Raw genomic sequence first — 72,089 nt, forward strand, 5'->3', positions numbered from 1 at the left:
ATAACCATTCTATATAAATATATATAAATCAAAGTTATATAATGTTTTTATAATAGATTATTACTAGTATTTCAAATTTAGTATAAAAAAAAATTTAACAATAACTATTATTTATATGATTTTTTGAAGGAAATCCAAATTGGTAACATTGGAATTTTATAATGTAATTTTTTTTCACAAATTTTTTAAAATTAGATATTGAAAATATGATATAGTAAGAATTGAATATAGGTTATTTTCCATTTATAAAGCCACTATAATATTTGCAAAAGGTTAAGAAAGTGGGAATTGTTTTTTATAACACTTTTTTTTTAATTTTCATAAATAATTTTTAGATGACCTCAGTATATATTATACCAGAGGGAGATAAATTTGAACAATATATTGGCTCAAAACCGAATAAATGGGGAATTAAAATTTTCACTTCATGTGGATCATCTGGAATGCTATATGATTTCGAAATATATTTAGGAAAATCCACAAATATAAAAAAAAAAAAACTTTGTTAGGAATTAGCGGAGATATTGTTATACGACTATAAGAAACTGTTCCCCCACATAAAAATCATAAAATTTACATGAGTTTATCATGTCAGGGACCCTTAGATCTAATATATTATCGAAATGCCATCTGGTTGATAATAAAATCTTAAAGGAAAGGAAGAGGGGCCCATGATTATAAAGTGGATTCTAATCATATTATAATTTGCAAATAGTTTGATAACAAATCGGTTATCACCATATCATCATTTATGGGTATACATCCCATATAACGAACGAGAAGATGGTCAGTGTCTGATAAATCTTTTATCAATGTCAAAATTCCGTCCATACTTCAAGACTATAACGGTGGTATAGGCAGGGTGGATCTCCGTGATATGTTAATTGAACTCTACAGAACTACATAAAATGGAAACGTTTTTACATGCGAGTTTTCTTTCATTTATTAGATTCCTGTGTAGCATGGTCGCTCTATAGACGCCACATGAAACAGAAAAATAGTAAACATGTATCCCTTTTAGTATTTAAAGCTCAGATAGCTAAAGGATTGATGATGATTATGATGGAAAAGAAGGTAGACCTACGTTGAAGATTGAAAAAAAAGAAGGAAGTTGAATAGTTTTCATCCAATCCCAAATATCTGATTAGATAAAACAGGGCATTGGCCATCAGCGGCTAGTAGACACAGATGCAATTACTGCAAAAATGGTTATTCAAAAGATTTGAATGTATAAAATGTAAAATATGTTTATATAAAAATAACAATTGTGTTATTTCTTATCATTCAAAATAAATTGTATATTTTTTTACATATGAATATCCCAATGATGACAATTGGTAACATTTCATAATTCATATATATATACACTTTTTTAAATAAAAAACGTTGAAAATGTGTTATTTATGTCTAGTTCAACTCAGTTTTAGAAGAAAAATATTTTTTTGTTCACGGGAAATATTTCGGGTGCGAAAGGAAGGATTATATACGGCCCAGCCAATCATGGTATTTTTTTTAAAAAAATATGACCCAGCCCATGTACCTGGGCTGGGCTTATGGTTGGGCCCGCAGGTCCCTGATATAAATATGTTGTAATATAAACAAACTTCGCTTTATCACATCTTTGAAGCCTAAAGAAACAGTGTACAGCTCTGCCCATGTACCTGGGCTGGGCTTAGGGTTGGGCCTGCAGGTCCTGATATAAATATTTTGTAATATAACAAACTTCGCTTTCTCGTATCTTTGAAGCCTAAAGAAGCAGTGAGCGAGTCCTAATCGAACATCAGCAGGGCATTTTGGGTTGGTTCTCATAGCTTTTTTGTAAAATGCCAATGCTGCTTTGTATTCCCTTTTAAAAAAACAGTAACAAGCTTTTCCTAGCATCGAAGGGATGTTAGTGGGACTCTTGATTGAAAGATACAAATAAATATTTTATATAAGTGAAAAAATATTATATTCTAAATTTTGATCCTCTGGGAAATTAAAATTTCTTTTTTAAAAAAAAATATTTGTTTATCTAAACATTTTCTATTCAGCTAAAAAAAACATGCTAATTTGATCTTTCAAAATTAAAATCCATTTTGTTTATCCACAGCCATTTTTGGCATTTCTATTTTCTTTACATGAAATCCTACCAAAACTAGTTTTTTAATTTGTATATTTATTAATGTATTATATATTTTTAAAAATATTTTCATACAAATCAATTTTTAAGAATACTTGATTAAGAACAAATGTAAATTGAGCATCAGCTTGATCCATTTTATCCCCCTCTAATAAACAAAAGTATGCTCTTCCCAATAGATGATTCTGCAATATATAAGGTATTTTTTTTCATAGAAATAACATTCAAACCTGATCATACATAATAATTTTATCTGCTGTAGTATATAACAAGGTTGCTTGGGTCAGTAATTCTTTCCTTTTTTTGTCATCCATCCCATTTTTTCTGCAAGCATGTGCTTTTGTTAGATAATAAGCAGCTAAGGTATCTAATGATCTCATTTGATCTTTTTCAAATTCAGCATAATTAATATTGGCATTCACTTGTGCTGATTCCAATATTTTTACAAAATTTTCTTCTTTTCCTTTTCGGTAATAATCAATCTAATAAATATTGTCATATTTATTTTTTATTATCCAAATTACCGCAATAGTGACCCAGATGTTTAAAGGACAATTTTCTTGCATCAAAATCTGAAGAAGCTCATTTGGTTCCGTTATTTGATCCAAGTCGATTTCAATGACCTAATTTCTATATAGCATAAAATCTTATTAAGAAATATACTTCATCGCTATCTTTCAATGGAATTTCAATCATATTTTTTAAAACGAATGAAATAAAAAATTATTTTCACACAATTCAGCATGGATTAATGCTAAATCCTGACCGGTCTGAAAATAGTTTCGATTCTAATATTCTGATAAACATATATAAATAATCATTTTATTATAATTTAAATTTACTTTAAAAAACAAAAATTGATATAGTTTTTAAAAAAAAGTCAATATATATTATCATGATATATATAATTATAAAAAAATAAAATCATTTATTTTTGATGGATGATAATTATTATTTAAATTTAAAAAAAATATATTACAGACAAATTGCTTACATTAAATTTTATATTTAAATTTATGCCTTTGAATTCAATATAACCTTTATTGCAAATTTTAACAAGTTTCATATATTTAATAACTAAATTAGCATATTCGGAAAATATAACTACTTATAATAATATTTTTAAATTTGAAAATATAAAATGGTTTATAATAAATGGCTTGAGATATGTCACAATTAATGTGAACATTTTTAGTGGTTAGGAGTGTTGATTTAAGTGGCCGATTAAAATTTTAGCCAAAATATTATGTATGCCTATTTTCTTATAGATGGTAGAAAGGTTTGGACCACTTTTTACTAAATTTCGAGGATTACATAATATTATTTTAGCTAAAATCTTAATCGGGCCATGTTTAAAAATCGACCCAACTAAAGCCATTTAACAACAATATTTGTTATTTCTGAGTTCATAATTATTTATTTTCACCAACCTTTTAGACATATATGTTAGTGGCACCTTTAATTAACTTAAATTGAAATCAAATAATTTATAGTGTCAAACTGTATTCTAATGCAAAAAAAAAACCAAAAATAAAAATAAAAACGTAAGAAAAATATTTATAGATAGGAAAAATATTAAGAGAAATAAGTATTTAAAAAGAAAAAAATTTATCGTTAATCATTTTAAAGATGTAGGTTGAAATGAAAAATTATTTTACGATATCTCATTTAAATTTTGAACTAAGTTTGTAAATATAGATAAGATTATGATAGAAAATTGTGTAAGCATTCATAGTAGGTAAGATATATTGGAATTTGGGTTTTATTTATTTAAAAGTGATAATTAGGAATATTTAGAAATTACTGATAAACTAAAAACCAATTAATTTAGATGATATTTTAGATTGTAGAATTATTATAAGTTATTAAATAATTAATCACTAGAGATAACTATGACAAAGAAAAAGCAACATAAATTGCGAAGAATAAAATTAAACAAATAATTTGTTACGGTATGATAATTTAAAAAATTCGGTGAATAAGATTAGAGACTAAGACGAATATACATACATTTATTGTTAGAAAATAGTTGATGTTTTATATTGAAGATTTATGTTTAACTTTTATTTTAAGGGCTACTAGAGATAAAGCCTCAAGATTCTGATATGTGAATGTAGTATAATCTAAGGTAGTTGATTAACCAAAAATCTTCATAAAGAGAAACGGCTTTCGTCATTAAAAAATTTTTTCTGCAATCAAGCTCATAGGGAGATGGATTTTTTATTTTTGATTATTAATAAGATTTAGATCAATTATGCAACATTATTCTAATAATAGCAGAAAAAAAAACATGCTTTAGAATTATGTCCCTTGTTTTTCTACAACGTGTGTTGAAAACCTTAATGATTAGATTTCATTGGTTCAAAAACGTGAGGGTGAAAACCATAATGATTAGAGTTCAGTGGTTTTTCAACAACGTAGGTGTTAAAACTATAATAATTAGACTTCATTAGTTTTTCAACAACGTGTGTGCGAAAAGAGATTGTATATTTCAGCAGTTTTTTATCAAAGGATGTAAATGGTATAGAGGAAAAAAAAATAAATAGGTATTATATTTTGTTAAAGACGTGAGGGCCTAAAAGTGTATAAAGTAGGAGGAAAAGGTTGCAATTTTTTTAAAAAAAGAAGATATATTTATATTTTGGGAAAATATTTAGAATTTTTTTATATTCAAGATTAGAGAAAGTCAGATTTAAAGACGTCTACAAGCAAGTGGTTCAATGAAGATATAGGTGTATACTTTATTGAGGGTAAAGGGGTGGTAGAATTTGATATAAATATATAATTTATTTAGTACATTCTGACTATGTATAATAAATTTAAGATTTAGTATAATTTACGCCATTTATTAAACTAGTAGAAAGCCCGTCAAAAATGACTGGGAATAAGATTTTTATTCATTTTTTTAAGATAGATGTCATGCCAGATCCAAGCTCACAATATTAGGAAGCATATAATTATTAAAAAGTTTATCCAGCCCAGCTCAACCCTTAATAATTTGTTAAAGATATTCCCATGTCAGGTGCAAGCTAATATAAATTTTGAGGTTCCAAGCCCAGTCGTATCCAATATAATTTTGAAAATTTTTTCCCACCTCGGAGATAATTAAATTATTAATTGATTTATCATCACATGAAGAAGAATTATCTGATTTACCTATTAGTTTAAGATGTAAAAAAACACATGTGAATTCCGTATTAAGGAAAACTGGGAAGGCCTGGGCAAACCACTTATTAGAGAATCATGACAAATAAAATAAAAATAACCGACTCTTATACTTTTTGGTAATATGATCAATTATAATTATATATAAAAAATAAATTATTGTATATAGGGTTATTGTAGCTTTTTGGATAAATTTAATGCATGTCTTAGATTTCCCAAATTATTTGTCTATATTTATGTTAAGTAAAAAAAAATGCTATCTATTTAAATAACAAAAATGACATTAAACACTAATGAAACTAATATGCAAATTATAAAATATTTTTTATTGACATATAAATTTAGGCTAATTTTTTTTTAAAAATAATGAGCAATAATTATTATGTTGTGTATTTGATATAATTAAGAGCAAATCCTTTGAAATTTTTATTTTTGATGGAAAAAGCGACAAATAAATCTGGAAGGTTGTCTGGAAAGGAAATAATTAATGTACAATTTCATATCATTTAAGGTTGTAGATGAAAGTAATGACGGATTACCATAGCACAGTACAAAACACAATACGTCCTGATAAAGATGAGTCATATGCCTATGCCTTGGGATACTGGTAAAAGAAGAACGCAAAATGATATTTCTGTCAATGTCAGCATTGGTAGCCTCCTCTAAAATAGAATCATGAACGACAATGTTTACTCAACCATAAAAAGGTAGTAAGAAATGTTAAGGCCATGACAGAACTACTGCATATTTTTTCATTAATAAAGTTGATGAAAATGGCCGTACTGCACATTCAAGTTTGAACATTCTTTTTAATAATCATGAAAGTTTCTCAGAGAATCAGATAAAGTGATATTTATAATAACTCCTAGTGAAGTGAATGATAGTACGGAATTGAATACTTATGTTTGTTAAAAAATAGGCAGAGGTGGCATAGGGATTGTCGTAGCATCATTTGGAGGCAACTGGGTGAAAATAAAATAAACCTATAAATATAAAACATAAGATAAAAAACGAAATAAACCTCCAAAGGAGTTCATTTCAAGCTTAGTTTTTTATTATTTTGGCTACCAGTAACTATAGAACGGGCAAGGCGTTTGTTTATTCGTCATTATTTTCTTTGCTTATCTTTAATAGATTCATCATGTTTTGTAGCAATGTGAGGGATTAAGGTTGGGCTAACCTAGACAAATAAAGAAATCAGGCAAAAAAATATATAAACATTATTATTGAAATAGAACGAACATTAAAATTCTGTAAACCAATAGATGGGTCAATATTAGATGCATATATCTAGTAGTTGGAGGGATATCATCAAAAAAATTGGGGAGGGGGGGGGCAGAGATATTAATATTATAATTAATGAAGGGAAAATCTCTGATTTACCAAATAGTCTACGGGTAAAATATAATACTTTATAAAAATATTAACATAAGACTAACATTTAACATTAAAAAATCCCAATATATTAAGCCTTCAATATTTGGAAAAAATTCCAAGCATCCAAGATCTTAATAATTTAAAAAGATTTTCTCAAGCCCATTTTAATCCCTAATAATTTTTGAAAACAAAGCCAATATTAATTTTGAGAAATATTTTTTAACCCCAGTCCAACCCATAATAATTTTGAAATATTTTCCCAAGCCTAGAGATATTAAATTTATTGAATTAACTCAGTTAAAATTTAAGTTATAGGATCATCTGTTTGTATAAAATAAATAAATAAAATCAACAATCGTAAATAATGTATTACTTTTTGGTTTTAATATGGCCTCCTACAGTTGCATAGAAAATAGTTATAGGATCATCTGTTTGTATAAAATAAATAAATTAATTAAACAAATAAAAAATAAATAAATAAATAAAAGCCGATCACATGACGTAACGATGACATGACGTAGCGATGACATGACGTCACGATGACGTAGTGAGGACATCGGAAGATTATAATATAGATAAGCAGTATAAGATTAGAGGAAATAAGTGTAGACCTTTTTGGTGTATTTAGACTATGTAGTTTAAATATGAGAATAAATGTAAGAAAAAATGATAAAATATTTCAGAAGTTATAAAGGGTTAAATAGATTATTTTATGATCTGAAAATTTGAGATAAAGATCAAGTGAGAATAAAGACAAAGTAGATATCTAGGAACTGTCGTAGAAGACCAGAAAGTCTAAAAGATCTATACGGTTACAAGAATTAGATGCCAAGAACTAATCAATAATAAGAGAACGTTAAAAACAAGCGATTAGATAGAACAAATGGTCAAGACGTTAGTGCTGCAATAGTTAATCGCTGACCAATATAGCCAAAGTCTAAGATATGAAAGTTGACGATCATAGAGACAATAATTCATAGAAATTATCGTTAACCGCAAACTAATTATTGTCAATTACCATCATTAGTTAAAAGAGGCCGTTAGAAGCAAAAGACTAGGATAATTTATCAAAAGAATTTAAGACGGACTAAAAGATACAAAAGTTGAAAAGGGGACTAGAATTCATCGATAATCGTTTACAAACAATCGTAATCAATTACTGCGATAAAGAGCTTTTAGTTACAAGAGAACGTTAGGAACAAGCAAAGACTAGGAGATAGCTTATTAATAGAATTGATGGACTTTAGATGTAAAGAAAGAATAGCAGCAATCGATAATCGTTGTCTAGCGTGGATTGTTGAAATGTATGCTTTAATTGAATTTGTCAGTCGCCTATAGAGATAAAGAGCTAATCGTTTACCATGGGTTGACAAACAACAGAAGATAGAATTCAAGAATTTCAAGCTGTATTCGAATATGAACGGTCGTTAAAAACTAAGAATCTAGACAAGGAACAGCCGTCGTTAGACATTTGAAGACATTAAAGATTAAAAATAGATTTGGTGGAGATACAAGATCAGTATAGTCGAAAGAGAAATCGAAAGAATTTGGTCATTCGCTGAATGGTGGGTCTGACTTAAGTGGGAAGGTGTTGTAATATTCAATTACAAAAGGATATATTATGCAAATTGGGATAAAATTCAAACATAAAAAATGTTAAAATTATTACTTAATTATTGAAGTCTTAGACTATGCAAATGAGATTAAAACGCGTGATAATCGGAGATTTTTTCATACTTAAAAAGTTTAACAATTGGGATTGTTCACTTTTTATTTTTCTCATATAATTCCATTTTTTTATTAACTTTTTCTATTTCACTTTTTTTTTAAATTTTTCTCTTATATTTTTTTACTTTTATTATAATTAGTATTTATAGTTAATGGTTATGAATGAAACTTTAAAATCTTAAAATGTTTTATTAATTTTGTTTTTAATTATACTAATTTGTTTCTTCCTTTTATTTTAGATTTTCTTCCACTACTACATAAAACAGCCAAAATTATTTGAAACAAAATTAAAAAAAAAATAATGTCCTACCAAATAATCAGAGATAATAATTTCTATCAGGCCAAAAAACGAAATTTGGCCTGAAAATATTTCTTATGTCATCCATAAAATATGTATACGTTTGCGAGTTCTTATATTATTTCATTGTGGAGGAGTGGCATAATTTTTTATAGCAGTAGCATCACTGGGGTGGAAGGGGGGTTGGGCTCAAGTCTCCTGAAAATTTAAAAAACCCCCTATTTTGAATAATTTTTTTATATCATTAAAAAAGTTAATTTTATTATGTTAGGTAAAAAATGAGTATTTTAGTTTATGTTATCTAAAACGGGTAGTTGGAGTTGGACCATAGGCGTAGCCGGGGGAGGGTAAGGGGAAATTCCCTCCCCCCTTCAGAAATTTATCACTTTGCAAATATCATTTTTAGCTAATAAAAAATATCCCCCTTAGTCCTCTCCCCACTCCCTGACCCTCATATATCTTAAATAATAATTTAAAAGATGTAAAAGTTGATATTTTTTTATAAAACTAATCATCATAATTTATAGATTTTTGGGAAAATCAATTTAAAAATATATAAATTGAATCAAAAAAGATTTTTAATAAATGGAATATAAACCAAAGATAGTCTTAAGACAGAAGTGAAATGTATTATAATTATTAATAATAGATCCATAAATTTAATAAATAGTATAATATATCAAATATATTTTTTTATAAAGTGAGTAATTTTAATTTATTAATCTTAATAAAAGTTAAATATAATTTTAAAACTATTGATAAAATTAAATCATAAATTAAAAAAATATTAAAGCACAATACAAACAGTGGAATATTATATGTCGTAGATTTACAGTATATCTAATTATCAAATGACAATCAAGTAATTTTTACCTATATAGCGAATAATCTATTTTACAGATAACTATAAAATATTGATAAGGACATCAGAAAATATCTTATAAAGACATTGTGGGATGAATAATATGAAAATTAAATTTTAATATCAAGAGCATTGATTAGTAAAATTAGTTAAATTATTAACTGTAATATATTCTCTAACTGTCAAATATGTCTGTAAAAGTGGAATTTTACTTAGTATTTTATAACTAATTCTATATAATTGAGTAAAATCAACTATATGTCTACTTACTTTTTATAAATAAATTACTTATAATTGTTTGGAATAAATTATTACCATGCTTTTATATTAAGGTATATACAATACAAGTAATTTATTATATTTTTATTTTATATAAACTAATAAAAATATATTTCATATAAACTAATAAAAATATATTTCATATAAACTAATAAAAATATATTTCATATAAACTAATAAAAATATATTTCATATAAACTAATAAAAATATATTTCATATAAACTAATAAAAATATATTTCATATAAACTAATAAAAATATATTTCTATATAAACTAATAAAAAAATATATTTCATATAAACTAATAAAAATATTTCATATAAACTAATAAAATATATTTCATATTTGTTCCAGGCTTATATTAAAATTTGTAAAAATATTTATGACTATATATAGACTAAAGTAACCTGACCGAAGGCCGGGAAAAGCGGGCCGAAAGCCCGCCCAATAGGGGGTCTGGGGCGAAGCCCCCAGTAATTTTTTAATCCCCCCCTTATGAAAATCTTGGCTAAGCCTATGAGTTGGACAATGTTAGCTTAAAAAAAGGTAATTTTGAAAATAATTTAAAAAAATTTTTGAGCTCCCTGAGATTGTAGAGGGTAGTGACATCATTAAATTAAAAGAATCATTAATATCAAATATGAAATTTAATTAAAATTATAATTTGTTTGTGGGCGAAATCAATAGAGTTGTATATTGTTCTTCCTCAAACTAATTAGTCTTATAATAAGGTGTGATATAGTAATCTATGTCTACCAACTTAACACGTCACATTAAATAATGCATTGTTTTATATCGTGGTTGAAAGACTGATATACCTATATTGTACGGAAAATACATCTCGATATTAAAAAAATATAATATCCAAACTTGGCTATATTAATTTACCCCTTTAATTCTTAGTTGGGCAAAGCTATGATGGCCCCTCAATAATGGATAGATCAATGGAGTGCTGGCTTTGATTAGAGCGGAGGAGCCAAAGGCAGCTTTTATTAAGTGATATTTTGATTAAATTTAATCATTGTTCAATTATGTCAATCAATACTGCGTAATATTTTAGGAATATTAGACGAGATTTATATATAATAGGAATTAATAAATTAAAATATTATATATTTGGTTATTAAATAGTAATATGTTTAAATTTTATATAACAGGCATTCATTAAATTATCTTAACTTTAATATTCTGATATATTTAACTTATTCAAATTGTACAAATATTACTTCTATTTTTAGTTTTGCTTTTCGTTTTATGACTTAACCTTTTGATTATACATATTCTAATTTATATTTTAAGATGATATAAATATAGTGTGTAGAACATAATAAAAAGAACATTTTTTATTTTATAATCAAGTGTTCCCCACGCCTTTTCAATTTTAATAGTGTTAAAATATATGAGGTGCTCAAGTCATGTCAGATTAATGTTCTGACAAAATTGCAACGATTTCTCATCAAGAATACCACTCGGTAATATTATCTTATTTATTTCGATTTAAAATGTTTATTTTATATTTATAGAAGCTGGTTATAGTCATATAAAAGCATTGTAATTTTTTTTATACCTTATGATACCTTAAGGGCAGCTTTAACAAATTTTAAGGATTCTGAAGATATCGAATATAAAAAATTTATTTTATTTTATTACTCCGTGTTTTGGATAAAATATTGTTGATAACAAATTTGGCTTATACAAAATTGCAAACCATTTAGAAGGATATAGGGTTTGCAATAAATCAAATCAATTGGCAAAAGATTGCCTGATTAATTTGAGAAGTATAATTTAAATTATTGTCATTAATTATATTTTAACCCTAATAGATAAATCACACAGAATTTTTGGATGTTTTTCAAAGGCACAAGATTTTACGAAGGGGATAAATCTACCTTTTGATTTTGAAGTTCCAGACTTCAAACATTACAATCCAAAAAGTTAGGTAAATATATATATCATCAGTGGCGTCAGTGGCGTAGCTAGGAATTTTCCTTAGAGGGGGTCCATACATATAAAATCCTGGAGGCTTCGCCCCCAGACCCTCTTTTAACGGGCCTTCGGCCCTTTTGCTCGGCCTTCGGCCGGGTTTATCTTAAAAATCATAACCACATCTTCGACAATATATATAAATATTTTTAAATGCATGAATAATGTTATTATAATTTAGTAGATAATGTTATTATAATTTAGTAGATAATGTTATTATAATTTAGTAGATAATGTTATTATAATTTAGTAGATAATGTTATTATAATTTAGTAGATAATGTTATTATAATTTAGTAGATAATGTTATTATTTTAGTAGATAATGTTATTATAATTTAGTAGATAATGTTATTATAATTTAGTAGATAATGTTATTATAATTTAGTAGATAATGTTATTATAAATTAGTAGATAATGTTATTATAATTTAGTAGATTATTCTCAATGACTTTATAATAATACTACCCAGAATAAATTCAATAGTAATATAATATCCTTTCACAAACATCAAAACCAGAAAAATATAAATATTAATGGTATTTATTTGATACAAAGTCACTTTTAAGTCTTTTGAACGTATAATCTAAAAAAAAATTTGCTCTGGGAGGGGTCCAAACCCGAAAACCACCCCCGTAGCTACGCCACTGAGTGGCGTAGTCAGAATTTATCTATGGGGGGGGGGGGTTTAATATTTTTAAATTTCGCTTATATTATATGCTTTTAATGTCAAATCACTATTTGTGTTTTTAAACGGCTCTTTTTGAGCCTATTTTTAAAAACTACTAACTTAATATTTTATCCTAAATAATATTAAGCATGCCTGAAGATTTTGTTTGTAGAAGGAACAAAGGTTTGAACATCTATTAGCAAAATCCCAAGGCTTAGGTAATATTTTTCTGGCTAAAATATTGAGTTAGCCGTTTTTAAAAATCGGCTCAAAACGAGCGGTTTAACAACACTATACTATAGTAGCCAGCATAAATGAATGTATATTAGTAAGAGAATTTTGGCCAAATTTATGATTAATAAGCGGCAGGAAACATTATTCAAAAATTTTTATCATTGTTTAATAAATTGCAAATTAATCCATCCAGTGTAGAAAGAAGAAGAAAATTTGCTCCCAAACCTTCCATTTTTTATGATCACTTAATATATCTTATTGAGTATTATTATTTTAATTAATTTTATAATTTCATTATAGATTTTATTTATTGTTAAAATACTATATATAGTATAAATAACATCCCTTATTTATTTTAATGATAAAATACTATAAAAAAAATTCAAAATGAATAAATTTTATACAGATTATTATATTAAAAATTTATTGTATATAACTATATTTAAAAAAAATATAATTCAATAAAATATAAGTAATTCTTGTACCGTATTTAAAAAAATAATATTATTTAACAATTATAATTAATACTAATGAATCAAAATATAAATAATTCATATTGCAAATGCAATACTTTTATAAAAATAGGCAGAAAATCTAAACTGCAATTACACATGGAAAGGGCCTGCAAAGCATATTTTGGTCTCAAAAAGTATTCTATTTAATGAAGATTTTTATACCAAAATACGACATCATAAAGTAACTTATCATGAAAATCAGATTTTCTTAATATCCTCTCACGTTTCAAGTGTAATCAACAATTCAGACTCAACTGGCAGAAGAAAATAAAAGATTTTTAAAATAAAATTGTGACTAATAAATCTTTCATTTAATTGAAATAAAAATGTATCAATAAGGGGAATAAAATATTTATTTTATAAAAATCCCAATCGTAGATGCACCAATATTAAGCGATTGAACTGTCTAAAAACTATTCTAGGTTTAAAAATTTCAATCCTAAACATATTAGCGATCTCCTTTACCTTCTCGTATATTTCATGAAATTTTCATTCACGTTATCTCTGATATTATTTCAACATTATCCATTGCCCTATTCATAACCTCCCTTAAATCCAAATCAATATTTTGTAGCATTTGCTAAAATCATATGTATAATTTAATAAAAAATATACATAATTGATATTAAAAATGTAGCTTCGTAATAGCCTGCAAAAGATTTTCAGCATCTGCGGAATCTTATACTTTGCTTGATATGTAGGATTCGAGCGCTGCAAAAATAACTTCATATAATTTGATGAAAAATCTCACTGATTGTTGTCTTTCAATAAATAGTTGGGCAAAATATTTTTCGTTTTTTTTTGATTATTTGAATTAATATCATAAACGTTCGGTTAAAAGGCTGCCTCTTCTTGGGAGGAGTGAAAAAGTCACAAACCGACGATATTTTTTCTATATTTTGAAAAATATATTAGAATTATAAAAATATATATATAATACATATTAAAATCCAATTAATCAATTAAATTAAAATATTTTTTCGTAAACTGTTCCGGATGTCTCGAATTTCGCATGCCTCATATATCATCAAATTTAGGCAATGTGAACTAAAGTGAACATATAGAGCAATGACATAATATAGAGCTGTGCTATAAAGCTCTCTAATTCTTGACTGCACTTCTTTAACTTGACCAATCATCGAGGGAGCTCTATCATATCGTTGGCCTCTCATTAGATTTATATTTAAATCTAGGACTTGAATGAATGCTAAAAATTTTTGGCTAACGTATTTGACCTAGTGTCATGTAAGTCAATAAATTGAACAGTGTTCCTTCATTTTGAGAACACCTGATTCCATATTAATAAACCTTACTGCTATGGATAATTGCTCTAAGTTATTAACATCCGAAGTCTCATCCGCCAAAACACTAAAAAATGGTGATGCTTTCACTTTTAAAAAAATTTCTTTCAATATGAACCTATTGCATATGGCTATTATTTTATTTTGAATACTTGGACTAAGGTAGAGTAGGTGGCATTTTTAGCAGAGCTTTCAAAAAGCTTTATATAGTTATCATTATTATTACATAAAAGTTTAAACAATTCCTTGAAATTTCCTTCATTATGAGAAGAGTATGTAAGTGTAAAGGGGCCAGCAGATATTCTATGAGCTCTTAATGCTAAGCCCTGCCTCCCTAAATAAATGATTGCCTCAATTATCTATATTATAATTTTCCAATGTCCTCACTACGTAATCGTGATGTCATGTCATCGTTACGTCCAATGACATATAATATGTCATCGGTACGTATTTATTTATTTATTTATTTATTTTTTATTTGTTGATTTTATTTATTTTATACAAACAGATGATCCTATAACTTAAATTTTCTATGCAACTGTAGGAGGCCATATTAAAACTAAAAAGTAATACATTATTTACTATTGTTGATTTTATTTATTTATTTTATACAAACAGATGATCCTATAACTTAAATTTTCTATGTAAATCTTATTTTGTCATAATTCTCTAATAAGTGCTATGTTCAGGGTTTCTCAGTTTCCCTTATTACCAATTCACATGATTTTTTTCAAAATTAGTGCAACTGTAAGAGGCCATATTGAAACCAATTGTCAAAGTAATACATTATTTACTACATATTACAAATTAATATTATTTTATATAGAAATTCATAACTGAGTTAATTCAATAAATTTAATATCTCTAGGCTCGGGAAAATTTTTTCAAAATTTTTATGGGTTGGACTGGGCTTAAAAAATATTTCTCAAAATTAATATTGGTTTGGTTTTCAAAAATTATTAGGGATTGAAATGGGCTTGAAAAAATTTTTTTAAATTATTAAAATCTTGGATGCTATTGGGATTTTTTAATGTTATTAATTTTATAAAGTAATATATTTTACCCGTAGATTAATTGGTAAATCAGAGATTTCCCCTTCATTAATTATAAATTTAATATCTCTGGGCTTTTTCAAAATTATTAAGGATTGAGGTGGGCTTGAGAAAATCTTTTTAAATTATTAAGATCTTGGATGCTTGGATATTTTTTCCAGATATCGTAGTCTTGAACCTAGATTGAGATTTTTTAAAGTTAATGTTAGTCTTATGTAAATATTTTTATAAAATATATTATAACTCAAAGAATAGTTTTCAGTAACATACAAAATGTAGACTGATAACGCTATGCCGACAACATATTTATCCCTACTAAAGATATTACTAACATTCATTATCTTAACAACAGTCTCAAATAATATCGGAAAAATCAAAATTTAAAAAATACTAAAATTCTCTTTTCCTTTCTTTCCCTTTTATTTTCTTTTATTATCTTCCCCTTTCTCATTATTTCCATTTTGTATCTTCACTTTTTAATTTCCTTTTTCTTTATCTTTACCTTCTTTCCCTTTTAATTTCCGTATTTTCTTTCCATTTAATTTTCTTTTATTTCCCTACCTCAGACTACACACTCCAGGCGAAGGCTGGGCTTATCAAAAAATTAATATCATTCAATTATTAATTCAACCCATATTCAAGCAAAATAATTATACTGGGTCATATGACGTGATGCCCAATAAAATCTACCAAATGCAAAATAAAGTTATTCATCTATATATACTAAAAATGCTTATACTTTTCATTTTAGAATACATCTATTTTAGCTTCTGATGGATGATATTCCCACTATTTCTTGAGAGGTTATGACTCCTCTTCAGGTTTAATACATTAATATGTTTTTTTATTCTTTTGTTTTATTTTAGAAAACAAGTCATGTCCTAACCTCACTTATTTTCATCAACTTTATTAATGGAAAAATATGCAGTAGATCTGTAGTGGCATTTATAACAATACTTACTACCTTTTTATGGTTGAGTTAACGTTCATAATTTTATTTTAGAGAGGGCTACCAATGCTGACATTGACAGATATATTATTTTGCATTTTTCTTTAATCAGTATCCCAAGACATAGGCATATCACTCATCTTTATCAGGACGTATTGTGTTTTGTACACTGCTTTAGTAATCCGTCATTACTTTCATCTACAACCCTAAATGATATGAAATTGTACATTAATTATTTCCTTTCCAGACCACTTTTCAGATTTATTTTGTCGCTTTTTCCATCAAAAATAAAAATGTCAATAAGGATTTGCTCTTAATTTTATCAAATACACAACATAATAATTATTCCTCATTATTTTTAAAAAAAAATTAGCCTTAATTTTTATGTCAATAAAAAATATTTTCTTAAAAAAAAATATATAATTTGCATATAAGTTTAATTAGTGTTTAATGGCATTTTTGTTATTTAAATAGAGAGCATTTTTTTTACTTAACATAAAATATAGGCAAATAATTTGGGAAATGCAAGACATACATTAAATTTATCCAAAAGATACAATAACCCTATATAATAAACAACATTTTTTTTTATATATAATTATAATTGATCATATTGCAAAAAAGTATAAGAGGCGGTTATTTTTATTTTATTTGTCATGATTCTCTAATAAGTGGTTTGCCCAGGCCTTCCCAGTTTCCATTAATACGGAATTCACATGCTTTTTTTACATCTTAAACTAATTGGTAAATCAGATAATTCCCCTTCATGTGATGATAATATTGATATCTTTTGGTTTATAGAAATGACTTTTAAAGCATCCGATATTTCACAAGAATTGAGATGGTAAATTTTTAGTTCATATAATTTTTAATATATATTTTTAAACCATGTGATCATTTAAAAATGAAAATTCTTATTTGTTTTTTTTAAAATATATTTCATTTTGATATCGTATATAAATTTATTTATAAATTGAAACGGTTTTTTAAATAAAATTATTCGCACTAAGAAAAAAATTAAAAAAATCAATTTTTTAAATTAAAAAATTTTTTTTCGGACGTTATGGGGGGGTACGCCACTGTATATCATAATTAAATATAGTTATATAATAAGAATTAATAAATTAAAAGATTATATATTTAGTTAAATAGTAATATGTTTAAAATCTATATCACGCATTCATTAAATTAACTTTACTTTAATATTCTGACACAACTTATTTTACAGCAATTTAAATTTGACTCTTACTTTTCATTTTATATTTAATTGTTAACCTTTTCTTATAACTTAGATTTATATTCTAATTATTTAGTTTTGTAAAAAGATATAAATAACAAGATAAAAAGTTATTAAATGAGATGAATTATTTTTAGAATACTTTTCAGGGGGGGGGGTATTCTGCTTCCATAACTATAAAAATGGAGGGATTACCTTTTTATTTAGCTAACATTATACAGTGTTATCCTTTTTTACATTTTTCAAAATGTCTTTTTTTAAGCTAAAATTATTCAAAATTACTTTCATAAATCTAGTATAAAAAAATTTCTAAATTTTCAAAGGGCTTACATGTTTGATAAAATAAACACAATACAATTATTTCATCCTCGTTAATTTAGAATGTCAACATTTTCAGACAAAAAAATATATAAACAGAAATATGTCAATATAAATTAATTATTTTTTTTAAGTAAATAGAAAAACTAAAAACCAGATAATTATAAAATGACAATACCCGATATTTTATTTAATAAAGAAATTTATTTTATATTAGTTAAAATATAATATATTAAGTGTTCCGATTTGTTTTGCTTATAAAATGTTTGTTAAAATTGTTTTACTCCCTTAATAGTTTTTATTCTTACAATTACCTGTTAAAATGTTCTATTTCTTAAAATAAATTTTACAATGGCTTATTTCTAAAATGTTAATTCTTAAATAATCTAGTATGATCAATGTTTTATTTATATGACGTCTCAATTCCTTATATTTTTCTTCACCAATTTTTTATGACTTTTGAAATTTTTCAAAAATATCTTCTTTTTTTTCTAAAACTTTATTTTTTTTTTCAAACATTTTTCAAAATTTTTACATAAATGAGAAAAAACATACTATATGTTTTTTTCTACAAAAAATAATAACAATCGATAATTTAAAAAAATTTAATAATAATAAAATAATAACAAAATAAAGATAAACATGATAATAAATATCGATTAAAATAGATAAAATCGATTAAAAAATGAAGATATAAATTTATTCATAATAAAGATTAATGAGAATTTGGCCTAATTTCATCATAAAATCTTTTATAATTTCTTAAAAATATAATACCCATTGTAATCATACATTTTTTTCCAAATGTCATTAAATTGCTTTACTAAATTGCCCGAGTTGAGTCTATTTAAATGGCAATTTCATGGAAACAGGCTTAATTTATTTTGACTATAATCTTATTTAGTTTTAAAAATTCCAAATCTGAAGATCAATATTATTAGGTCAATGAACGTTTTTATTAAATTTATTTTGAATATTCTAATAATATTTAAAAATTTTAACATGTTATTTTATAATTTTAGCAACTTAAAATATTTTTTTGGTTTTTGGCAGCCTTTTAAGGACTTTATTGATGGGTATTTTTTTTATATAACCAGATTAATGGCATAAAAGATAGAGAAGTACACCAATTTTATTTTGATTATTTTAATTTATATTATATTATCAACTAAAATAAAAAATTTTATTTCTCTAATTTCAAATTTTTTTTATAGATAATAAAAAATAAAATAATGGTAAATAATGAAAACTATATTGATTGTGGAGGAAAATGCAATAACAATCGACAGTTTTGAAGGAAATTATATTAAAAAAATTTAGCATTATTTTAGCCACTTCAAGGGAGCGGAATATTTATATATTGAAACCTAACTAATAAAATAAAAACAACCAGCAAAAATTGTGACAAATGACTCTATTTTTAATAAATTTTGAGAAAATCATGCAAATATATTGTATAACTTAACGTTTAAAAAATAATCAAAACTAAAAATGTAATTCTTCTGTCAATAATATGAAAATTATGAGTTGCATACTGGATGTGAATTTTAAATGATAAATGATTTTCGTATATGATATTTCAAATAAAAAAATTAAATGCTTCCTTAATAGAACTCCACAATTTTTCACAAGATATTTATTTATATTATAAATAAATAATTTATTAATATTTACATTTTTAAAAATAATTTTATATCAAATTTTTGATCAAAAATAGTGCCCCCCCCCCAAGAAAATATTCAACAAATATACCAGAGAGCCTTATAAATTTTATGTTTAAAGTAAAAACTTTAAAAAGGCTAAATATCCTTCAATAACAAATGTATTAAGATGAACATTCAAGGCAATTTGAAAATATGATGAACCCAGGAACTTGTTATAACAAATCTGATATTAGTTGATATTAATATTGGGAAAAAAATAAAAAAAAATATATTATAAGAAATTTGAGAGAAAAAATATTTAAATAAAATATTATATTATTTAAATTGCGATAATATTTCTTTAAAGATCAAATTCAATAAGTCAATAAAATAATTTTTAATTTTAATATATAATTCATTTTTTGAAAAATTATGTTTTAAAATTATCTCAATCGATAGCAAGACGCCATTTCTAATATAATTATTTGAAAATGAATTTTTATAATCAAGTACCTCAAAATTTTGGCAACAGCAATGGAAATAGTGGTGGTCAATCATACAATTATGTAAATATTTGTTTTTTTATAATATGTATATATTACATACAGAATTATCAATCAACTAATTTTGGGCCATCAAAGGGTAATACGCCAAATAGATATCAACCTTACAAAAAAGTTGAAAACAGACCTAGTAATTATAACCAAGGTCCGGCACAACATAATTATTATGTTCCTTCACCAATTACTGAAAATAGAATGGAGGTACAAATATTCTATAATTAATTTTTTTTATCCCTATATATATAGCAAGAAATACAGGCATTTTATCAGTCTAAAGAAATATTTATGAGTGGCGAAGATATTCCAAAGCCTATATTATCATTTCAAGAAGCACCATTTCCATGTATTTATTTAAAATTTGTAATAATATATATATCCTTATCCCAGTGCCAATTATGCAAACTCTGAGAGAGCAGAACTGGGAAATGCCAACACCTATTCAGATGGTATCCTGGCCCCTAGGATTATCAGGAAGAGATATGGTAGGAATAGCTCAAACTGGTTCTGGAAAAACACTTGGAGTATAATTTAATTTTATACATAAATTATATTGTCAACAAATTCTAATTATCAAAAGTTGAAATTTCAGGACACACAATTTTTCAAATTATTCCTGAAGATTTCTACATATATTTTATTGCTTTTATATATAAAATGGATGCATCCACATTTATCTACAAATGCAAAATTTATCTCCCCTAGACTATAAATTTTTTAATTTGAATCTTATATACTTATAAAATAAAAAATTATCTAGTTTATCATACCAGCTTTGGTTCACATTAGCAAACAACCACAGCTTAACCGCAATGATGGACCTATTGTAAGAAATTAAAAATCTATATAATTTTTAGTATTAAAATATTATTATAACTTAAAAAATATTTCATTAAATCTCAACTATTTTTAAAAAAGCTAACACCAAATTATATATAATTTTTATACTATTTTTTATCTTTAAAAAAATTATTTCTTGCAGTGTTTAATACTTTGTCCAACACGGGAATTAGCTGTTCAAGTTAAGAATGTTGCAGATGAATATGGAACACCTTTCAAAATAAGAAATGCCTGCATATATGGAGGAGCTCCTAAACATATGCAACAAAGAGAACTAGAGAAAAGTTAACATAATTTTATTTATATGACTGCCACCCTGTTTAAATTTAAATTATAATAATTGACCCCAATCTGGACTATGAGAAATGAGGCTGAAGTTGTGAATAACAAATTTTAAATGTTAAATATGAATTTAAAAAATAAATATTAATAGGTCCTCACATAATAATAGCCTGCCCTGGTCGTCTCATGGATTTCATGGAAAACAACAAGACAAATTTAAAACGTTGTAGCTACTTGGTTCTCGATGAAGCGGATAGAATGTTGGATATGGGTTTTGAACCACCCATCAGAAAGATTATCAAATCCATTAGTGTACGATTTTTAAAATATATATTTTTCTTGATGACTAAAATCGCGGCCCCTATCAAGGAGGTATAATTTAAACTATATTAATATAGAATCGTATTTAGCTTCATAAGATGAGTTAGAAAATGTTTTTTTTTAATTTAAAAAAAATGGTAATATTGGGGAATGACTAAAATACGCGTCCCCAGTCAAAACGACTTATTTTTATTATTATTAATAGGAAATTTTATTAAGCTTTATAAGATGAGTTAGAAAATGTTTTTTTTAATTTAAAAAAAATACGGTAACTATATAAAATTTATAAAAATTTATTTTAAAAAAAAATAAACTACGCATCTCTGGTCAAAATACAGTTTTTTTTTAAAAATAAAAGCAGATTCACATTTAACTCATTAAAAGAATACAGAATATGTAAATATTATATTTTAAAGTATTTTATAACTTAGTGATTTTTTTCAAAAAACACTTTTTTTTTCAAAACACTACGCGTCCCCAGTCAAAAAACCGTTTTTTTTTTAAAAAATCAAAACAGATTCATATTTAGAACATTAAAAGAATACAGAATATGTAAATATTATATATTAAAGTATTTAATAACTTAGTGATTTTTTCAAAAAACACTTTTTTCAAAAACACTACGCAGTCCCCGGTCAAAAAACCTTTTTTTAAAAAAAAGCAGATTCATGTTTAGCTTTTCAAGGAGATTCAGAAAATGGTATTAACTACGCGTCCCTACACGTAGTTAATAAAATACATTTGTAAATATTGTATTTAAAAATATTTTATAACTTAGTGGGCTTTTTGAAAAATAACTTTTTTTTTCTTCATTTTTTGACTAAAATACGCCTCCCTACGCGTCCCTCAGTCACAATACATTTTTTAAAAATAAAAGCAGATTCATATTTAGCTCATTAAAATAATTCAGAATATGTAAATATTATATATTAAAGTATTTTATAACTTAGTGATTTTTTGAAAAACACTTTTTTTCAAAAACAGTATGCGTCCCCGGTCAAAAAACCGTTTTTTTTAAAAAATCAAAACAGATATTTAGCTCATTAAAAGAATACAGAATATGTAAATATTATATATTAAAGTATTTTATAACTTAGTGATTTTTTGAAAAAACAATTTTTTTTTTCAAAAACATTACGCGTCCCCGGTCAAAAAACCGTTTTTTTTAAAAAATCAAAACAGATTCATATTTAGCTCATTAAAAGAATACAGAATATGTAAATATTATATATTATAACTTAGTAATTTTTTGAAAAAACATTTTTTTTTTTCAAAAACATTACGCGTCCCCGGTCAAAAAACCGTTTTTTTAAAAAATCAAAACAGATTCATATTTAGCTCATTAAAAGAATACAGAATATGTAAATATTATATATTAAAGTATTTTATAACTTAGTAATTTTTTGAAAAACATTTTTTTTTTCAAAAACACTACGCGTCCCCGGTCAAAAAACCGTTTTTTTAAAAAATCAAAACAGATTCATATTTAGCTCATTAAAAGAATACAGAATATATAAATATTATATTTTGAAGTATTTTATAACTAAGTGATTTTTTGAAAAAACACTTTTTTTTCAAAAACACTACGCGTCCCCGGTCAAAAAACCGTTTTTTTAAAAATAAAAGCAGATTCATGTTTAGCTTTTCAAGTAGATTCAGAAAATGGTATTAATAAAAAAAATTTAAAAAAAAATTATTTTGGCTAAACTACGCGTCCCCGATCGAAAATACAGTTTTTTAAAAAAAATAAAAGTAGATTCATATTAGGCTCATTAAAAGTATTCAGAATATGTAAATATTGTATTTAAAAATATTTTATAACTTAGTGGGCTTTTGAAAAATAACTTTTTTTTTCAAAAACAGTACGCGTCCCCGGTCAAAAAACCGGTTTTTTAAAAAATCAAAACAGATTCATATTTAGCTCATTAAAAGAATACAGAATATGTAAATATTATATATTAAAGTATTTTATAACTTAGTGATTTTTTGAAAAAAACACTTTTTTTTTCAAAAACAGTACGCGTCCCCGGTCAAAAAACCGTTTTTTTTAAAAAATTAAAACAGATTCATATTTAGCTCATTAAAAGAATACAGAATATGTAAATATTATATATTAAAGTATTTTATAACTTAGTGATTTTTTGAAAAACATTTTTTTTTTCAAAAAACACGACGCGTCCCCGGTCAAAAAACCGTTTTTTTAAAAAATCAAAACAGATTCATATTTAGCTCATTAAAAGAATACAGAATATGTAAATATTATATTTTAAAGTATTTTATAACTAAGTAATTTTTTGAAAAAACACTTTTTTTTTCAAACACTATGCGTCCCCGGTCAAAAAACCGTTTTTTTTAAAAATAAAAGCAGATTCATGTTTAGCTTTTCAAGTAGATTCAGAAAATGGTATTAATAAAAAATCTAAAAAAAATTATTTTGACTATACTACGCGTCCTCGGTCAAAATACAGTTTTTTAAAAAAAAACAAAAGCAGATTCATATTAGGCTCATTAAAAGTATTCAGAATATGTAAATATTGTATTTAAAAATATTTTATAACTTAGTGGGTTTTGAAAAATAACTTTTTTTCTTTTTTTTAACTAAACTACGGCCCTGGTCAAAATACAGTTTTTTTAAAAATAAAAACAGATTCATATTAAGCTCATTAAAAGTATTCAGAATATGTAAATATTGTATTTCAAAATATTTTATAACTTATGAAATTTTGAAAAAACACTTTTTTGGAAACACTACGCATCCCAGGTCAAAATACAGTTTTTTTTAAAAAATAAAAGCAGATTCATGTTAAGCTTTTCAAGGAGATTCAGAAAATGGTATTAATATAAATAATTTTGAAAAAAATTTCCCCAGCCCTACCAAAGATCATGATAATTTTGGTAGTTGAGAATTCAAATAAAATATTTAAAAAAGCCAATGTCTAGCCCATATTTAAAATTAAAAAATTTTCAAGGATATCTATTTTAAATTTTACCCAAGTTGATTTCTATCACAAATGTAAATTATGATATTTCTAATACCCTTTACATTGCAACATTTTTACCTCTTTTTCTCCTAAATATTAATATTTTTATGAAATATATTAATAAAGCATATTTAGTATCGTATACACCTAACTAATTAGTAATTACCCATCAACCCCGTCATTCTGATTAAATTAAATTTATTTTATAAAAATTTTTTTAAATATATATATACAAATATATCAAAATATAATATTGAAGGGGGGGGCTCAATGGTTAGAACGTTTGCCTTCCGAACGATAAGTTGCGAGTTCGAATCCAGTGTTGCCATAAAAAATTAAAAAATATTTTTTTTAACATTAGCGAGATAATAATAGCTCTCGATTTATTTAACATTAAGATGATGGGAAAGTTGATAGAAAAAAAAATTTTAACATTAGGAGATAGGAAAGTGAAATTAACGTTAAGAAGATAGGTAAGTTGATAGAAAAAAAATTAATATTTACCAAGATACGAAAACGTTCATTTCTTGATTACTGCTATTATATATATAGATATATATATAGATAGATAGATATATATCATATTAAATCAATGTGTAAAAAGCTAAAAAATCAAACAAAGTTGAGTGTTCAAAATCAGATTCCATCAAAAGATTAATATACATTTAACATTGATGAATTAGAAAATATTATAATTATAATTTATTTTTCATTTATGTTAGTAATAAGTTTTTTAAAATAACTTTCTAATCTTACATTAATAGTTAAAATTTATTTAAAAATTTATCATTTTATATGTTTTGTATATGGGAGACTGGGGTTAGGACCCCGGGGCTTGGCAAACCACTTAATCTCATTTCAAAATTAAATATACCAGAAGGTTAATATTTTATCCTAATATAGTTTTTATTAGTTTACATCTATAGACAAAAAATCTTTTGAAATATTAAATTATTAAAAATTTTATTTAAGAAATAAAATTTTGATGAAGTTTTCAAAAGATTTTTACATGATAGAATTTTAATTTTTATTATAATATATAATCACTTATATGTAAATTAAATTTTATAGCTAATTTTAAACACTCTTCTATAATTTGGAAAAGTTTAATGTGTATTTATTATATCTAGATATTATTTCAATCTTAATTTGTCAATTTAGAGCTAGCGGCGCTTGCTAAACCATACAAGTCAATTAAAGCAGTTAATAATGAAAAAAATTTCAAAATCTTGTAAAGGCAATTCATGTCTGTTTTATAATTGGTATTTTGGATTTATGCTATCATAATCTCTCCTTAAGATCTTTATTTTTTATGTCCAAAATGTTTATTAAATTAACCAAAATTAAGTTTCAATTTTTATATATAATTAGCCTCAATTTATAAGTATACAATACAACAAAATTATTCTATTTGTATCATTATTAATAAATAAAAATACATTTCAATTTATTATGGCCTTAAAAAACCAATGGTTTAGGAAGCCCCTTGAAGTGGTTTGCCTCACCCCGCTATTGGGGATTGTTAGACATAATTTTGACTTTTACAAAAAATAAAATTTAAAAAAATAAATATATTCTTAAATTTTTTTATAAGGCCCCTTTATAAAGTATTGTTTTCGGTATCTAATCATATTTTATTTTTTATATTATGTAAAAAAAACCAGAAACTATAGCCAATTTTTTAAAAATAGGTTAGACAAACCGCAGTCTTTCCTACTATCTTCACCAAATTTATAAAACAAATAATTTTATTAATCAGATAAATATACCATTTATTATTTCAAGAAATATACAATTTATTAAATATAATAAGGTTACTAAAACATATTTTTTAATAAAATACCATTTATATTACATATTATTATATACAATCGTAATAGGTAAAAAAAATGTAAATATTCGTTTGTTGTAAAATAATGTGGGTGTTTCAATCCTGGTAGTCTTTATAGAATGTTGTTTCCGACTTATCATCGATTTAGTTTTCCAATTTCAATCATTGACCAAACTATAATATGATGTTGTTTTCATCTTCGATATCTATTTATAGTTTATATAATAATACAATATATTTATTTTTATATGCCTTTTTACCTTCAATAATTATAGTCTAAAATTTCAAATTATAGGACTTTAATTGGTAATATTTAAACTTAAAAATAACTATTTATATTGTTATTACAAAATAATAATTGGATGCATTGTTCTAACTGTACAAACTTTCTCTAATATTAGGTAAACAATATTACATTATTTATACTATATTAATATCATAATCTACTTTTAGGTCTTAGTTTAAAAAAATACCAAGACCATGAAATATAACCAAAATATAATATATTAAAAAATTTACATTAATTTAAAAAAAAAAAATTAAAGAAAAAAATATATTTGTCATAATCTACTTTAAGGTCTTAGTTTAAAAAATACCAAGACCATGGATATATAACAGGTTTAAAATTTTAAACCTGAAATATAACCAAAATATAATATATTAAAAAATTTACATTAATTTAAAACAAAAAATTTAAAGAAAAAAATATATTTATCATAATCTACTTTTAGGTCTTAGTTTAAAAAAATACCAAGATCATGGATATATAACAGGTTTAAAATTTTAAACCTGTTATATAATCAAAATATAATATATTAAAAAATTTACATTAATTTAAAAAAAATAAATTAAAGAAAAAAATATATTTATCATAATCTACTTTTAGGTCTTAGTTTAAAAAAATACCAAGACCATGGTATATAACAGGTTTAAAATTTTAAACCTGAAATATAACTAAATATATTAAAAAATTTACATTAATTTAAAAAAAAAATTAAAGAAAAAATTAGTCTACTCTAACATCGCATCTTCATCATTATGCTCATTAGATATGACAGTTAAATTATTAACCTGTGACGCCTAGTCAACCTGTTGACTTGGCATAGGGGATATTGCCGATAGGGGATTCGGTACGTCTGGAATGGTCTCAGATCGGGAGGGAGGCAGAACTTGCGGCATGACGTTTGTCTCCACAACATCACGATAGCTTCGGCGCACTGGGGGTTCTGGACAGAACCTTACGATATAATTGATGGCTCAGTGGAGTCAGACAACTGGCTGGAGGATGCCAGGCTTAAAGCATCAAGGTTATATGGGCAGATGCTCAATATAGCTAGACCTATTACCAGATCTACCCGAGACAGACAGTCTCGTAGGTCCCGAAGCCCAAGACGAAACTATGGTTCCTTCTCCAGAGGCTCCAGAGAACCCCCGATCTGTTACAGATGTGGGGGAGACCATATCGTAAGGTTCTGTCCAGAACGCCCAGTGCGCCGAAGCTATCGTGATGTTGTGGAGACAAACGTCATGCCGCAAGTTCTGCCTCCCTCCCGATCTGAGACCATTCCAGACGTACCGAATCCCCTATTGGCAATATCCCCGATGCCAAGTCAACAGGTTGACTTGGCGTCACAGGTTAATAATTTAACTGTCATATCTAATGAGCATAATGATGAAGATGCGATGTTAGAGTAGACTAATTTTTTTCTTTAATTTTTTTTTAAAATTAATGTAAATTTTTTAATATATTATATTTTGGTTATATTTTTACATATTCTGTATTCTTTTAATGAGCTAAATATGAATCTGTTTTGATTTTTTTAAAAAACTGTATTTTGACCGGGGACGTGTAGGGACGCGTAGTTTATTTTTTAAAAAAATAAATTTTTATAAATTTTATTTAGTTACCGTATTTTTTTTTAATTAAAAAAAAACATTTTCTAACTCATATTATAAATCTTAATAAGATTTCCTATTAATAATAATAAAAATAAGTCGTTTTGACCGGGGACGCGTAGTTTTCGGGGACGCGTATTTTAGTCATTCCCTATTAGGGAATGTGAAATTAAATTATTTTTTAAAAATGACTAAACTATGCATCCCTGGTGAATGTGCATTATTTTTTAAAAAATGAAAACATAATCATATTAAGCTCATAAAATTAGTTATGAAATTTTTATATTAAGTTTGTTACACTTTTTTTTCAATTTTTTTGACTAAACTATGCACCCCTTTCCCTATGCAACCTCAGTAAATATACATTTAAGAAAAAATGAATACAGAATAATGTTTATTTTTTGGTAAATGTACTCTATTTTTAGTATAGCTTATCAATGGTATTTAGTCATTGAAATTCATTTTTTTCTAATCATGCTTTAAATAGATCCAAGTCCTCATTATTCATGTTATAAGTTTTTTCAAAAGGGGATCACATGTAAAATATTAACAATTTTTTTCCAATTTTATCAAAGAAAATTTATTAAAAAATTTTCAGAATACTAAAATTAATAGACCTCCTTATTTAATAACTTTAAACCTGGTTTGTCAATCCTATAGTTTTAGTTCGAATCCACAAACTACTGTTTTTTATTCTCAATACAATTTTCTGGTTCCACATAAGGGTGGTTATATACGATAGCTTGATGAGAGCGTGTGATCCCACTAACAAAATAAATTTTATAAAATGGAAGAACTCATCTTATGAAGCTAAATACCATTCTATATCATTATAATTTAAATTAAGATTCTTTCATAGGGGGCTCGTAAAATGTATGTTGCAGTGACTATAACTTTTTCATGTTTTAATGTTGAATTTATAACTGCCAGCCTTTTATATGGTTAGGCCTATGTGATTCAGCAAATTACAATATTTTATTTTATATAATATATATTAGACTCCTAACAGACAAACTCTTATGTTCAGTGCCACCTGGCCCAAGGAGGTTCATTCTTTGGCAAACGATTTTTTACAGAATTACGTTCAAATAAATATTGGGTCCATGGAAATTTCGGCTAATAAGAATATTGTCCAGAAATTCATCATTTGTCAAGTTTTAATACTCATTTTTGAATTACATAATTTTTTTTCATTATAACTAATTTATTAAATTACATAAACTAACTGTCTTGCGAGTTCTTAATTTAAACAGGACATATTTGATGTTCTTTAGGACCACGAGAAAGACAAGAAACTGAGCGAGATACTGGGATCCGTGATTGCAGATGGCCAAGAACACAAAATGCTTATTTTTGTCGAAACTAAGGTCTCTTGTGATACCATGAATAGATCTGCCCAAAAAATGGGGCAAGTATTTTACATTTTATTTTAAGATTGGGTTTTAAAATACTTTATATAATAAGCATTGGAATATATCGGATCTGCAATATACTGATTTTTAGCCAGGTGAAGATGGTTAAAAAATATTTTTTAATAATGGGCAAACATATTAGAATCTGGGAAAAAATAAATGGGAACAAACACCACGTTAACCATTGTATTCTAAATAGATTTATTTATCACCATCTTTATTATTGAGTTCCCTATTGGTCAGATGTCAAAATTAAAAAAATGTGAAATTATTATTATAAATGGCAATCCTATTTTTTTATAATTCATGATAGCTGGCCGTCGGATTGTATTCATGGGGACAAGGTTCAAAGTGAACGAGAGAGAACATTGAGAAGTAAAATCGATATATATTTTTCCCGTTATATTATAATTTAAAAATCACCTAAAGGAGTTTGTTGTTCAGTTTCCTGAAAATTAAACAATTTTTTTTGTCTATTGTTAATTTTCCAGTTTTTAAGGACTTGAAAATATTCATTTTCTCTAACTATCATATTTTTATATTAATCAAAACATCCCAAGAAATTGGAATACTTTACTAGAACCCAGAGAATTAATGTTCCATTTCCTTGATTCTCAAAAATATTATTTTTTGGGGGGATTCAGATGATCACTGCTATTATATTTAATAATTTTTATTATTCAATTGTTTATAGATTTTAGAGACGGGAAATGTCCAATCCTTATTGCCACAGATGTCGCTGCCAGGGGTCTAGGTTTGAATTCTTATTTAAAATTATAATCCTAAATCATTTAAGCATAACATAGTTGTTGTATCAGGGTTCAGGATTGAAGTGCGTTATCTGACATTTTTTTTTGAAAAATTGAGCTAACATTCATTTTCGAACTATTAAAAATATTGATTTCCTTTTTTTTAGTTTCCCATCCTTCTAGGGTCTTTAAATGAAGAGTACTTATACATATTTACGAATTATGCTATTTATGCCAATCATTCTAATTCAGATAATTACCCGTGATTTGCACACATTTTTTTATGCACCTGACTTGTATTGACTGTTTTATTTGATCCCTGCTCAAACAAAATTATTTTTAATAGTAGATAAATGTTGTACTTATTTGAGAGCACAAATATAGTGTCTTCTTGGTAAACCTCTAGACTTTAGAAGGGAAAAATGATACAAAAAAGATTAGTTTTGCACATATGATTTTTCTTAAAGAGTTGCAGATAGCCTACTTCAATCCTATCCACGATACAAGTGCATTACTTTAATTGTCAATTTATATTATTACATTTTATATTTTTATTACATCTCTCTTTTTTTATATTTTTTTACAGGGGGGTTTATTTTATACAGTCGTACGCCTAGTCTCTTATCCTTCTAACTCTTGTTAATACTAATGAAATGAATGAACGTAAGAAGTTCATTTTTCAACACACAATACAACGCAAAATTTTCGCAAAAATAGCTAATATGTGTATTCCTTTTATCGGTACCCATTTTTCGATATTTTGTCTTATAACCCGTGATACTGGCAAAGGAGATGATGGACGGGACATAGCTTATGGTACATTATGGATTCCATGTAAGTGAAAAGGAGAGAATGATAATCTATGGTACCGCACAATACACATATTATCAATTGTTTCCATTTTTTGCGTTATTTGTGTACGTTTTATATCTACTTAACAGATGAGCTAAGCTTTTAAAAGCCGATTTTTAAGCATATTTTATTAAATAGAAGGTTTTCCATTGTTTAATGTAATTAATACGAGTTACTTTTTTTTCCAATAGAAATATTTAAGTATGCCTTTTATCTTGGTGACGGCTGTTTCAAAATTACCCTTTATTGGACTTTACATATATTAATAATATTTGGAATTTATCGATTTAGCCTTAAAACACTTTGCATTTTAATGATTATCTAAAATTTTTGTAATTTTAATCATTGACTTTGAAATAATTGAATAAATCTTACCATAATTTAGACTTTGATTTAAACTTTAGAATTTTATCAAGGCTGTATCCTAATTGGAGTATTCTAGCACAATAATTATCAAAATTACCCATTTTCCAAGAGCTACATCCAGTGTATATTGATATAAATTTTATAGTGATGAGCATTGCAAAACGATACCACTTTTTTGAGTCCGATTCGTCATTTAAATTAATATTAGCAATTACTGATCCGATATCAGATATGATTTTGTATTCTGTAAACATACTACCATTACATAAGTCATTTAAATATGTTATAGTGATTCAATTTATATTCTTGAATCAAGTATATAAAATATTTTTTAATAACACTTATTTATATTATAGCATTAATCTATTTACATGTATTTGAATTAATAATTAAAATATATTTAGATTTTATTTATATAATGGTTTTTTAAAATTTTTCATATAACATCATTTTTTATAATATACAATTTTTAAAAATATTAGGATAACTGATAAGTAAAATATCATACATTGTAATGCTCTGTGCTCGATAAAAATATTTATAAGTAATGCCACGTGAAATAATTTAGCTCGTAAAACAAGCACCAATTACTCGTAAATTTATATTACATACCCTCAGCTATAACGCTTGGAAATGGGCCATTTTGATGCTATCACCGAACGATAATGCTAGAATGCTCCAGGCAGGCCTCAATCTAACTTATTCAACAAGCAACCCACATTTAGTTTATTGATGCAATTATTTGGTGCCAAGTTATATAATACGTTTTAACAGATGTAGATGATGTCGAGTACATAATAAATTACGACTTTCCACATACCATGGAAGATTATGTTCACCGCATAGGTAGAACTGGTCGCCAAGACAAATCTGGTATAGCTTACACCCTCTTTACGCCTAAAAGTGGACGTTTTTTGGCACAGATCAAAAAGATTATTACACAGTCTGGGCAGACTGTTCCCCCCTCTCTCGAGTCTTTACCGCCGGACTTTTATTCCAACTCTGGTGGGCGTAGCCTTGGAGGTGGTGGCGGATACAGAGGAGGACGAGGCAGTGGAGGAGGTGGTGGCGGAGGATTTAGAGGAGGGCGAGGCAGTGGCGGAGGGGGATATGGTGGTGGACGAGGCGGTGGCGGAGGTGGTGGAGGATATAGAGGAGGGCGTGGTGGCGGAGGTGGAGGAAGAGGCGGTGGTGGCGGCGGCGGAAGAGGTGGTGGTAGCGGATATTATAATAGTGAGTCTCATTCTTTTTTTTGTCGTAAAATAATTTATAATTTGGCAAAAGCTCGAGTTCAATAATTTACTACGCCTTTTTGGTACAGTAACATTTTTTACATAAAATCCTTCATTGCTAAACAAATATTACTTAAAATTTTTTCTTCAAGAGGCTTAAAGTAATATATGTTTAAATAAATAAATATTTTTAATAACAGCAATGTTCACAATTCAAAGTTAAATGTGCAAAATCGTTATCGTTTGATATTCATATTTTTTTATGTTTTAAAATTTAATGTTGAAATGAGGTGGCAAGGGAGATTTATCAAATACCAATTAAGATTAAATTTTCTCACTATTTGGTTTATTATATTCATATTATTTATCTTATTTACAGGAGGTTCATAAAGATTTACAGTGCGTGCTTAAGAAAAATATGAAATTTTATTATAAAAGAAATCATGAAATTATATATCAATTATTATTAATATTTTTATAGTTAACAGTATTATGTAAAATATATTTTGTATGTTGTATTTTTAAATATACTATTATATATATTTATCAAGTGAATAAATAGCAAATAAAATATTTTAGATATGTTCATAATATTGGCTCTTATTCTTGAATTAGTTCAATATTATGTTAATTTAGCCTTTTTTTTCATAGATTTTCAATTATAATATTTTTTTGTTAGATTTTGGATTTAATATATCTTTACAATTAATATAATGTTTGTTGCAATAAATTACAGGTTGAAAGGATTTATATAAATTAAAATAAATACACATTTCCTATTAATCTAAGACTTTTTTAAAAGCTACAACAAAAATTATTTTTAAAAATCTTTATTTTTATTAATAAAATGGGATTGAAAAATATTTACTATCTATATCGACCTACAGGAGTATCATATTTACCAAGTCCAGATTTAAAAAAAAATTTAAAGCTCTTATTCGCCTTTTATATTTTCAGGCCTAGCTTAGCCAGGATTTTTTAAAATATGATACATTTATTATCTAATTTTTTTTAGCTAATAATACTGTTTACAATATACGGCCTGCTCTGTGTATTTAAAAATTTTTTTAGGGCATATTCTGCCCCTGTATATTTAAAAAAAATTGAAATATTGTTTGGCTTGTGTGCCGGGCTTAGGACCATATTTGATCATATTATAAAATAAATAGCAAACAAAATACATAACATTTCTTCCCTCTTAAGTTTTTTTAAAATTGAGGCCATAGCTACCTGACCTAGATATGAAAAAATTTTCCCACTTTTAGCTGACTAGGGTAAAGAAAATTTGATATTGATTTAAAATTTCTTTTTTTACATAGGGAAAGTGAGATAAGCTAAATAAAAAGCAGTAAGTTATAATTTCTATTAAATAAACCCATAATATAAAATAATGTGTTTGGTGTAATTTCTTAACATAAAGCAATAATTTTGTTATTCATTTATCAAAGACCTTCAGAGGTATCATTTACCCGTCCCTAATAGTTAGCTATTTAAAATATTTTGCCCGGGTAATTAAATAAATTTTTTTTTTAACTCCTATTAAAAAAATTATAATACTGCCCAGCCCGAGTACCTTGGCTGGGCTTGCTCTTCTAGACTATACTGAATTTAAATTGAAAGATAAGCTTAAACTTTCTATTGTTAAAAATTTCATACAATTTTTACACAAAAATTAAAAAAATAATATATTTAAATGTAAATATTAGGCGAACGTAGAATGTATTCACATTTAAGATCTGCAAAATCAAGTCTAAAGCCTATTCAAATTTAAATATAATATTCTATTTTATAAAATAAATTTATGATATTTTAAAATTATAAAATTAGGGGCAATAGTTTTTATTTGTAGAATATTATTTTTAATTTCAAAAATATAATAAATTTTTATATATTTAAATTAGGAACATGTTGGCAATAAAATAATTTTTATTTTAGGTTCTCTTATAATTAAAAAAAATTATCTGCCAGGGTTAGACAAATTTTAAATAAAAATTAGGGTTGGGTTTGAATAATTTAGGCTGGATTCAGATTACTAATTCACGTGAGGGTAAATTTGAACAAAGCTAGATTTTATTATGTTAATAACAATGAATTGCCTCTCCTGTGTAACCTTTCTTAAAATGAAATGCCATTCATATTTTGTCTAAATATTTTTCCATGTCAGACTTTAGTGCATGCATTTTAATGAATGAGGCCACGTTTAAACTTGTATTTATGTCTTTGACGGAACCAAATATAAATTCTTTTTTTAAAAAATTAAATAAAGACAATTTTTTTTATTTATTTTACTATTCTGCGGCTATATATGAGATATAATTATTTGTCTTGTTATATAATCAAATATACAATTATATAAAACGAACATGTTATTATTGTACTTAAATAAATATCTTTAATTGTTGTCTAACACGATCCTTAAAATCTTTACAAATAATATTACAGACGTGCCATTTATAATGATATCATTGGTATTTATATAAAATTTACTCTAGGCTACAAATTTTCAATTTGCTTTAATAAAATATTCTAAAGTTTAAATAATATAAAAAATGTGCTGATGCTTAATGTAAATCGATTATGTTGGGAAGAAATCAAGCTATATTTAATCTATTATACAATTAAAAACATTTTATCAAAAAATTTAATGAGTGATTAATTCCTAAAAAAATTTCCAAGGTAAGAACGAATAAAGAATTATTATTTATGCTAAGTATATCCTTATCATATTCTCCCCTAGGAGAATATGGATATAGTCGAATACCTCGGCCTTTATGGATCTGGTATTCCTAAAACTTTTCAAATCAAATTAAAACAGAATAAATCGACGAGAAAACAATAATAATATCAAAACATTAATAATATGTAGTATTTATACAAATAAGTAATAGGGATGATTCGTTCTGATAAGTTTGCTATTGTGCCTAAATTCCTTGTCAGCGGAATTGATACTGATGTTATCCCAATTGTAAGTAGTTGTTGAAACTTTACTTGGGGCCTCGGTCATAGTTGTAGGGATTGTTAGACCGGATATTAGCGATGGTGTAGGGCTTGATTGAAGGTCCTTAATTTATGGAATTGTCTCTTGGCCAAAGATGTTTTATTTTAAATACAAGAGCTACCATTATCTTCTAATTTTTTTAAAAATTAATTTACCGTCGAGGAAAATTTATTTGTGGTTTTCATATACACAATATATTTTCTTTTGATAGAACTATCCAGCAAAGAGATACATAGAATAATTTTATTAATTCAGGTTCATAGAGCATAAATGATTTTATTATAATATCTTATAGATATTTTAATAATTTACTTATTGTTGGTTATAAATTCAAACTAAATTAAGGATATTTCTTATTGCCTGAAATTTATTAACGATTGAATATTGAAAACAATTTAGGTATTAGAAAAGGTAGCAGATCCAGAACGTCGTATATGAAAGAATTCTATAAAAAATGGATAGTTTAAGTTTATATAACAGATAAATCAATGATATTGTTTTTCCAGATTGGTACAATAAAAACATTAATTGATTTCGAATTTCTTGATGTTGGTAATAAAATTAAACATTTAGAAAGTTTCCCAAGAAATTTATCGGACAATTTAAATTGAAATATTTTTTTTGAATTAATTTAAGATAGTGATTCGGGATTTTAAATTTAATAAAAATGTAATCTAAATTATGTTATAATATTCGAAAAATCGAAATGGGAGCAAGAGAATGGGATAAATAAAACTCATATTAAAATTACATAATATTTCCAATATTGATGAAGATTTCCATCATAATGCTAAAAAGACCTAAAATAGGAAATGTTCCAATAGTTTATTTTGATACATATAAATAAAATATAATATAAGTGATAATGTTGTGAAATAAAATTAATATAATATATTTATTTGGATTATACAACGATATTTTAATAAAAGAAAGTAATAGATTATATGATAATATAGGGTAGTAATATCTAGAAAAGATAGAAAAAGTATATCGGTTACGGATTCCTTTGAAAGGTATTTTATGTTAAAATATTATAACATATACATCTTATTTATAAATGATCCATAATTTTTTATACAAATAAATTTAGTCAATAATTCGAATTAATTTTTAATTTTAATTTTATTTATATTTAATGAAAAAAGTATTCAATATATGTACATCGAATTCTAATTCCGCATACCATTACTGACAAAATTGCTGGAAAAAAATGAATTTTTATAACCAACCACCTCAACAAAATTATGGAAATAGCAATGGCGGACAATCATACAATTATGTATATATTTGTTATTTTATAATATGTATATATTACCTACAGAATTTTCAATCAACAAATTTTGGACCTTCAAAGGGTAATACACCAAATCGATATCAACCTTACAAGAAAGTTGAAAACAAACCTAGTCAATATAACCAAGGTCCAGCTCTACATAATTATTATACTCCTTCACCTATCACTCAAAATAGAATGGAGGTTTAAATATTAAATAATAATTTTTTTTTTAAAAATATTTTTATATAGCAAGAAATACAGGCATTTTATCAGTCTAAAGAAATATTTATGACTGGTGAAGATATTCCAAGACCTATATTATCATTCCAAGAAGCACCACTTCCAAGTATTAATATTGAAAGTGTAATCCTATATATATACCTTTATCATAGTGCCAATTTTACAAACTTTGAGAGAACAAAATTGGGAAACGCCAACTCCTATTCAGACAGTATCTTGGCCTCTAGGGTTATCAGGGAGAGATATGGTAGCCATTGCTCAAACTGGTTCTGGAAAAACTCTTGGAGTAATTAAATCTATTTTTTTAAAAATTCTATATATTAATTAAATATTATATAGTTTATCATACCAGCTTTGATTCACATTAGTAAACAACCACCACTTAATCGCAATGATGGACCTATTGTAAAAAATTAATATATTTATAATAGTGAAAAATTTATTGCTTTTTAATATTTAATTTAATCTAAAATATAAAATTATTGTATTTTTCATCTATCTAATGTAAATTTAATTAATTTTGGTAGTGTTTAATACTTTGCCCAACACGGGAATTAGCTGTTCAAGTCAAAAATGTTGCCGATGAATTTGGAACACCCTTCAAAATAAGGAATGCTTGCATTTATGGTGGAGCACCTAAACACATGCAACAAAGAGAATTAGAAAAAAGTTAACATACTTTTTATATGATTTTATGATGAGTCTTATCTCAATTCCAATTTAAAGTCATGAAAATTTATGATTCATCTAAAAAGGTAATAAGTTGTCTTGTATAAAGTTGTAACATTTATACCCTATCTAGATCCTTTATTCCCAGTGTAATTTTATCTTGTTACCCCACCCCAAACTTCTGCCTATAAATTGTTTGAAATTTTAAAAGTTTTGAATTTTTTGATTTAGGACATGACCTAAAAAAAACTAGCAATGCATTTTTAAAACTAAGACAATATTTTTTTTAATTGTTATAATCAAAAACTATGCCAACAGGTCCCCACATAATAATAGCCTGCCCTGGACGGCTCATGGATTTCATGGAAAACAACAAAACAAATCTTAGGCGTTGTACCTTCTTAGTTCTCGATGAAGCAGATAGAATGTTGGACATGGGCTTTGAACCACCCATCAGAAAGATTATCAAAATGATATCTGTAAGACTTTACAAATATATATGTGTATATGTTCAAATAATTTATTTACAGCATTAAAAGATAGATATAATTTCTTTTTTTTCTACTAAAGTGAATGTATGGTAAAACAATTCAGTTTTAAAACTTTTTCAAAATTTTCTTGAAATATTTAAAAGGCATATATTTTGCTTCTATAAATTTACAAAACAGATATTTTTAAAAATGTAATAAAAAATATTTTTTAAAACTAATATTATAATTATTTCTTTATGTCATGTAACTTATCTTATTCGTATTTTGTAATGATATTCAATTTATTCTCTATCATTTGTGGAATGGATTATTAAGTTTTTTTAGTCTTTATATATATATTAGTTATCTGCATTGGGCCTAATTTTCAAGCCTGATATGACTATAAATTTTTTTAAAAAAATTTACTGGCCGGTTTGAATTTATTTAAATAGAAATTAATTTTTATAATTACTCAAATTAAGAGGTATATGTTATATGGTGTTTTAGTTTCAATAAATAAATTCAAATATTTTTATAAAAAATTCAATATAAAATTGAGAAATTTAGATATATTTAAAAAAAATTCCAAGGTCCGATTTTTAAAAAATATTAGGCACGGCCTGGCCAGAACCTGATTATTTTAAATAGAATTAGGCCCGAGCCTGGCCCAAAACTAGTTTAGGTCAGGTACAGGCCAGGCCTAACTTTGCAGATTTCTAATATATATATATAAATTATTTGAATACAACTTATTCTTATTTCTGTTGTTTAAATATTTAACCAATTTTTTTGTGGTAATTAACAATATGTATTATTAATTTAATTTTATCAATTTTTAAATTAAAATTAACCAATTTGTTTTTAGAATGGAGATGAAACTAAACCATTTTAAAATTTTAATCTGAAAACTTGAATAGATTGAACCATTGTGTTAATTGGTTCAACATTTTATCAGGAGAATATATTTACCAAATTATTTTTTTTAATCAACCATTCTAAGCCAGCCATTCAATGGGTCTGCTGCATCCTTATTTTTTAACAAAAGTTAATACTTTTTATAATACATTTATTTAGACTCCCAATAGACAAACTCTTATGTTCAGTGCCACCTGGCCCAAGGAAATTCATTCTCTTGCAAATGATTTTTTACAAAATTACGTTCAAATCAATATCGGTTCCATGGAAATTTCTGCCAATAAAAATATTACTCAGAAATTTATCATTTGTCAGGTTTAATATTTTGACTATTTTTTAAGGCATTGAATTATTCAAAACGAACAGTGCCCTTATCACAACAAATTTAATTTTGGTTATTTGCTAAATGAGCAATTTTATTTCATATTTATCAACTTATAAATAAATCTATTGAATATGCAGCTCATAAATATTTGCAGTTGATCTAACCATCATATCGATATTTTATATTATAAAAATTTCAACTTAAATAGTTTTGCTGGATGCAAAAAGCTAGTTCATCTGAATTATCCAGAAAATATTAGCATAATTGTTATATTCAGAATTTATGTATAAAAAAATTGCTATAAATTTGTATTATTTAGGACCACGAGAAAGACAAAAAACTGAGTGAGATATTAGGATCTGTGATATCAGATGGCCAAGAACATAAAATGCTTATTTTCGTTGAGACTAAGCGCTCTTGCGACACCATGAATAAATCTGCCCAAAAAATGGGGTAAATAAATATATTTATTCAAGATAGGTTTATTAATGATTAAATTAGAAAATTTTGCCCAAAAAGTTATTTTTTTTATCGCGTTTTATCACTTTACTCATTATAGACTACTACCTTTTTATTTATGGTCCATTTTGAATAGTTAAATTTACCAGCATTTATTGATATTTGCTCTACTAGCTAGATTAATAAGTGATATGATAATTGCATATTTTATTTTGCGTATTAATTTATTGTAGATGGCCTTCGGATTGTATCCACGGTGACAAGGTTCAAAGCGAACGAGAGAGAACATTGAGAAGTAATCATTATACTTTATGACTATAATATATAAACTGGGACCCAAAGATAAGACACTTTTCATATGTTTTATTTTAGTTACTAAGTCAAAGAATTTTGTTCCCTATATGCTAGTTTGTAAAGTGGCTCGATTTGAGCAAGTTTTTGAAAACCGTTAACGTTAACTCGATATTTTATCCAGATAAATATTCCCACTAAGCCTGAAGATTTTGCTCTAGAAGGCACTATTTTTTAAATATCTAATAGAGAAATTTTGAGGCTTTCTGTCATAAATTTTGAGTTAGCCGTTTTTAAAAATTGGCACAAATCAAGCCATTTAATCACATTACTATGTTCCATTTCCTTTAAAGTTAAATATTTATGTCATTTTTTTAAGACTCCACAATTATTTTAAGATAAATCTTAAAAAAGCTGAGAAGGCCTAATTAGATTAGAACCCGAATAATTTTGTATTATTTAAAGAAAATTTCTTCATATTTCTTCATAATATATTTAATCTTCAGAGCGTTCCCTGTTAAGTACAAACCAAATAGTATTAATTAAAATGTTAACCTGAAGTTCAAAAAAAAATACCAGGACTAACTGGCCTAGAGGTCTGCTGGCGGAATTTTAGCCAAAATGCCTGCCCACCTGCTAATTCGCTCTTACCCTGCCCAAAATAGAGTTATTTTAGAAATACCACTCCTGCTCAAAGTATGAGCGTGTTTGGGTGGACTGGTTAAACCTCCCCTCTATTGCACACCTCTAGTCTACCCTATTAATTTTTTTTATAAAAATATTTCCTAACCCGTTTTAATATTGGACTGGCCGAGATTTGCTAACTCTAGTCTGAATGCAGTCCAATAAAATATTTAATTTATCAAATTTAACAACCTGCATGATTAAAATTTTGTGGGTCATACCTAGCTCAGCACTGCTTTTAGTATAAATTTATTTTTAATGATTTTTTTACTCAATTGTTTATAGATTTTAGAGACGGGAAATGTCCGATTCTTATCGCCACAGATGTTGCTGCCAGGGGTCTAGGTTTGAATTCTCATAATTATAATCGAAAATAATTTAAGCATAAAATGTAGACATTATTTGAGTATATTATTTTAAGTGTCAATCAATTATATTATATATTTTTTAATATATCTTTTTTTATATTTTTACAGGGGTTTTTATTTTATTCAGTCGTACGCCTTATGTCTCTTATCTCTTGTTAAAACACATGAATGTATGAACGTAAGAAGTTCATTTTTCAACACAATACAACGCAAAAATGTTCGCAAAAATAGCTAATATGTGTATTCTTTTCTTGGTACCCATTTTGTCTTTATACCCACCCAGTGACACCTGACGGAGAAGATGATTGGACGAACCATGGTTACAATGTGGATTCCATTTAAAGGGAAAAGAAACTGATCATCGATTGTACCGTACAATGCACATATTATCAATTGTTCTCATTTTTTGCGTTATTTGTGTATGTTTTATATCCTCTAAGGCATTTGAGTATATTCGCTCTTTACTTGATCATTTATTTAACCTTTTAAGTGTATTTTATTATTTAAATTTTTTAGTGTGGGCTTTATAACTTGGCGGCGGCTGTTTCAAAATTACCCTTATTGATTTTACATAAATTTATACCTAAAGATATTTAGTGGATTGACTGAAATTTATTTTTACGGAAAGCTTTATAATTTTTTTTTTCACTATTAACTTAATTTGAACTTTTAGATCTTTTTTAAACCTGTAAATATCACTCAAAACAGATTATTACTGACATACGTATCTAATTTGCACACATATACAACGATGTATTATATTATACATTTTTTCAGACGTGGATGATGTAGAGTACATAATAAACTACGATTTTCCGCACACCATGGAGGATTATGTTCACCGCATAGGCAGGACCGGTCGCCAAGACAAAACCGGTACAGCTTACACCCTCTTTACGCCTAAAAGCGCACGTTTTTTGGCTCAGATTAAGAAGATTATTACGCAGTCTGGACAAGCTGTTCCTGCCGCCCTCGAGTCTTTACCCCCCGACTTTTATTCCAATTCTGGTGGGCGTAGCCTTGGAGGTGGTGGCGGATACAGAGGAGGACGAGGCGGTGGCGGAGGTGGTGGCGGAGGATTTAGAGGAGGGCGAGGCAACGGTGGTGGTGGAGGATATGGAGGAGGGCGAGGCGGTGGTGGAGGAAGAGGCGGAGGCGGTGGGAGAGGCGGAAGCGGTGGATACTATAATAGTGAGCTTTATATTTTTTGCAATTAATTAAATATTATGAATTAGTCATATCACACACTTCAATTTTTTACAGAAGTTGAATCGAAACTTAATAAACACCATAGGAAAAATGTTAATCCATGATTTTTTTTATATTTTTATAAATCGAAATATATTTTACACAGGAAATGATTCTTGGAATTAGATGTGCCAAAGAAGGTTTTTGTTACCCGGTGTGAATATATGCGTGCCAATTTGATTTATAAATTTTATCAACATTTTTTTGGAATAAATATTATTGTGATATTAATTCATCTATTCATGCATTGTTGCAATACTCATATAATTATTCTAGTGTATTTAAAAAAATAGTAAATATATATATCTATTTTCTCTTGTTGCTTATTTATGAAAATATCATCTAGTTATTAAAGTTTGGATTTTATTGAATAAATGGTATTGCGATAAAATAAAATGAATATCTTGTTTATAAAGAGAACTTAATGACATCAATCTATCTTTTAGTTTAGCAGTAGTGATCTTTTGAAAGTTATCCTCATATCTCAGAATAAATATTTGATAATCATTATTTTGATTAATATAAAACAACACAGTTGTTAAAAGATACTTTTTAAATGGATCTAGTTACAGATACATCGTCTAAAATAATATCTAGATACAGATATTTTAATCAAAAATCTATCTAGATACAGATACCACATTTTTATATCTAGATACAGGATCTAGATACTTGTATCTAGATCCTTTAACAACTCTAAAACAATAAAGGGATAATATATTTTAGCTAGCACGTTTCTCAGAAACCAACAAGTTTCCTTTGAATTAATTTAAAAATTGAAACCTAAAAATTATAGGGTTGGGAATGAACTTCAATGGTCTTTAAATTTTCTTTTCCTAAAAATTAATATCCTTAAATATTGACTTGTGCATGTATATAGTATTTTTAATATTTAGCATTAGTATTGTTAAACGGCTCATTTTGAGCCGATTTTTAAAAACTGCTCATATTTGGCATAAAGGTTTGGACATGTATTAGTGAGATCTCAATGGTTAGATAATAATTTTCCGGCTAAAATATCGAGTTAGCCGTTATTAAATATCGGCTCAAATCGAACCGTTTAACAACTCTATTTAGCATTAACGTATATGATTGATTCTTCACTATGAAATTAAAAGAAGTAGCTTTTTTAAAAAGTATAACATTTATTTTATATCTTTTTAAAAATTGCATTAATTTCTCATTCTTTATTTTTGTCTCATATTTACAGTTTCCTTTTTATGAATTAGAAAAATTTCAGTCATGTATGTGTACCAATTTTTTAATATGAACCTGCAACTTCATGTATTTCATAATTTTAATTAGTTATCTGGACTAGAATGCCTGGAGGTTTACTTTTGTAAACATCAGACTTCCACGAATTGTATATAAATTACCAAATATTTTAAGCCATAAAAAAGGAAAATTTTAATTTATTTTTGTAGTTGTTAATTTTTTCATTACAATATGTAATTAATGAAATCTGACAAGGCTTAGATCTGGTATAGAGTTTACAATACATAGAAAATTGAGTAAAATTCTATTTACTGCTTTAGCTTGGCGGGGGAGTGGCAACTTTCTTAAACAGCTGGCTTGAAAAAGTTTCCTATGCCACATGTATAAATTATATTTCGCTAAATAAGTTTGGCCTTATTCTGCTGGGAATATTTTCTACGTAAACTTTATTTTCAGTTCTAATTTAGATCATAACATTTAATCTTGGAGTCGGACAATAAAATAAATTTTAATAAAAAAATGCCTTTAATCCAATCAGATTTAATCTTAATAATACTCCAACGAGAAACATAATCCAAAGGTTAGGAGAAACTGAAAATTTTATTTGTTGATTAATAATTAACTAGCCTGACCTCTCATGTATTTGTTAGCATCAATGTGTTATTTTTTCACCCTTGAATCATTCTTTGAGTTTTAAAAATCTCATTTTACCGAAAATGTGTACCTATGAATTTCAGACAAATTTTCCAATGAACTCTTAAAAAACTTAATAAAAATTATATTAAATTTTTGCATATATTATCAATATAAATTATAAATTATTCAAAGGTTAACACCAGAATTAATCTACTATTTATAAGATATGTTTTCCAAACATGATGGAACATATTTCCAGTTGTGCTCAAAAAATGTTTTATCAAAACATCGCCGGTCTAGTATTGGAGTGATCTGCTAGACATTTTCGAAATTTTTGAGTTAGGAAGTTGATAATGAGTTATTTATTCCCAATATATATATAAAAATGAAAAATAGATTAAAGAATATTAATTTTTGCCAAAGCTATAGCTCTGTCAAAATCGATCAATAAAGCTTTTCCTATGTTTGATTTTAAACGTTAAAGTTGATTTTCTCATTTTAAACATTCGCGCATGTGGAGCACTTGCCGGGAAAGACACCGCTAATATACTAATCCGAGTTCATTAGATCTTTTAAGGTCTTAATATAAAATTATGATAGTTATAATACCTATGTTCCTCTTCAGATGTAAGTTAACAGCTTGATCCTACCTACTCGATAGATATAAGAGTACGTGAGCGCGATTGATTATATCAATGAGTAGCTAAACTATCCTAAAAAACTCCTACCCCATTACCAGCATTGATCAAAATATTTTTAAATATAAAATATATAAGAATTTAGAAGAAATAAAAAATTTAAAACATATGAAAGGAAAGGAAAATAAAAATGAAATAAATATAAAATTTTTTGATAATAATTTAAAAAAAAAAAAAATATATGTTTGATATAAATGTGCTTAAAATTTCACTAATTCCATACAAATATTTGAATAAAATTGAATTCCAAAATTTGAACAAGTATTGCCTTAAGTATAATTGAACTTGATGACATGTAACGAGGTAGTATTTTTGTGATCCAATTGCATAAATTTAGTTAAGATTTTCCTAACGGAGTAAAACTACAATTAGGTTGCTTATAATGAAATGAACATATGATTATATACGTCATTCCGGAGATCGCAGGAGCAAAATCTTCAGGGCTTGCATAATGTTTTTTTTGGTTAAAATTGTTGTGATTGTATTTATTTTGATTAAAGATCTTGTGTATATAAATTTTAATATTTACGGAAAATAGATGTGTTTTTTCTATAAAGTTGAATATTTAGAGTTCACGTAAAATTTGCGTATGTATATTGTTAATAATACGACGAGTGTGTAAATAATGATACTATATATCAGAGTTGTTAAAAGATACTTTTTAAATGGATCTAGATACAGATACATCGTCTAAAATAATATCTAGATACAGATATTTTAACCAAAAATCTATCTAGATACAGATACCACATTTTTATATCTAGATACAGGATCTAGATACAAGTATCTAGATCCTGTAACAACTCTTTTATATATAATATGGTTTTATATAGAAAGAGAAGATATTCTCTCTTTTTGCTATTCATTTTTATTTTTATTTTTACTTTTTTTTTTGTATTAATTTTTTCTTCTTCTTTTATTGTTGGTTATGTTTTTCCCTTCATATTTAATTGTAATTAATTATTAGTAAATTAATAAAGATTTAAATTTTATAGTTTAGTTATTTAATTATATTTCTTTATATTTTTATTTCATCTTATTTTATTTTATTTTTTTGGTTCAACTTTCTTTATATGACAATAATCTAAATCGGCCCGTTATTTTTAACAACACTAATTCCGAGGCAAATTTGCGCACTGTCGTATTTTTATATATATTAATATAAATGCCAATCAACCGATTTAAATAACGTTGATTGGATAGTAATTAAATTTGAATAACACGTGACGTTTTTATATATATATATTTTTTTAATACAAAATTGTAAAGAACGCCATTATTTAAAGTTTTGATGATCATTATTAAAATTTAGGATTATTAAATTTTTTTGATGACTATTCTTAAATTCTTAAAAATTATTAAAAATTCGAAATTATGATTACATTGATATATATATAAACTTTGAAATGATTTTCTTAACAAATAGATTGTAAATTTTTGTTAGAAATAAAGAGATCTCTCTTTGATAAAAGTTTGTGTAAGTAAGAGTTGTTACACACACTACCTATTTTTTCCTTCCATTTTAATTATCCAACCCTAAACCCAATAAAATTAGCCACGAATTTTCTCAGCACATTTAGGGATGGTGCCTGTTCACTGGTGTTGTTAAACGGCTCGTTTTGAGCCGATCTTTAAATACGGCTAACTCAATATTTCATCTAGAATATTAATAAGAGCAAGCCTGAAGATATTGTCTGTAGAAGGAACAAAGATTTGGACATCTATTAACGAAATCTCAAGGCTCAGGCAATATTTTTCTAGCTAAAATATTGAGTTAGCACACTACTGTTCACTTTGCCATTACTAAAATTGGCATAACTAATTTTGCTTAAAATAAAGATCATTTCAAAAAAACTTGGCCAGGAAATTTTGTTACCCAATTTCAGTTTGAGTTTAGAGAGGATATTCCAAAAAAAAAATTTAAACAAAAAATATGTCAGTCTTATTGTACGATTCCAGTTACCCAGTTTTATTATAATTTCCAAAAATATGACAACTAAGACAATATTATATATATACATATATATATCACAACATATTATATAACCCCTATATTTTGTTTAAAAAAAAATTATTTATATAAAATCAAAGATGAGAATATCTTAGACTTTTGACACTTTCTTGTTGATTACTGGATCCGCTCTGAAGCATTCTTCTTACTTCCGGGTCGTTTAGAGGATCCTTATTTTATTAAGAATAAACATTTTATTAATTATTAAAAAAGTGGGAAATATAAATAAAAAATTTGGAAGGTTTTTTTCCAATCATTTCAAATTTAAAAATAAATTTTTTTAGAAAAAAATGTAAATGGGTGAGAAGAAATATTAAATGGTGGTAAGAGTGTTGACTACATGAGCAGAGGGAAGGTGTAAGCAGCTATTTGCTTCCGAATTTAGGGTAAATTAAAAATAAACCAATATTCCTTGGAATAAAGAATAAAGTAATTGGGCAGAAGGGATCGTCTAGAATTGTAGGTTTAATAAAAATGTAATCATTATTAATTTCTAACAAATCTGACAGGGCACGCATGTAACTGTAGACAGGATATTTTAATTTAAAATTTTACAAGATACTCATTTATATTAATTACCTAGCCTATATAAAGTATATTTTTTTTATAATTAATACAGATATATAATTTATATGTAATATATAATAAAATTTTAAAATAATTATTTTTTTAGTATTTTTCTTAATTTTACTTTAAATTATTTTCGATTTTTATGGCAATTTGTTAATTTATATTTATTTGTTATAATAAGATTTTATGGATCATAATTTAATTTGAATTTTTTTTAAAATTTCAAATTTTTTTTTCTTTCTTTCTTTCTTTCTTTCTTTCTTTCTTTCTTTCTTTCTTTCTTTCTTTCTTTCTTTCTTTCTTTCTTTCTTTCTTTCTTTCTTTCTTTCTTTCTTTCTTTCTTTCTTTCTTTCTTTCTTTCTTTCTTTCTTTCTTTCTTTCTTTCTTTCTTTCTTTCTTTCTTTCTTTCTTTCTTTCTTTCTTTCTTTCTTTCTTTCTTTCTTTCTTTCTCTTTCTTTCTTTCTTTCTTTCTTTCTTTCTTTCTTTCTTTCTTTCTTTCTTTCTTTCTTTCTTTCTTTCTTTCTTTCTTTCTTTCTTTCTTTCTTTCTTTCTTTCTTTCTTTCTTTCTTTCTTTCTTTCTTTCTTTCTTTCTTTCTTTCTTTCTTTCTTTCTTTCTTTCCTTTCTTTCTTTCTTTCTTTCTTTCTTTCTTTCTTTCTTTCTTTCTTTCTTTCTTTCTTTCTTTCATTCATTCCTTCAATCAGAATAAATGAACAACAAATTTTTAGGGTGGTCCAATCTCGTCGAGTCTTTACTTTAAAGACACCCAACCTATTCTAGGGATGAAAAAATTCCTGGATCCTAATTTCCACGCGCGGATAATATTTATCATCCTATTCGATGAAATTCAACTTTACAGTTTTCATAGTTTAAAATAGTAATATTCCTTCCCCTTTCATTAGACAGGAAATCATCCCCCCTTAGTAGAGTGTGTGTATAATATTTTCGTAAATTATTTTTGAAAAAAAAAAATTTTGAAATTTAACTAATATTTATTTTAATTAGTTACAAAAAAATATAAATAATTATCTGATGTTATATTTACTTGTTTTATTGTTCCTCCTTCCTTTATTTTTTTTAAATATTTTTTTAAAAAGAAAAACACAAGATAATTAAAATATGAGTTTTTATTTGCGATAATTAGATAGCACTTTTTCCTAATTTAGGTTTAATTTTAAAATTTTCTTCGCGCGCATTTTCTCTATTCCGAAGGAGATTAACGTAAGCGTTGCCAAGAATGGTGATCTTCATCGCGAAATTTTTTTAAATATAAAAAAAAATTTGTAAAATTACTCAAAATAAAGGACATGTGTTATATGTCGTTTAGTTTCAATAAATAAAATCAAATAATTTTTATTTTACATAGAAAAATTCAATTATAAAATCGATAAATTTAAGATATAATTAAAAAAATTCCCAAGGTCCGACCCGGCCCGGCCCGATTATTTTAAATAGAATTAGACCCGAAACCGGCCCGAAGACCGATCGGGCCGGGTATAGGCCGGGTCTAACTTTGCAGATCTCTAAAAAGGACTTCCCAAACAGTTAACTTCTTCGAGAAGGCGAAGACATATATGACTTACTGTTTTTAAACCTTTAAAATTTATTTATAAGAAATGGCGCCTATAAAATTATAAAATTAACAAAGTTTTTTTTTTTACAAAAGATTATGGATTTTAAACAACCGGGTTCCCAAAAAGGAACCTTTATAAAATTGTTTTAACTTGCCATAAAAAGTCTTCTTTTTTTTTAAAAAATTTATATTTCTTTAATTTATAAATAGGTAAACAATTTGGACCTGCAGGTTTCCAGGAAAATCTGCTGACGAAGGCAAAATCCTTCATTAGGGTCCCTCGAGATCTGTTTTTCTCTTACTTGGAATGTAAATTTTTGGTATTTATCAACGCTTTTATTAACTTTATTTTAACCAAAATTAATGGTATCCCGTCAATGACAGAGAAACCATTACAGAGGTAACAATTATAGGAGAAAATGTCAGAATTATTTTTATAGAGAATTTTTGCCCTAAATAATATGTTTAATACCATTTTGTATAAGGAATGTTTTTCTTTTATATAAGATATAAACCTAGATAACCTACTTAAAAAAATAATAAGAGCTTAGCAATATTCCCTGCGAAATATCAAATATATTTCTTTCATAAAAACAATCTTTATTCTAAAATGATAGATGAAGATTTATTTTTCATTTAATGCCAGAAAAAAAAACAAACAAGATTCATTGAATTAAGCATATGACATAGCTGTAAATCTCTAGAAGATGCTTAGAAGTCAAGGCTCTAATGTATCGTACAAAAAAAAACAGAGATTGAAAGTGTAGATTACTCAGAAGAATCATTCCGAATCATTTTGCTCTTTGAATTTTATAAGATTAAAAATGTCATTCAACAACCCTAATGAACACCTCACCGAATCACACAGAGCATATTCATTCTGTAAAATCTAAATGGATAATGTAGAGTTATGAGGTGGAATACCATTTACCACGACATTTCAAATATGTAATATTGGAAACTATATTTATAAATGTATATAAAATATCCATCAATAATGATAATTAATCTGCCCTCAACAAATAGCATGTGTTTCTCTTTCTTTTTAGGCTGTTGGGAGTCTAGTGTATTTTCCAGCACCTTTTAATATGTGAGTTATTGTAATATATTTATTGTATGGTTTAAGAGAAAATCGACAGATATTCCAAGAGAAATTGCAGAGATTATTGGCAGTGTAATATTTTGAAGAATAAAATAAAGAATTAAATAATTTTGTAAAAATTGTCCACTTACTAATATTTCAATTACCATTAAATAATTTAATCTATTATAACATAGTGTTGTATATTTTCTCATAACTTCATAATTGTAGAATGTATGTTATTCATAACTTATTATAACATTTTTGTTTTACCTATATATAATTTGACTATGATTGTAGTTACCTCCTATTATTTGAGAACTTAAAATATCTTTTCATTTTTTCTATTGTAATTTAATATCAATTTCTTAAATTTAATTTTAAATTTGTAACTAAATAATAAATCATTTGGAAAGGAGGTGGTTTGTTTAATTTAAATTAGGATGAACATATTTTCAGCATGGTACTTTAATATGTAAATTTCGTATAATGATAGGTAAATCAGATATTTCCCCTTCATTTGATGATAATTTTGAAAAATTTTTCCAATTAATACATATACATATATTAGACAGATTTTAATTCTTATAAACCCCTTACTATTTTTCAGGATCCAAGAAAAAAATTAATTATTCTGAGTTTTCCTGGGCTTGGGAAATATTTTTCACAATTAATTTGGACTTGGACGTAGCTTGCTAAACATATTTCAAAAAATTTATTAATTTTAAATATGGGCTAGAAATTAGCCTGAAATTTTTTTTTGAAGACATGGCCAGGCCTGATCAAAAACCAAGGCCCATGCAACTTTCATATTCTGATTGTATTTTTATTTTTAAATGCATTGTGACTTTCTATATATTCTATTTCAGTTCTCAACTACCAAAATTATTATGGTCTTTGGCAGGTTCTAGAAAATTTTCCCAAGTGCGTGGACCTGGTTTATGAATTTTTTAACATTAGGCATAGTAATATTTAACACAAAATATTTATATGGCCCTCAGATAAAAGCTAATTTAAATATTATTTTTATTCAAAAAATGGTATTCACTCTTAGTCTAAATTGGTTGGCCTTGGGTCTGAAGTAGGGGTGAGCTGGGTTAAGATAGAATAAAAAATAGATATGATTTTTAGAGCCATACCTAATCTCCAGGTTTGGGGAAAAAATTTTGAAAAAATTACTATGGGTTGGCCAGGCTTGAGAAAATTTTTTTATAAAATTATTATGAGTTGGATTGGGCTTGGAAAATATTTTTATAAATTATATTGGGCTGAGCTCGGGGAAAATTATTATGAGCTTGGACTAGTGTGGTAAATTAGTTGGTTTTACACGACCAAGACCCTGGTTTTTGGTCGAAAAAATGAACCAAGACCAAAGTAGCCAAATTGGGCGACCTGGTCGACCAAATCCATCGCCGAGTACCGACCCGAGCACCGACCTGAGTACCGACCTGAGTACCAACCCGAGTACCGACCGAGTACCGACCCGACCACCGAGCCGAGAACACCGAGCCGAGCACAGACCCGAGCACAGCATCGACCCTATTTATTTTTTTATAAATAAAAGCATGATATTATTTAATATTTTTATTTATTTTAATGTTTGAAATGAAATTTTAATTATTTTTTTTTATATTATATTATGAAAAAATGGTTTGAATGTTTTTTTAATTATAAAAAAAAATGTAATTATAAATATCATTTTAACAATAAATTTGTGATTTTCACGCCAAAAAATTTTAAGCAATCGTTTAATTTGATAAGAATTTTGAATTTTGTAAATAAATCCTTTTTTTTTTTGGGAAATGTGCTGAAATTGTATTTGGCATAGAGGACGAATATTTCAATATTAGCATAGAAATATTCATATTTAATATTAGATTCTTTTTTTCAAAAATTGTTCCTTACATCGACCTGAGCATGGACCGATTATATTAGTTCCTTGTAAATATTTTGCGCAATCATATTTTTTATATATAGAGGACGAATATTTCAATATTAACATGAAAAATAATCATATTTATACACAGAAATAATGAACGATCATTGCTTCATCCCAATCATATCAACCACTCTTGGCACCTTCGGCAAACTCGCCTTAGCATTTTTCAAAAACTTAGGATCACAAATCAGCAAACTCTCAGAAGAACCTCGAGAGGGTTTTTTTCTTCGTCAACGATTATCCATAGCGATTCTCAAAGCTAATTATATCAGTTTCAATGGTAGTCTTCTAGCTAAAGAGCTATCCTAGACAACACTTACGTCCCTTTTTCATTTTTGTTTCCCTGCGTCACACCATCTCCGTTCTTTTTTTTAATAGTATTATTATATATTTTTCAAACATTTTTGAATATATTAAAACATAAAATATTATATTTTCGTTTTTTTAATACTTTATATTATTTATTATTTGAAAATTGAAAATAAAGGATTTTTAATATTATATACCTTTTTTTAAAAAAAAAAAAATGTTCTCTTCTTCCTTACAATCTATAAAATTAAAAATTAGAGACTGAGTAATTCAATTCCTTATTAATTATTGATATCGAATTAGAATTAATTATCTTCTAAGACCGGGAAAAATTTATTATAGGAATTTATCGGTTTTTAGATATCTATAATTCGATAATTTTTTTATTATTAACTATGGGTCAGACATTGGCCTAAAACAAGTTATTTTGCAGGCCTGAGCTAGGCCTGATCAAAAATTCAAGGCCCATGAAAATCTGATTTTTATTGTATTTTTAAATTCATTATGATTAATTTAAATGTTTTATTTCAGTTCTCAACTACCAAAATTATCATGATCTTTCATTGGGCTTGGATGAATTTTTCAAAATTATTATGGCTTTGTACTTTACCTGGGAATTTTTTTCTTTTAATATTAAATATTAGGTATAAATGATCGGTAAATTTAACATATTGGTATTATCAAGTAAAAGCTTTAAATTTATTCTTACTCAAAACCATAGTATTTAGTCTAAGTTTTAATGGATTGAACCTGGCCTGAAGGGGGGAGGAAGCAAAAAGAATAAAATTGGATATAATTTTCAAATAACAGATAACATGTAGCATAAATATAAGAAGAAAATTCTTATTCCCCGTCATTTTTGACGGGCTATCTATACTAGTTATGTTATAATTACTAAATGTACGATATTCATCCTCCCTCATAACGTTATATTCCACAAGCAAAACACGGTTAACGAATAACAATTTATTTTGTGAAAAATAAATATTAACTAATAAATATATTTAATATAAACCTGGAATTATTTGGGGAAATTTCATAAAAGTTATAGCTGACCAAACGTTTCCTAAAAATATAATGATATTTAAAAAAAAAATTTTTTAGGTTTATATTAAATAACGCATAAGTTCAACATAAATTAGCAATTATTACTGAACGACAACCTAATTTGCTCAAACAAGGACCAATACCATTTCTAAGAATGTAATAAGACCCTTTTGTTTTAAGATATATATATATTTAAGAGATATAATCACGTGTTTGGTATTAGCCCCCCCCCTACCGCTCCTAAGGAAGAGAATAACCTAAGTTGACTTCAGAAAAACCCATAAACGATGATTTGAAGCCAGCACTATCATACAGCTTTGATTCAAATTTTATTTTAAAGATAAAGGGTTGGGCCACGCATTGATATTACATTTGTTCGCTATAATACTTCTACTTCTAAATGTTTCTTCGTTGAAGCTACTAGTCTAGTTTGATAATAAAACTTTCCGACCAACGATAAGTAAATTAGGACTCTCTTAGTGTTATACAAATTAAACTATTTTTTACTTGTGTCATTCACCATTTCTTTATTTTCTACCATTCCTGTATTATCTAAAACAAGGATATATAAAAAAAATTTTATTTTCCATTAACACGATAATTAAAAAGGGACTTTTTTTTAGTTTTATGTTATGCAAATTTTTCCATTCCTATTCTGGCTTTCGCAGCTGTTTCCTCCTCCCCGAAGGAAAATCGAATATGCAGCCACGTGTTTAGTAGTGTTGTTCCCGGATTCGGGTCGATTATAAAATACGGCACGATTAACATTTTAACCAAAATAACATTACGTAAGCCTAAAGATTTAGCACAAAGCTGGCAGATGTGCTTGGGCATCTTTTTGCCTAATCTCGATGCTTGCAAAATAGTATTTTAGCTAAAATCGTAATCTGGTCGTTTTGAAAAATCGACTTAAATCTGGCCTTTCACTAGCGGTAAGTTTAGCGGTAATTTACCTTATCAACCTTTTTAATCATTTAAACATTAATCATAATTAAAATTAATCTTTCTTTGGCTCGATAAAAATAATATTATCGTTATGTAACCCTTTTTTTATATATATATATATATAAACTTTAGCAGAACTCTTATCTTTAATAGAAGTTTTGGGAATTACTAAAAACCTGAAAAATAACAACTCTATAGAAGAATAGCACAATTACCTTGCCTCTTTAATTAAAAATTATAATCGACTTCTATTGTATTAAGGCACCCCGATATCCTAATGAGATGTGTATTCAGTTTATAAGATATGGGGTTTAAAACGGATTTGTAGCGATATGAGGTAAATATACTCATAAATGGATAAATTGTGAATTATAAAATTTTAATATTTATAAATATATATATAATATCCATAAAAATGGATTGAGATGGTTATTTTTAATTTAAATAATTTAGACTAAATTTTATCAAAAAAAGAAAACAATTGTCGGTCATGATTAAGTTGAATGCCAATCTTATATTTTTTCTTTACCACTTCAAAAAAAATAAATATTAGTGGCTATCTTTATAAATATGTATATAAAATACCCATAGTTGAGTGATCGGTTATCATCAAAATATTCTATGGATTTCTTAAATTCTAATCGAATTATTTGAATTTTTAAATTTCTATTATCCTATATGAATCTGACAGGTCACGTAATTGACATGGTTGCCATCAACTGCTTATGAAATGGATTTTCTTAGATGCAGTGGATTTGCTCACAAAGAAATGATAAGGAAAAACTTGATAAAATCACTTTCATAATAACTTAATCGCATGTTATTCAAATTTATCGTCAAGTTGTTATTTTTTTTCTTCTTCTGCTTTTTACATTCAAAATGTTGTATAATTATTTTAAAATATTATTATTTTTTTCAAATTATAAGCGACAAATATTTTGAATAATTCAGATGGAATACAATGGTTAGAAGCTTTGCCCAGCTCAAACTTAGGACTTCTCTTAACAAACGAAGAATTACGCATAGCAATAGGTCTCCGTCTTGGTTGTAATATACTGGCCAACTCCACATGTACATTATGTTCCCAATCCGTTGATTGTTTTGGACATCATTCCTCTTCATTGTCGATTCTCTAAAGGTAGACATTCTCGACACAGTGCAGTTAACGGCACCATTCTCCGTGCTCTACGCTCAGCTCAAATTCCAGCAACCCTCGAACCCTGTGGCCTCGCAACCTACGTCCAGATGGGCTGACATTGATACCATGGAGTAATGGAATTCCATTTAGCATGGGACTATACCTGCATCGACCGATTTGCCCCCTCCTTTAATAAGAACTCATTCATGCGAGCTAAAAACTCGAAAATTAATAAATACACTTACCTAACCAATTGCAATCTCATACCAATCGTATCCGACACAACCAGTTCTTTTGGCAATCATGCCCTAACCTTCTTCAAATCCCTCGGTAAAAAAATCCGCACCATCACTGATGACCCACAGAAGGCTTCTATCTCAGACAGCGCATATCAATTGATATATGCAGATCTAACTGCACTGCCATCCATGGCTCTCTTTCTTGACCTCTCCCCACCCAACATACAATTTACTATACTAATTATTTTATTTTTTTTATTATACAGTTTTTCTTTTTTATATAGATTTTATATAAATAGTTTACATGACATTTTTAATATATATATATTTTTTTAAATTACGTATATATGTTTTACTTTTAACGTTCAATGTATTAAATATTATAAAGTTCTTTTAATAATAAAATATAATTAAATTTAAAAAAAAATAAAATAAAATAAAATAGTAAATTTAATTATTCTTATGAATATGATATTTAACAAATCGAACTACTAATAATGTATTATTCAACTCGTTTTTGAATAGGGGCTTAACTGTGGTATTTTCTAAATTAATATCAGAGGCAGATATTTTTAATTAAATTCAATTAAAAATTATCAGCAAAAGCTCCCAGGAATTTACAGTCATATATAATGAAATGCCAGTTATTTTAAAATTAGCTTTGATATGAACCAAAAACAGATGAGAAAATTATATATCGATTTCCTTGCCCATTTATTTTAAAAATATTGGCGGCCATTTTTTTCGTGAATGTATAAATGCGACATTATTAGCAGTAATTCACCTCGTAATGTTACAGGGGTAAAACCGATGACGTATGATAATAAGACTGACGATGCATTCATAATAATGCATTTGAAAAAACATGGTTGAATGCAAATCAGCTGGATCGGCCATTTTGATAACCGATATAATAATTATTGTCATGTTAAAAAAACTACGGTTTAATTGAAAACTTGCTTCCTTATTATCTCAGTGATCGGGAAATTCTTTAATAAAGTTCGCACATAGGAAATAAATTGGCCTCTCATTTAAAATTTTTTAGAATGATGATTATGGGTAATCAAAATGGCGTTCCTAGCTCTTTATGATTGATGGACAGTAGTATAATGAATGCGTCCGTCAGTCTAGGTATTATTATATATCATTGGGTAAAACGTTAAGTTTCAATCATTGTAATTAATAACTATTAAAATAAAAATTCGCAAATCTAAATACTAATCGAAATGCAATAATAATTCATATATATATATATGCCAATACCATCATAAATTTAATGAGGAAACATTTTGGTTTTTAAAAAACGAATTAGGCAATTAATTTATGTTCATTATATTAACTAATAAATATTTCGTACTTATGGGCTTACTTTCATCTTCACATCCACCCTGCTGTGTTTCAATTTTATTATATATATATATAATAAAATAATCATATTTAAAAATAAAAAGTAATCAGTTTTCTTAGTATCTTAGATACGGGGTTATTTGTAATCTAAATACACTTCGATAAAAAGTAACTGTATCCAGTTTTAGATACTTTTTAAGGTACATCCACGAGAAAAAAAAAATATCAAAAGTGAGTTAGGGCAAAAATGTAAAAAGCATTAGTGTCAGCATCCTTCGCCAATAAAGATATAAAAAGATACTAGAATTCATGTAAAACTATAGTATCTTAAAATACATATATAAGTATCTTAGATTCAGAAAACCAAAATACAAGATCTCGCATCCTAAAATACAGGGATTCGCCATTACTGCTCAACACATAGTATATTTTGTTCTTTTATAAAAAATAAAGTAATTATTGTTTATTTTTTTTTTATTTACTTTTGTCGTATACTCTTTCTATTTTTTTTTTTATTTTTCATAAAAACAAATAATAAAATTAATAAATATTAGTTTTCATTTATGATAATTTAAATAGTATTCCTAAAATAACGATTCTGCTAGTACAGATCTAGATCTCTCAGGTTGAAAACAAATAAATAAACTATATCTTAAGGAAATTTCGCTTCTTCAACTATTATTTTAATTTAAAAATTAAAAAAAAATATTTAAAAATAATTATCCGATAAAACATGGAAGGAATCTGTCTAATCATAACATTTTTTAATATAATATTTTTAAATTATATTTCTAATGTATTAATATTTTTTTTTTCTTTCTTTCCCTAAAATTGGTTTAATTGAGATCAGAAATATTTTATCAAAAAAATAAATTTAACCGTGTGTGTTATACAAAACTGTATTTTTTTTCGATTAATTAGTATGAAATTTTTTAGCCAAGCTCCTCAAATAGAATCTTTTGGGTTGAGTTTTGGGAATTATTACACCTGAAAAAGCCACAAATAGGTAAATAATAAGAATGTACTATATTTGTCACTTATTAAATAAGCTAGATGTACCGTTATGGTAGTATAGGTTAGAGATCTACAAAGTTAGGCCCAACCCGTACCCGGCACGAGTCCGGCTTTATTTAGAATAATCGGGATCGGGCCGGGCCGGGTCGGGCCGGGCCGAATATTTTAAAAAAAAATTCGGGCCGGATCGGAATTTCGTTCCGGGCCGGACTTAAAAAATTAGGGCTGAGATGCAGATCACTGGTATAGGTTACAAAGTCCGTTTAAAGATTTTAACCAAAACAATGTAAGCCAGCCTTGAGATTTAGCTAATAAAAGGTTCCATCTACTAGCAAAATTTCCGGGTTGGGTTACATAATATTACAATAGGTTCCCTTGTTTTTTTAAAAAAAAAAATAATATAATATGTGGGGTCAACTAGAGGGACCCTAAAGCAAATTTGACAATATTTCTGCAGGTTAAATTCATTTAATTTACAAAAATATGCAGAGTTGTTAAAAGATACTTTTCTACATGGATCTAGATACAGATACATCGTCTAAAATAATATCTAGATACAGATATTTTAATCAAAAATCTATCTAGATACAGATAAGATACCACATTTTTATATCTAGATACAGGATCTAGATACTTGTATCTAGATCCTTTAACAACTCTGAAAATATATATAAATGCTTTCCATCAAAATAGGCCCCCCAAAAAAATAAGTATTAATTTCGAATAAATAATGTTGATAACTATCATAAATCAATTTATTTCATGAAAATTTTACATAAATTTCTTAAATATCTTTACCTGACTTTTTATGTCGTCCAAATTCTTCGGCCATTTTCTGAGGTGAAACTTAAATTATGAATTTTTTTTTAAAAAAAAATCATTTCCATAATTTATTAAAAATCATCAAATAAATATCCAATATTTAAAAATTTATGAAAAAATAGCTATAATATAAATAATTGATAATTATATAATGTTAAAAAAAAATATATAATACAAATATAATATTTATTGATAAGAAAAATTATAGAAATTATGGATCAGAATAAACGAACGTTTCTTTCTTTCTTTCTTTCTTTCTTTCTTTCTTTCTTTCTTTCTTTCTTTCTTTCTTTCTTTCTTTCTTTCTTTCTTTCTTTCTTTCTTTCTTTCTTTCTTTCTTTCTTTCTTTCTTTCTTTCTTTCTTTCTTTCTTTCTTTCTTTCTTTCTTTCTTTCTTTCTTTCTTTCTTTCTTTCTTTCTTTCTTTCTTTCTTTCTTTCTTTCTTTCTTTCTTTCTTTCTTTCTTTCTTTCTTTCTTTCTTTCTTTCTTTCTTAATAGCTTAGGTACATCGGCGTATTTAGCGAGCCTTATTCTTACTGCTTTAACCACCCACTAACAATATGTCATCAAGGTTTAGGGCTTAAATGCAGAAAGAGGGAATTCTCTACAAGTTTTTTAAGAAAAAAAGGAAAGGAGTAGATGCTCAAGAAGGTTTAGATTCATTGATCTCTACTAATATTTGATTCAAAATTTTTTTTATAATTAAAGTTCAGCCTCATATTTATATAGATCTCAAAGATGAATAATAATAAACTTTATATCGAAGAAAAATAAAGTATAGATCACGTATTACAGGAGACTTTATACATTGCAATTAGAGGTATAATTCGATCTAGAGTCAGTATTTCTAAATTTTATGGACACAATCTGTTCCCCACGATACTTTTAACACGTATTACTAAAAATCTCACATTAAGGCATTTCAATTATATAAATTGCTTTTCTAATCAGAAAATGAATTTGCCTACATATTTCAGTCCGGTATTCCAATATGATTTAGGTCATGTATCATATTATTCTTTGCCATAAGACCCCCAAGAACGAACAATTTTTAAAAGAGAGTGACTATTAAATTAATTTAGGATAATTGTTTAGTTATGATAAGAATATTTCCCAAAAGAAAAAAAATCTTAGAAATATAAAAAAAGAATAAAATTATAAGCAGCATGTTTACCTCCTATCCAGCTATCAACAGCTATAATGTATTAAATATATTTAAAAAAAAATATTTGGAATTTATAAAGGGTTCTTTATTATGCATCTAATGAAAAAAAAGTAGTTTTTTAGATATAAAGATTAGAAAATTCTATCTACACACGCCAAACTTCGCTCTTAATTACGTAAAAAAATTATAAAATTTATAATGCCCAAAAAAATACAACACAGAATTTAAATTTAAATAATGGTAATTTTTTGAATAAAATAATATTTTATTATTGTACTCACCGTTGTATTGGCAGAAAATTAAGACCAATCCAAAAACAAGGAAAAAGGGAAGATAATTATTCATTTATATATTTTTAAAAAAGAAAAATTCTATATAAAAGATTTAATTTAATTTTATAATTTTAATATTTTTTTTCTTCCTATTTTGATAAAGTTAATACGTGGCACGATTATTGGTAAATATATGTTAAACAAATAAAAATAACATTATTAGCACAAAAATAAATAATTTAAATTATTTACAAAAATAAATAAATAAAATGAATAAATAAAATACGGAAGGAAGAAGAATTTTTTTAATGAGAGCGATTTAGTGTTGTTAAACGGCAATGGCTAACGCAATATTTTAGCCAGAAAAACTCGAGACTTCGCTAATAGATGTCCAGGGTAAAAGTAAAATACGCCCATTTTTTTAAAACGTCAATATAGAAAGTATCCAATTTTTGGATAGTTAGGATGTAAAGATCATACCTTTTAGGAGGGCATATCTGATTTTCACACTTTGCTCCACTAGGATTCACTGATAACAAATTAGTAAGATCAAATGCACAACAAGGACAATTTGTGCTCTGAAACCTTGAATGATTATCGCATTAAAATTTATAAAGAAATATTATATAAATCAAAAGTAGAAAGAAGAAGTCTTGCTTACTTTTCTAAGTTATGTATGACTATTTGAGTTGCCGTTTAACTCGGCAAACTTCATGAAGATAAGTAGTAATCTCGATACTATAGCCAGAAAAATATTGCCTAAACCTCAGAATTTTTACTAATATATCCCTAGACCTTTGTGCCTTCTGTGATCAAAAAATCTTCAGGCTTGCTTAATATTTTTTTTTCTGGATAAAATATTGAGTTAGACTTTTTTTTTAAAAAAAAAATTGGCTTAAAACCCGTTTAACAACACTAGTAGTAATATCTTCCATACCTAGTTAAACAGAGTTCAAAAAATCTTCAAAATTAAAAGATAAAGATGGTTTTTTCATCTTTGAAGATTTTTTCGAAAATTCTCGAGCAAAATATATGATCAAATTTTTTCTCAAAATTCCAAATTATTTCTTGTAAAAAAATCTTTTTATAGGTAAATGAAAATCACAAATTTTGTTGACAAAACGGTATCTTGATATTCCTTTAAGGAGAAATCCTCGATTTTGTATTCTTCAAGAAATTATTTTTTTTACGAATTCCAGGGTTAATAAAGATTTTTATCGACTATATAAAAATTAGATAAATTAAAGCCTAAAGTAGCTACTAAAAGTAGCAAAATATAGAGAAGGGAATGAGAATTGTAGCGCGCTATATGTAATTTCTTTATAGAGAGTATAGCTAATCGGTAGTAAAAAGCTATGTTAAAGTGTTACGGATTTTATTTTCTATTCGCAAATTTAAAGCCAATAACATTTTTTAAAAAATAGTTATACTTTTTAAATTAAGGCCTTAACCAAAATGCAAGTTTTTTTTCTGCAGGGGATTACTTCTATCAACCTTTGTTTTTTCTACAAAAAAAATAATTTTATCAAGGTATAAATGAAGTATTTTTAAAAAAAAACAATAAAATTTCTTTCACTTATTGTACTACAGTTTACACCCTACACCCCTCTCTCTATCTGCAATAATAGAAACATTTTCTGTATTTTTTAAATAATTTCTAAAAATGTATAAATTATATATATATTTTTAATAATATATTTTTTTTAAAAATATGAGTAAGTTTAGAAGGAAATTTTTACCTTTGTTATGACTAGCTAGTAATAAATATATCTATTTTTAAAAAAAAACGAATGTTTTTTATTGTTTTTTTTATTTCTTTCAACTAATATACTATAATTCTACAATCTACACCCTACAGCTACACCCCTCTTTCTATCTGTAATAATAGCAACATTTTCTGTATTTTTAGATAAATTTCTAATTTTTTTTTTAAAAATATGAGTAAGTTTAGAAGTAAATTTTTTTAACCTTTGTTATGACTGGCTAGTAATAAATATATCTATTTTTTGTTTTTTTAAAAAAAAACTATCTTTATTTTTAAACAATATTTTTCATATATTATATTTAGAAATGGTATTATTTGCTTGTACAATATTACTTCCTTAACTTAAAATTATATATTTTTATAATTTTTATAAAAAAACATTTTTAGATTGGATAATAATTTCTTATTTAATAAAATGTTTCTTTTATTTTCTCCTATTTTCTAATATCCGGTTAAATATTATCTTCCTTTTTTTTCAAAAAAGAAAAGAAGGAAATATAATTCTGACAGATTCAGCGCATTTATATTATATAGAATATATTTTTTTTAATTAGGCTTCCGAAAGTCGATTCGAATAGAATAAATCCGTAGTGTTGTTAAAAAGCCGGATTCAGGTTGGTTTTAAAAAACCGGTCTATTAAGATCATAACTAAAGCCTAAAGGCCGAACAGAAATGCTTGGACATCTATTTACCATAAAAAAAAATATATAATAACTATTAAAAAAAAATAAAGAGATAATTGCATGACACGCAGAAGATCCTAAGGAAGGAAGAAATAGGGAAGCTCCTTGGGAGAATTAGAATCTTGCTGAAACTGTTTGCTCTAAAGATAGCTTATAGTTTATGTGATGAAGGGTGAGGGGAAGTAAACAAAAATAGGAATACTCTTTAGGAATTTGTTAAAAAAAAGGATTTTATTACAGTTCAATAAGCTAATAAAAAAAATTTAATGCTACAAATTTCCTTTGCCTAAAATTTAAAATAAATTTACTATTTCTGCATGCTCCTATCTATCTATCTTGTTTTTTTTTTCGGAAGGAATAACGTGCCTTTTCAGTAAGTTTTAGGACTCCAGCAACTCGATATGTGTAACACTTTTTATTATTATTCAGCAATCATTAGGCGCTCTGCCCTTTTCATGTTGCGTGAAACAACAGAGCTTCGTTCGATTTTTCTCATGTCTCACCAAATTGAAGAATTTAGAGTTATAGTGGGTAAATCATTCCCCAATTGTTCGCCAGGCTGGAGTTGTTAGATGAACTCGGGATAAGAGGAACTTGTTCATTTAAAAGTTTATCGGATCACTGCCAAAGAAAAAATACTGAAAGCCATTTCCAAAGTAAAATTAGTATTTAGCTTATTATTTTTTGAAGAGAGAGTGATGGGGTTGGGGATTTATTTGGTAATAACGCGTTTAATTTAGACCTTTATGAAGTTAGAGTGGTGAAATAGTTTGATTGGTTTTTTATCTAATTCGAAAATAAGGGATAACTACGCATGCGTGCAATGTTTCTGCAGTCAGAGGTACCAATCAGGAAATTTTCCAGATGAGGGCGAAAATATTTTAAATAAAAATTCTACGAAATCTTAGATCGGGCTAATCTTTTTTGAAAGATTGCCTGACCCGTTGTAAAATTTTCATTAAATTTAAGGGATAACTACGCATGCGTACAATATTTATGCAGTCAGAGGTACCAATCAGGAAATTTTCCAGATGAGGGCGAAAATATTTTAAATAAAAATTCTACGAAATCTTAGATCGGGCTAATCTTTTATTGTAAAGATTGCCTGACCCGTTGTAAAATTTTCTTTAAATTTAAGGGATAACTACGCATGCGTACAATATTTATGCAGTCAGAGGTACCAATCAGGAAATTTTCCAGATGAGGGCGAAAATATTTTAAATAAAAATTCTACGAAATCTTAGATCGGGCTAATCTTTTATTGTAAAGATTGCCTGACCCGTTGTAAAATTTTCTTTAAATTTAAGGGATAACTACGCATGCGTACAATATTTATGCAGTCAGAGGTACCAATCAGGAAATTTTCCAGATGAGGGCGAAAATATTTTAAATAAAAATTCTACGAAATCTTAGATCGGGCTAATCTTTTATTGTAAAGATTGCCTGACCCGTTGTAAAGTTTTCTTTGAATTTCAGATGCTCGCGCCATCTTTCTACTATTTTCCTTGTTTATTAGTTAAATCACATAATAGAAGTTTTTTCTATGAAATTCCGTGTCTCCACAAATGTTTATCGATCTAGAATAGGAAACCGGAAGTGGGGAACTAATTTAAAAAATAATAATATATAGGCCGCCGACATAAGGCCTGCTACAATTTGGGCTAAATGACTTCTCCAATAAAATTTATAGAAGGGAGGGGGCATGGTGATTCTATCCAATTAGTTTCATAACCCTGCAAAAATCTTGACTATATCCAAGCTACACCATTATGTTATTTCTCGACATGTATGTTTACTAAAGTTTCTTTTTATTTTTCCGTATCTCTTTTCGCATCTCAAAATCGATTTTTATGATAGCCAATTCAAGTTGGCTTTTCAAATTCAACCGCAAATTGGATCTAGCAAATAGCGTTTGTTAAACGGCTCGTCTTGAGGCGATTTTTTTTTAAAAACAGCTGACTCAAAATTTTCATCTAGAAAAATATTACGCAATCCTGAAGATTTTGCTCATAGAAGGATGAAAGGTCTAAGCATATATTCTCGAAATCTCGAGACTTATAGGGCGATATTTTTCTGGCTAAAATATCGAGTCAGCCGTTTTTAATAAATGAGCTCAAAACAGCTGTTTTTAACAATTTGGATTTATTTCAGCAAGGATCGGGTTCTGAAGCTGAGGTTTTGCGCCACATGTATGATATATAACCGGAAGCAACTGCTCGATTACGGTAATGTATAAAAATAAAGGTGCTCCATTAAAGCTATAACAAGACCTTGTTTAAAGGATAGACAAGGCTACAATTTCGGAGAACAACGGATACTATTAACATTCAACGTACCAGTAACTAAATTTTGCTCCAGTCGTAGCTCAAATGGCAAATGCATAAGTCATAGAGATAGGGCAACGAACATGTGCACATCCTTACATAATTAGGAAAGAAGACGTCACTCCACGAGTAATTAATGACTTTTCTCGAGTGTCAAAAAACTTTCCCCACTATCCTTTTAGGCAAGAATCCATGTCATTTATGCCTAAAAAATTGGAACGAACTACTTGTGCATACAAAAATAATATAGACTAAATATTCATTTCCATACCACTCTCAGGAAAATTTCGTCAGTTCTTCAGATTCTCCTGCCAAGTTAAAGATGAGATACAATTTTGCCTATGGGGACTTTATACACACTTCCAGCAAATTATTATTCTTAATGTATTCATGTGAATGTCATCGCTTACAATTTATAGTTATACATTTTTATCTAAGAAAATAACTCTAGATGTGTCATATGGTCCCTTCAAAGTCTCATGGTAACACTGGAAGGATTAGAACTCCAGATTTCGTTGAAAAATTTGCTTAAGAATAATCAGCACCTTAAATCAGGTAACTAGAAATACCAATCGAATTAGAATTCAAAACGTTTGCGCAAATTTTAGCGGTATTTCATTAAGCTTGGTGGTGGCAATTTAAAGAACTAAAAGTTGAAGTAGCAAAAAAGTTTAAATTATAAAAACAGATATCTGCTGTGCTGCTTACCTATTTGATTTTACTAAACTATGTGGTTCAGGTTCTGTAAAGATAAAGGTTAGTGTTTATATAAGATGAGAAGAAATACTAATTTTATTAGACACCAAACGCATAACATTTGGTAAAATCTTAAAGATACTTAGGACTTCTGAGCAGCGAGGTGTTGTCAATGGGTGTTGTAAGTTTCTTTTATATATTACCAAATTAGGCTTTTCAGGTTCCACAAAGATATGGGTTAGTATTTATATTGGGTGAGAAGAAATTCATATGATTAGACTCCAAACGCATTACATTTGGTAAAATCTTAAAGATACTTAGGGCTTCTGAATAGCGCGGTACTGTAAGTTTTTTTAGATATTACCAAACTATGCTGTTCAGGTTCAACAAAGATATGGGTTAGTATATATCTTGGATGAGAAGAAATTCATATGATTAGACACCAAACTCACTACATTTGCTAAATCTTAAAGATACTTAGGGCTACTGAGAAGCGCGGTGCTGCCAATAAGTTTCTTTTAGATATTACCAAACTACGCTGTTCAGGTTCTACAAAGATATGGGTTAGTATTTATATTAGATGAGAAGAAATACTAATTTTATTAGACAACAAACGCATTACATTTGGTTAAATCTTAAATAGGGCTAGAAGCGCGTTGTGGCCTATAAGTTTTTTTTATAGTTTTTTACCAAACTACACGGTTTAAGTTCTACAAAAGGATTAGTATTTATATTAGATGAGAAGAAATACTCATTTTATTAGACAACAAACGCATTACATTTGGTTAAATCTTAAATAGGGCTAGAAGCGCGTTGTGGCCTATAAGTTTTTTTTATAGTTTTTTACCAAACTACACGGTTTAAGTTCTACAAAAGGATTAGTATTTATATTAGATGAGAAGAAATACTCATTTTATTACACCACAAACACAATATATTTCAGTGGCGTCGCTAAGGGGAGGAGGCGCGCAGGGTCTCGAGCCTCCTAAAAAATTTGAATAGCCCCCAGCAAAATTTTTTTTTTAAATGGCACCTTAATATCCCATTGAATTAGAAATAAATTTTTTGATTGCCCACTGAATGATTTCTTTTATAATTCTATTGAGTAATATATAGATTTAATTTTATAATTTAAAAATTAATAAGTCTATCTAAATTATTCTTAAATGAATACTATTTTAATTATTGGATTAGATTAATACTTATAAATTATATTTTCACTATGTCAGCTTGCAATCAAATTCTGTGTCAAAAATAGAATATTAATATCACTCACCAAACATTAATTTAGCATTAAGAGTTGAAGCTTTATTGACTTTTAATATTTAAATTATTATATAACCCTAATTAAATAAATATTAATTGAAAATTAACAAATTTAATATTGTATTAGCCGAGTTCAAAATCACTAATCAACTATATTATTGATATTTAAATTTAATTATAAATTTGAAGTGATAGAACGGTAAATATTATTTTATTTTAATCATATTTATTTACAGATATAACTTACATTAAAGAAATTAAGCTTAAAATCAGCCATCACCCACCTTTAAAGTAATTAAATTATACTGTAGTTCTCGGGTATAGGCTTTTTCTTTGTCCCACTCCTTTTAAATTAAAGCCTATAGAGGTTTAAGCAACATTTTTCGAAATGTTATGCCTACAAGTACGTACGGCTTGCCCACAAACGTGTAAAGGGTTTCTCATATTTTCTTCCCCGATTACCTTAATAAATCTAATTAGATGGAAATGAGAAAAACCTAGCGTAGCTCTGTTGTTCCTACAATGTTGAGAGGGCGAATGCGCTTTATCACGTATCACGTAATTATCATGACTATTCTTAAAATTATTTTCAAGGTCCAAATCCAAATAAGTATAAGAGATTTATTTATAAAAAGTAAGTAAACATATAGTTTATAATCTCTATTAGATATAATTGGTTATAAAATATTACCACTTTTACAGACTTATTAGTTAATATTTTAATAAATTTTACTAATAAATGCTTTTGATAATACGTGATACGTGATATATAGCGCTTTTGCCCTCTAGCGTTGAAGATTCAACAGAGCTACGCTAGGTTTTCCTCATTTCCATCTAATTGGAACAATTTAATTTGGGTATAAAAGTAAAAATATGAGGAGCCCTCCACACGTTTGTGGGCAAGCCGCACGTACTTGTAGGCATAACATTTCGAAAAATGTTGCTTAAACCTCTATAGGCTTTAATTTAAAAGGAGTGGGACAAAGAAAAAGCCTATACCCAAAAACTACAGTATAATTTAATTACTTTAAAGGTGGGTGATGGCTGATTTTAAGCTTAATTTCTTTAGTGTAAGTTATAATTACTATCAATATTGAGATATAATGTTCATATGATTAAAATAAAATAATATTTACCGTTCTATCACTTCAATTTACCACCGGATAAAACCGCACCTCGAAATCCAATTAAAATTTTGGTAAAACAGGTAAAAATAGATGAGTTACCTTCAAAATGAAAGATCTCTTTTGATAATAAATATAAGCAATAAATTAGTTTCAAATATTTAACGCCATCTATTTATTTAGAAATATTTTTATAAAATTAACATCTTATTATTTATCTCAGAATGGATGTAATAAATTAGATAACTTTTCTTCTCTTTTTTACGTGTTTTTAGGAAAGCTATTTTTTTCTTATTTGAAAAACAGTTTTGTTTTGAGTAATACTAGTATATTTTTGATATAATTACAAACGACTACTATTCTAAGATCTAATATACCAACTAGAGGTGGTGCGACAATAATATATAAAATCTTAATTAATTTCTTTTATCATATCATATCACTCTGGTTCTTATTTTATACTTACAAAATGTTTCATTTCTAATATGGCATCCCTGCCTTGTAAATAACTTAAGGCTTCAATACATTCATATTTTCTTCTAAAGTTTTTTAGTGTTTTTGTTTTATCAATTTATCTAGCATATAAATTCTGATATAAGTTAATATAGTGAGTGTCATGGCTATGACTGCAAATTAACCATCATCTATTATTTGTGTGGCTATGTAATTTAAGATTATTATTACAACTGCTGAGAGCATACAACTGTGTAGTTGTTTATATATCATTAAAAATGGAAGATAATCTTTTAGAAATTTAATATCACACAATTTTTTTCTCAATTACTTATCTAGCTTCCATCATGTCATTTAAGAGGTAGCTCTAACCACTATATAGTTTTATGATTTGGATTGGTCGTTTATATTCTCTTCTCCAAGAATTGTTGATTTGGTTAGGCCTATAAATTTTTCCTTATTAGTCCATTCTATAAAACATTGCCTAAAAATGGTAACAGAATGTTATATTAGTTTCGACCTTTTGTCAATGTAAGTTGCTAATTTTATATATGTAGTTTTAAAAAACCATTATCAATTGAGGCATATATATGAATTAATTAACCTTTTTAATCAATTGTAATTCTTTAAACGCAAAATTTTTTTATATCTACATCGAATATATTTTATACTGTAATTAATAGATTTTGTATTAAAAATATTTTTAAAAATGTCTTATTGTTTTAATTATTTATATGCTAGTTTATTCTGTATTATAATATAATAAATGACAAAATATGATATTCAGAATAATTATTCAGAGTTAGCAATTTTAAAAATGTAATATATAAAATTTTTTTTAGTTGAGCCCCCTTAGATTGTAAAGACTAGCGACGCCCCTGATACATTTGGTAAGATCTAAAAGATACTTAGGACCATTGAGCAGAGCGAAGTTTAATTTGTATTCTGAGATGATTTACAATTATTTTAATAGAATTGGGATAAAGAATTACAGTTTATGAGATTGACTTTTATTGTTAATTATTTGATATAGATTATTATGCCATGAATACTCCAAAAATGATGAAATAATAGTTGAATGAAATTAAATCTAAAATATTAATTGTATATCTATTTTCATAAGAATCACCAATTGAATTACTCTTTTAGTTGATATATCATGTGATATTAGATATAAATGTTAGATTCCATTTTTAATTTTAAAGCAAAAGTGTCACTCGCTGTCTGATACCTGTTTGATCATACGTCGATAATCTGTCATTTTTAAAAAATCAGTTATTCGATATGTAATTCTTATTTTATACACTATTCCGTATCGATAGAATTTTACGAAGTGTTGATAAATATGCAAAGGCATATTCAATGTCTACATGAGCGAGAAGGGGAGGGGGGGTTAGGAACAGTTTTTATTTATTTTCTTAGGGGGGTAGGGGGTATAATAAATTTATTGGGGGTTATCTATTGAATTTTTAAATGAAGCAGGGCAATATAACTGTAAAAATTAACACTTTTATTATAGACCTATTATAAATACAATGATATTACTAATCATAAAGGAAACATATATATTGCATACAATCATATACATTATTTTCCAATTAAAACCTTCTGCTATCCTTTTATCTAAATTAAAAAGGGTTAAACATTCTCAGCAAACTCATATTCATGCTAAACAATATACTATAATAATGCATTTATTGTAAATGATGGGTATTTTTTAAAATTGAATTCATGATCTAAAAAATAACACTTTTATATTCACAATATTTTGATAGTAGAGCTAAGAAAGGGGGGGGGGGGGGTAGGTGTAGGTTTTGATGGGAGGTTTGCATCTAGTAAAGATCCAGTCATGTAGACGCTAGTCATATTTTATTTGCAAGCATATTTTAGTTTTCCATGAAACCTATTTCCACATAATTGATGATTGTAAAATATGTAAGCAATCATTATGATAAGATGGTTAAGTTAGTATTAATTGATCCTATAGGGAAGATAATGATACTTACGTTGGGGAAAGTGTATAGACTAAACAACAACAAATTTTGATTGAACCATTTATTAATGTAAAATAGCATTCCTAACCACATATCATTCTAATCTTTTACTAACGCATTCAAGTAGGGTTCAAGTAATATTTGTCCCTGGCACAGGAAATAGAACCCGTTTTGATATGTAGCGCCTTCTCATCAGGTCTCTAAGCCACAGCTGCTATTCAAAAAAATGAGAATTATTAATGTTAAGACGTTAACTAATAAAAAGATTTTTAAGGATATAAAATACCAATAATGTCAGACACTAATTTTAATTTTAACACATATAGAATCAAAAATATGAAAGTGGGTTTAAAAATTTATTAAATGCCAATCATTTTATTTTTTTTGTAAAAAAAAACAAATATTTTTTAAATAAATAAAAATATAGATGATAGATGGCGTTAATATAAATTGTGAAATAATCTTACAAATCTAAATATTTTAAGTATTAAAATAGAAATAACAGATGCATTGAGTATATTACATTTGGGAAAATAATGAAAACGGTATACCGTTCATACCAAAAGAAAATCATAGATGACTATAATTGGTCTACAATAAAAATCATATATTATTTCCTAATACTATATATTATTTTCTTTTTAATTTATTTATCTATTTGGTCTTCAAATATAACAATTTTTTAAAAAGAAGAAAAAAAAAGAATAATAATGTGTTATAATTTCTTCTTTTTCAGGGTTTTTATAACCCACATAAATAATAATAAAAA

General features: G+C 26.6%; 3 protein-coding genes across 4 annotated transcripts in view; 2 read left to right on the plus strand and 1 right to left on the minus strand.

Annotated features, from left to right (window-relative positions):
* LOC135924612 (RNA polymerase-associated protein CTR9 homolog) overlaps positions 1–2,838 on the minus strand; it is a 5,279-nt gene extending 2,441 nt beyond the window's left edge. The window contains exons 1-5 of the mRNA XM_065459702.1: positions 2,786–2,838; positions 2,647–2,745; positions 2,353–2,604; positions 2,218–2,307; positions 1,724–1,902 (exon numbers count right to left, since the gene is read on the minus strand). Of these exons, the coding sequence (XP_065315774.1) occupies positions 1,724–1,902; positions 2,218–2,307; positions 2,353–2,604; positions 2,647–2,745; positions 2,786–2,818 (653 nt within the window). The 5' untranslated portion in view covers positions 2,819–2,838. The remainder of the gene's footprint in view (positions 1–1,723; positions 1,903–2,217; positions 2,308–2,352; positions 2,605–2,646; positions 2,746–2,785) is intronic.
* A 17,318-nt stretch (positions 2,839–20,156) lies between these two features.
* LOC135923405 (uncharacterized) lies at positions 20,157–33,583 on the plus strand. The gene is made up of 13 exons (XM_065458127.1): positions 20,157–20,297; positions 20,340–20,495; positions 20,541–20,637; positions 20,682–20,815; positions 21,052–21,117; positions 21,274–21,415; positions 21,565–21,725; positions 29,441–29,596; positions 29,717–29,850; positions 30,168–30,229; positions 30,549–30,608; positions 32,596–33,054; positions 33,433–33,583. The coding sequence occupies exons 1-13, from the start codon at positions 20,223–20,225 to the stop codon at positions 33,441–33,443; spliced, it is 1,713 nt and encodes a 570-aa protein (XP_065314199.1). The 5' UTR covers positions 20,157–20,222; the 3' UTR covers positions 33,444–33,583.
* A 3,608-nt stretch (positions 33,584–37,191) lies between these two features.
* LOC135923406 (uncharacterized) lies at positions 37,192–43,324 on the plus strand. 2 transcript variants are annotated; one of them, XM_065458128.1, is made up of 13 exons: positions 37,192–37,330; positions 37,373–37,528; positions 37,577–37,673; positions 37,720–37,853; positions 37,907–37,972; positions 38,095–38,236; positions 38,555–38,715; positions 39,781–39,936; positions 40,266–40,399; positions 40,639–40,700; positions 41,666–41,725; positions 42,526–42,939; positions 43,103–43,324. In XM_065458128.1, the coding sequence occupies exons 1-13, from the start codon at positions 37,262–37,264 to the stop codon at positions 43,120–43,122; spliced, it is 1,671 nt and encodes a 556-aa protein (XP_065314200.1). In that variant the 5' UTR covers positions 37,192–37,261; the 3' UTR covers positions 43,123–43,324. The 2 variants fall into 2 exon arrangements, with proteins under 2 accessions (XP_065314200.1, XP_065314201.1); XM_065458129.1 differs by having other exon boundaries at positions 37,208–37,330; positions 37,406–37,528.
* The last annotated feature ends 28,765 nt before the right edge of the window (positions 43,325–72,089 follow it).

This window comes from Gordionus sp. m RMFG-2023, chromosome 2, assembly GCF_954871325.1.
Source record: "Gordionus sp. m RMFG-2023 chromosome 2, tfGorSpeb1-WG-v2, whole genome shotgun sequence".
NCBI classification, from domain to species: Eukaryota; Metazoa; Nematomorpha; class Gordioida; order Chordodea; family Parachordodidae; genus Gordionus; species Gordionus sp. m RMFG-2023.

Excerpts from the sequence above, each read along its gene's own strand:
- LOC135923405 (XM_065458127.1), top strand. The coding sequence starts at position 20,223 with ATGAATTTTTATAATCAAGTACCTCAAAATTTTGGCAACAGCAATGGA. Across the intron at positions 20,816-21,051 it reads GTTCTGGAAAAACACTTGGA|TTTATCATACCAGCTTTGGT; the intron begins GTATAATTTAAT and ends AAAATTATCTAG. Across the intron at positions 30,230-30,548 it reads ACGAGAGAGAACATTGAGAA|ATTTTAGAGACGGGAAATGT; the intron begins GTAAAATCGATA and ends AATTGTTTATAG.
- LOC135923406 (XM_065458128.1), top strand. The coding sequence starts at position 37,262 with ATGAATTTTTATAACCAACCACCTCAACAAAATTATGGAAATAGCAAT. Across the intron at positions 39,937-40,265 it reads AGAAATTTATCATTTGTCAG|GACCACGAGAAAGACAAAAA; the intron begins GTTTAATATTTT and ends TGTATTATTTAG. Across the intron at positions 42,940-43,102 it reads AAGCGGTGGATACTATAATA|GAAATGATTCTTGGAATTAG; the intron begins GTGAGCTTTATA and ends TATTTTACACAG.